This window comes from Ursus arctos, unplaced genomic scaffold (assembly GCF_023065955.2).
Source record: "Ursus arctos isolate Adak ecotype North America unplaced genomic scaffold, UrsArc2.0 scaffold_11, whole genome shotgun sequence".
NCBI lineage: Eukaryota > Metazoa > Chordata > Mammalia > Carnivora > Ursidae > Ursus > Ursus arctos.
Genome location: NW_026622775.1, coordinates 14,775,854 through 14,847,942, shown reverse-complemented (window position 1 = coordinate 14,847,942; position 72,089 = coordinate 14,775,854). Strand labels below are relative to the sequence as shown.

Genomic DNA, 72,089 nt, shown 5'->3' with positions numbered 1-72,089 from the left:
AGAAAAGAAAAAAAAGTAATTAATGAAAGGAAAAAAAATCCCCCTTCATGCACATTCCTTTCTTTTTGAAACTCATCCAAAAAGATGAGGACAGTCTTGGTTGATTTTGCAGGTTAGTGGGCCTTACACAAAGAAGTTTTGCAGAAATATTTGTGGAATTAAATGAGAAAAAAATGTCTCTCTGAGACTTTTGTTTTTTCTATTGTGCGTGGATTTTAGCACGAACCCACCTTTCCAAAAGTAGGCTTCATAACATGAGAAGCTCAAAGAGCCTATATATTTATTGTAAGTCCACAGGGAGGTGAAATGCCAGCTATTACAATGCAAAGTGAAGACATTCAAAGTTTGGGGTTTTGTTTGTTTTTTTGTGTGTTCTTTTTTCCTAACTGGGTTTTAAATACTATGGTGAAAATAGCTCCTTTATTTTTCCGGAATGGCTAGAACAGACCATCGAAGCAGTATGCTTCATCCAAATGTGCATCCTCTGCATTCTTTTACAAAAGTAAAACAAGACACTTAATCATCTTTGCTTTGTTTTGATTTGTGATTTCACAAATATCAAAGAAGATTTATTGGCCTGTGTCTTAGTGTCCACTACATAATGAAATGCTAATTTCATTTTTATAAAATGATTCCAACATTGAGCATAAGATAATTTATGTGTCAAATCAGATTTTATTTTGTAGGTTTAATATTAAAGCACTTTTTTACTTTAAAATAATTTCAAACTTACCCAAAATTTCCAAGTGTACAAAGATCTTTTTACTCCTGTGCCATTAAGAAATAAATTACCCCCGGATGATTTAGTGTGCATTTCCTACAACCAAGGACATTCTTCCATGTAAGCACAAGATAATCACCTATCCAGGAGGAAAACCTTTTCCTCTGTCCTCTGAGGTTCGGTATCAGGGCCTGCTAATTTACCTGACAAAGGCTGCTTAACAGGAGAAAAGTAATATACATTTATTTATATTTTTATTTGCACAGGAGTTCACAGACACAAGTGAAATTTAAAGAAGCAGTTAGATTTGGGAACCTATAGATACTTCTTAACAAAGTAAAGAGGGTGTGAGCATCAAGGGAAGATAAATTGTAGGCAAATGAGTAGGAAATACACGGGGGAACCAGTGGGTGATAAGGACCATTTTAGACAGATTCGTCTCGGTGCTGGCTTTCCATCTCTGTGGATAATAGTCTCTCTTCCCATCCTGGTACAGGAGAGGGGTGAAATTTATGCCACCTTCACAAAGGGAAATGCATGCTCTGCTTTCAGAGAGATCAGGGGAGAGCAGAGAAGTCTTCCTATATTTGTCTACTCTTAATTGCCTTCAACTTCAAATCATCCTATGTCAAAGGGAAATAAAATTCTACACGTCAAAATCAGAAAGTGAATGTTGGTACAATACTACTATCTAATCCTCAAACCCATTCAATTTTTTGCCAATGTCCTGTTCATACCTGTCATAGAAAAAAAAAAAGGATGCAATCCAGGATCATACATTGAATTTGTTTTTCATAATTTTAAGCCTCTTTCAATCTTAGATAGCTCCCTGATTTTTGCTTGACATTCATGATGTGACACTTTATAGGCCTGATATTCAGTAGAACGTCTCTTAATTGGCTTTTGTATAATGTCTCTTATAATTAGATTCAGATTATGCCTTTTGGGCAGGAACACCACAGATGTAAAGCTATGTGTTTTTAATGCATCCCATCTGATGGTCACGGTTTGGATTTTTCTCATTATAGGTAATTTTAACCTTGATCATTTGACTACGGTGGTGCCTACCAAGATTCTCCAATGTAAAGTTATTCTTTAGTATTTCCTCCAGTATTCACTAAGTATTGGGGAGGGAGATCCCATGAAATTATGTAAATATTCCATTCTTCATCAAAATTTTAACCACTAGTTTTAGCATCCATTGATATTTCTTATTTGATTGTATCTCTGATGGCTGCCAAATATTGATTTGCTAATACCATAGTTTCTTTTACATTCATTAGTACGCATTCCAATGTAAATAAAGATTTCACTTGTCCCATTTATGTTTATTTTAAAATTTGTATAGTATAAATTAATGAGTTCCTATTTTATTTAATGAGTTATACTGCATTCTTATCATTATTTATTTTAATGCTAAAATTGTCCCATTTGTTTTTTTTAAGATTTTATTTATTTATTTATTTATTTATTTATTTATTTGAGAGAGAGAGCACGTGTGCGCGCCAGGGGAGAAACAGGGAGAGGGACAAGCAGACTCCACTCTGAGTGCAGAGCCCGATGCAGGGCTGGATCCTTCCAACCTGAGATCATAACCTAAGCCAAAATCAGCTGAACAAACTGAGCCACCTAGGTGCCCCTAAAATTGTCCCATTTTTTAAAAAGATGTTATTTATTTATTTGTAAGAGAGAGAGAGCACAAGCAGAGGGAGCAGCAGGCAGAGGGAGAAGCAGGCTCCCTGAAGAGCAAGGAGCCCGATGGTGGACTCGATTCCAGGACCTGGGATCAGGACCTGATCCAAAGGCAGATGCTTAACCCACTGATCCACCCAGGTGTAGCAAAATTGTCCAATTTTTAACCAGTCCTTTGAATACTTCCTAATTTCTGGCACAAAAAGAAGCTCTAGGCTCATCAATTTCACATTCATATGAACATTGGAAAAAAGAAAAAAATGTGAATATGAACTATTGAAATCTTTAATAAACCAACTTACCACTATAGGAGGAAATCTATTTGGTATAAGTCTATTACATACATGTTAAACAATGACTGCAAACTTAAAAGAAAAAAAGAAAAAAGAAAAAACTTTACTAAAAATTAAATACTATTTTTACTAAAAGACTTTAAGAAGAAAATAAGCAGAAATAAGCCACAATTATTCCACATGTACACTACGCACCTCTCCTCCCTCTCTCCCTGTCTCTCTTCCGTAAAATTCAAAATGAAAATGCGAGCAACCTCAGAAACTACTTTCTACCTGAACTGAATGCAGAGTGCCCTCTAGAGGCTTCATTCAAACAATGCAGTATTTCCACAGCAGAGGAACCTACTTAAATTTCTGTACATTTTCTGACACAGTTCTCATTAAATCCACAGGATTACTCTACACATAATAATAGCTGACCACGAGTTGATTCAGCATAGTAGGTACCGCCTTAAGAAAAACATGCAAGGGACCTAACAAAAACTAGGCTTGTACCTAATCAGTTAGACAAAAGAATTGGGAACATGCCGTCAGAAGATACGAGAAGACATGAAATTGTCATATGTCAGTTTGCAACCTTTGGTAAAGCTGTTATGAAATCGCCCCCAAATTTCTCACACAAGGAATGTCTTCATAACTTATTCCATTATTTCCTCAACATCCGTAGACGGACCAGTGCGGATTCCGAAGAGAAAGCTGTCTCACTTGGCAGGGTTCTCCTGGCTCTGCACCACCCTAGGCTGTGTGCCGCTCCAAACCCAGACTGCTCATAAATTCAAACCAACAATGGCAGCCATATCTTAATGAAACTCCAAAACAGATGGGTGGGGGGAATCACATTTAAGCTGATATAGCTTACATAAGTATTATTTAATGATCAGTTAGAAAGGCAAACTATCCTATTATAAAATTTTTATAAAGCTCTCGAGTTTACAGTGTCTAAATTACTTAACACCTCGGATAGAGATATTAAAAGCATCTCTTCCTCACAACCTATGCTATAATTTAAAAAAAATTGGATGAAATCATTTTGCTAATAGCTGTTCCTTTAAAATAGAAGGTCCTTTCAAATATTCGTCCTAGTGAAATTCAGCTTTAACAATATTGATTTAAGAGAATAGTTTTAAGATGATATTGCTTTGTTGTTTGATGGTAACTCTTACCTAAATACATAGTCAAGAAACATCATTGAGATGCAAGGGGAAATATGATAATTATTAGATACAACTCAAAATTTAATCTTCCAGTCTTCCTGGTCACACGTTGGTGTTGTAGAGATTTGAGAGACACACTTTTAGAAGTTAAAGGAAAACTACAGTCAACACAAGAATGTGGTTCCATCAGATGAAATTACCAGGCCTAACTTATCTCCTTTGCGTTTTTGATACGGACTCAACAGTAAAATATATCATCTAAGGTCCCTGTTGAAATTCTTATTTCCAAGAACATTATAGGGGAAGAAAATTCTTTCCTCTGCCCATTTTAGGTCTCAGCTAGGGCTCTGTGACAAAAGACAGCTTACAAGAGAAGAATATACAAATGCTTCTGTGAGATGGGAGCCCTTGTGTGGAAATGGAGATCCAAAGAAATGGCAAAACCTCAGAGCTTTTCTACTGGGTTGAGCAAAGAGAAGCGCTTGTGGAAATGTAAAATATATGGGGAGGCTAAAGGAAAATCAGAATTATCTTAACAAGGTCTGTTCGTGCAGAATTCTCTCAGTCTTCTTGGCCTTGATAATAAGAATGTTCTTTTTCCCTAGAAGAGGGAGGGGATCTTTCAAACGGAGTCTTATCTCCTGTTTTCAGGAAGAAAAGGAGATCAGAATGCTTTCCTTACATCTGTTGTTTTCCAGGTGACTTTAGCTCAAAAACAATCCTAATGCCGAAGGGGCGTATTTTGGAATGGAATATTCTGCCACCCTTCAACATGGGCGATAAAATATGCAAATTTTCTGCGCATGTACAGCTGGTTTAATTTTGTTCTCTTCTAGATGTTCATTGATAAATCAGTGCGAGAATATTTACACTCCAGAACCATGGTTCAAAAGCACTGACTAGGTGATACAAATGTTCGAGTAAATGCCAAGGTTTTCTTGACTTAAAAAGGAAGGCTTACCGTGTTCATAAGGCTGGTTACGAACTATGTTTCCTGTTACCTCAATCGTCAAGATGATTCACTTTTTATAGTTTGCTTCTTGAAGAGAGCGAAACTTTCAATAAACAAAAAACCACTCTGATGATAGTACCCCATATTAGAACAAAAATAACAACAAAAATAACAAGGAATCTACCCCCCCCCCCAGTTGATCCACAAAGCTGTGAAGCTAGGTTCTTCCTGTAGCCTCGTCCGAGGGGGCATTTTGTGTTATTTGTAACTCTGTAATAAACGATAGGCCAAATAGCAAAGTTTGCATGACTTCTTCCTCTTTCTCCTTTCCTCTCCTAGGATCCTCGCTCCCTGGAGTAGAGAAACTCACATCTTACATGCTGCGCTCTTCCGGGCTCAGCCTGCTCATGACGAGATCTAGCACGGTGTCATTTTCCTCTTATTATCAAAACTCAGAGAGATTGTTAGGAGAGAATCATGCTTCATACTTGCCTTTGGATAAGGTTTTATCCTTTTTTATGTTTCTTCTCAAGCGTTGATCTGACTGTGACCTCAATTCCAGGGAACTGGAAAGGACTTCCCAACTCAGAAATACCTCCCGAACCCTGCCTACTGATGCCTGAAACTACGCTTTATAGTAGAAAGGGGTGTCCCTGTCGCAATACTCACAGCTCTTAAGTCTTTGTCAGCTCCTTGACTCAGAGGCAGATGTATTGACATGAGGAGGGAAGAAATTACATAGATATCATGGAGGAAAATGCATCTAAAAAGGACAGAGGGACAGCCTGCACGTGACCTTGTAACAGAAGCTTCTCCTTCCTCAGGACTACCTTTTATCTTTGTTGACTTTAGTTCTGGTTGTTCTTAACTTAGTGTTGTTCTCTTGTCCAATATTTAATAATCCTGGCGAGGATCTGGACATAGACGGATAAGCAAGCTAAACCTGTCCCTGCCTCCAGAGGTTTAAAATCTAATGGAGAATGCATGTAAGTAAACACATAATTACAATAAAGTGTGATAAACTTTGTAATGGGAGAAATACAGGTTACTATGGAAATACAGAGTTGGACGATCTCATGCAATCTAGGATTCAGTTTCCCTCCCATATTTAAGGTGAAAACAGTAGGGTGGCTAACATTAAGCCAAGCAAAGAGGCCAATGTATGCATGTATCAGAACATCTCCCGACGCTGTATCCTATCTCGGTCTGTCCTTCTGCCATGGTGAATGAGAGTGCTTCACCCGTGCGCAACAGCTCCAGTGAAGGGGTCCACTCTGCAGGATAACTGAAGGAGGATGTGGTTTCTACATAGCTTTGCTCACTGGTGCCGTTTTGTGGCCTGACCAGCACCGCGGCTGCGCTGTATCTCTGCTCCAGCTGCCCCCCCTCCCCCGCGTGCGTGAGGTGCAGCCCCAGGAGCTTTGGCATGGGTATGCGGCACGTCGGTTCAGCAAACTGGCACATTCCAAAAGCAGAGAGGAGATGGACAGGGATCCAGCCAGGAATGCAAATTGAGGGCTGTAACAGAGTCCATGTTTCTAAGAAATAATCCCATCCTCTGGGCTTTAGTATCAGACATACCAAGACCATTTTTAGACAGTTATTTAAATTATTAAACCACATAACCTTGGGTAAAACTTTAGAAATAGTCATTCTTGCCTGAGGCCAATGCTCAGAGCAAACCTTTTCTCTTCTACTACCTTCTTAAGCCAAAACTGTTGAAGTTCCCAATTACTAAAATAATGAAGACACTGCGACTTATTCATCTAAAATGCATATATGTAATATAAAGTAATATATTACATAGCATATTACATATTACAAAACACATATTACAAAATAAGTTCTTTATTGAGTAATTTGTTTCTCTCCAAATTGGCCAGAAACATACTCAGAGTACTAATCATAATAACAAAAAGTAAAACCTAAAAATTTACTCCAAGATCATAGTCTTTTAGACAACACTTCTCATTTCGGGTCACCAAAGATTACAATGCCTGAGCTTTGAACATCTGGAAGCAGTTCCATTGCAGAAGAACCCGCTATCGATTTTTCCTTGTCTTATATTTGCAAATGTGCTTTGTTCTCCAAAATCTCCCCTAAAAGGTCTGGGCTTAGGATGTAAGATCAAAGCATACAATGTGACCTTGGCAGCAGGCTCGGAGGAAATGTGGACATTTGAAGTGGGCGACTGTGTGGAGGAGGGAAGAACATCAGTGTCCTTAATTCTTGCCCTGGCTTTGTAATCTGTCTTTTAACCCCTCCGAGCCTCATTTTTTTTGTGTTCTAATGCAGGAGATGAATTAAATGAATTTCAGGTTATTTCCAAGATTGTAGTTATTTGTTTTGTCTATTGAGTAAAATTATGTTCTTTAGGAATTTACACTACTTGCCAATAGCGATGATGCACCCATAACATGTAACCATAAAAACCAAGTCTGGTGGATTTGGGTCGCATGCTCACCATGAGTCATTATCAGCAACTAGAAATGTGATGCTTTTAAAGTATAGATATCCAGTGATGTTAACGTCAATGCATAAAAAGTTAAAAACAAGACCATCGTACAATATAGAATGAACCTCTGTTCATGGTTTTAATTCAACTTATTGATTAATGATACCCAAAAAGATAAGAAGACACATTCGAAGAGTATTTGAGGAGCTGGGTAGATATAGGCAATTTAATAAAGGAATGTTAGAATAAGATGGTTAGATACTAGTTAATGCCCTATAAGGCAGGAACCCATAACCTTCGGGATTATCTTTTATACCAGAGAGGATTCTACAAGTGAAAAATGGCTAGGCTTTAATCAAATAGTAAAATTTAAATAATTAAATAATCCTTGGATGAGCCTATTAAACCATGGCATTCAAAGACACACTGTATGCTTTGTTTTATTGAATAAGATTTTGAAGGCTTCTGTACTGGAGACTCTCAAATAAAGTAATCGAAGTCTGAGGGCTCCAAATTACCTGAAACTCATTCACTTCTTTCCCTATTTTCTCTGGTTGCTCACTGGGTGAATCATTATTTCCTGGTGGTAGTCCAGGGACAATCAGCTCACACATCATACATAATTTAGGGAAACTCTTCTTTTTTTTTTTTTTTTAAGCTTCCTTGTCACATTGGATTAACTTACTATTCTACTGGTAAAATTTAATTCATATTAATACCATTTCTATTTACTTTCTATGTTGGTTTATTTTTATATGTGCAAGGTAGGAATGAGGGATAATAATGCAGGAGATTTATATTCATGTACTTTTAAAATAAACTATGAATAAGCCAAAGTCCAACAAGGATTTACTAGACTTCATTGAATTCTGTCATGCTCACCTTAGAGAACTCTGAGCTTAACAATATTGTCTCTGTAATTCTCTGTTCACTTGCAATTTAGTAGGGAGACCAAGTCAAACAAAAATTTTAGTCATAGTGTTTGAGTCAAAGAGACATTTATGAATTTCTGTAATTGCTTCATGATAAAAAAGAAATGAAAGTGTCCTCTTAGAGAAAGCCACGCTGAGATTTGATTTTACAGTGGTCACTCATGATAACTTAAGTTGGGTCAGTGATTTTCAGCTTTTTGGGGGAAGTCAAGAACTTGATAAAAACTAGAGACCCTTCCTTTAGAAAGAGATGACAAGCATATACCTCGTCTATTATTTCATATTCAATTTTATCTGGGATGATTCATGGGCCCCCTGCATCCCATCCACGCACCCTGGTCAAGAACCCACAACTTAGGAAATAAGGAGCCACATAGAAAGTAGGTGAGACACCGGATCCTCATAGCTTGCCTCCTAAAGCTCTCCTAACATCCGACTTTGCAAGTCAGCTACACTGCAGTTTAGACACCAGTAGGCTGTTTTCTTTGAAGCTGAAGCAGACGCACCTGGCAAGGTGGAAAACCTAAACCCAATTATTTGGAGATAACATAGCACTCTTATGGTCCTGCTGCACGGACAATTCCTAAAATCACAAACAGCTAAATCGTAGAGTAAAACGTCATAGGCTTCAGAGTGCATCCTTATCCTGCCTCTTATGAGACAAGAGACCTTAAGAAAGGTATTTTTTTTTTTTAAGATTTATTTATTTGGGAGAGAGAGAGCGCACATGAGCGGGGGAGGGGGAGAGGTGGAGAATCTCAAGCAGAATCTGCACTGAGTGCAGAGCCAGAAGTGGGGTTCGATCTCAAGACCCTTTGAGCATGACCCTGAGATCATGACCCAAACTGCAACCAAGAGTCAGACGCTCAACCTACTACACCACCCAGGCACTCCGATATTTCTTTCTTAAGCCTCAAGTTTCTAATCCGAAAAATTAGGTTGATTAGGGAGTAGGGCCCAAAGCATAGGTTATTGGAGCCATAAACTTCACCTAATGAGCTGGGTAGAAGCAGGAAACAGATCCAAAGGTGAGAAAAATATGTACCCAGTAAAACTAATGCCGAGTCATATAGGATTTGTTCTATTTGTATGTAAAAGTTTGGTAGACTCTTACTGTTTTTAACTCAACTCCAGACCTTGAGTCAAAATGTTATATTAAGACTATAACTATGCTGCCTGCAATTATTTAGTGATCTAAAGAGAAAAGCAGAGTTTATCAGCTTGAATTCATTCTGCCTCTCAACTGTCAGAATGTTGAGCTTTATAAGAAAGAAAGAAACCTTGGTAAGTACCATTGTCTTTTGTAGAATAAATCTCAGGCCAGTTGAAATTCATGAACTATAACAAATTTCACTAATTAAAAACAATATAAAAATATTTTGTCAAGCAAGTTCTCATATTAAAGAATAATCTAAGAGATTTGCTAAGAATGTTGTAAAACCCAAATAGGCAACATGGCTATCTTTTTATCCAAGGTGTGACGAAACTTTCTGCTTATCAAGGTTCATAGAAGTTAAGGGACTTATCCTACATCCCATCATTAGGTTTAACTCTTATGGCTTATTTTCTACTTTCCATTGCATCTAATGCTTCTTTCAGAAGCTTTGCATGTACGTTCTGAGGCATACTCATTATAGTGCCAACAATGGCCGTAACAATGCCAATGAGAAATGAGCTCAAGTCCTCACTGAGTCCCAGCCCTCCAGTGTTCTTTCAGGTCCCAGCTGGGGTCTTGAGTGCTCCTCAAGCCCAGTCCCTGCCACAGTGGTCAACACTGAGACCCACCGGCTCCATACACATGACCAGAAGCTCCTTGCCTCTGGTCACCACCACATGGTTCTCTTCCTCTTTGCTGTCACTTCTGCTCTTCCTGTAGTGGTCAAAGTCACCACACTGAGGCTCATACTGCACCCAAGTTGATGGACCACCCCCCCCCAAGACCCTCCCTCTTTCACTATGTTCTGAACCCCACCCTCAAGAGAGGGAACAGGGTCCCTGCTTGGAAGCAAAACTTTTACTCACTTGTCCAAATGAAAAAGGAAAGGGTAGCTGTTGGCCTCAAAGCATGTTCACCATTAAAGTTGAGACAGTGTGAGAATTAACACAGCATTGATTGTTTCTGTGAAAAGTGAGTACCCTGCAATAGTGAATACTCAATGAATTATTGTTGAACATTGAAGAATGCACATAATTCAAGTATAAAAGAACCTGGGTGGCTCGGTCAGTTAACCATCCAACTCTTGATCTCAGCTTAGGGCTTGATCTCAGGGTTGTGAGTTCACGTCCCAGCATGGAGCTTACATTAAAAAAAAAAAGGAAGAAAGAAAGAAAAGAAAAGAAACAATTTTATCAGTCTTATGAGTTTGAGGTTATTTGCATATTTTTAAAATAAGCATCTAATTTAATGGCTAGATTTGAGTTAATGTTAGGTGTTTTGAGTTAAATTTCATCATGGAATCATATTTATTTAATGACAAATATTTATTGGGTTCATACTTTGTGCCAAGGAACAGAGCAGTGAATAAATACAAAGGCCCTTCTTTTTGGGGACATATATGGGGCCTCTATGGTGTCAGAGAGAACAGTAAACAAGAAATCAAAGTAATAGAAAATCCTAAGAAGAAAATAAAACAGAATTAGGGGACAGTAGTGATGGGTATGAAAAAGCTCTTTCAGATGTGTTAGTCAGCAGAGGCTTTCTTGATTAAGTGACATTTGAGGGAGGACCTGAATGGCGGGGGGGAGCAGGTTATGTGGAAGTAATAGCAAACACCAAGAACCCACAGTGGGCGTCGTGCTTAGCGTGTTCTGTACCCTGTGATGGGGCAAGAGTGCCTGGAAGGAAAAAAACAGGCAAGAGGGGAATAGAAGATGAGCTCAGAAACATAGCAGGGGAGCTAGATCATCGTGGGCTTGGAGATCATAACGAGTCATACCGAAGTGGTGATCCTGTCTGGGGTTTGAAATGGCTCAGTAACATGTTTGCCACAGAGGGATGTTGTAACAGTACTGTGAGCTCGTGGCAGGCAAATCTGGTTCAGATTAGGTCTGAAAGCTGCCTCAAGGACTTAAATTTTGGTCTAGTCCAGTTTCAGGGCTACTTGGGAATCTAGTTAATCTGAAGGATTTGAGGCAGTTTTCAAAGGAATCCTGCAGCTCTTCTCAGAGTGTTGTGGGAAACCATTGCAAACTCAATGTCTTGCATATACAACAATTTGGGCCATGAAGAATTTTACTGTAGACCCAGTAGCTTGTAAATACAGTGACATCATATGTGGGGCATGAGGTACAGACATTTCACAACCTGAAAGAAAGAATAAATAAAAACATGAAGGTCAAGGATGTTATTTAGGGATTTTATAAAACAAATAATGGAAACCAAGCAAATAGAGATTATACATATTAAAAAAAAGAGAGATACTTCATTATAAGGACATGGAGTGGTTCCTAGAATATAAGGGTGGGAAAGCAGTTATGCCTTAGAAAGGGTTTATTCAGAACTAGAAAATTGTCAAGACTCTCTCCAGTTCACAGCCCTGCCTTTTCCTACCCATATGCTTCATTCTTAGCTCCCTCTGTGCACAGAGGGGAGTCTGTTGGCTGGGATCTGCTGTTTTCTCTTGGTCCAATCAGTTATAACCAAAGAAGTGAGGTCAAGAAGTGTGAGCAAGCATGGCTGTCAGAGCCTGCTCCTGAGAGTCCCTCTCAAAGAAGGTAGCGGGTTGGGCAGACAAGCCAAGCGACCTCTGTCACATAGGTTTACACGTAGGTCATCCACGTATATATTTCTTTTATGTGCAGATAACTCGGAAAAGTACTCCTAAAAGAGTTCCTACCCAATCCAAGGAGTAATTTTTAAGGGGTGAGAAATGATAAGGCAGGCAAAAAGTATGTAAAGAAAAATCCCACAACGTATGCATTTTTCTTGTGAATTGTGTTTTTAGTGAGAAAATTTCTCCATCATGTCAACATGGTGTAATGGGACAGAAAAGTGGACTTAAGTTAGAAAATCTGGTTTAGGGGCACCTGGGTAGCTCAGTCAGGTAAGCATCTGCCTTCCGCTCAGGTCATTGATCCCAGGATCCTGGGATTAAATCACGCATCAGGCTCCTTGCTCAGTGGGGAGCCTGCTTCTCCCTCTGCTTGCCACCCCCCCCGCTTGTGCTCTCTCTCTCTGTCAAATAAATAAATAAAATCTTTAAAAAAAAAAAGAAAATCTGGTTTAAATCTTGGTGTTATTAATTAATGGTCATGGGAAGGTGAGTAATTCATTCTGGTTCCCAGATAAATGATGCAGTTGGACTAGAGTCTCCTTAAGGTAGATACTCTTGGACTCTAATACAATATTTCCATTTGGTAGCAAATAATTGCTGAGACATTTGTTCTAAGGTTAATTGTAAACATATAGCAAAAATGGTTAAGAGACAGTCTATACATCATCATTTATAATAGCCAAGACATGGAAGCTACCTAACTGTCCATCAGTGATGAATAGGTAAAGAAGTTATGGCATATATATATATATATACATATATATATATATATATATATGAATTTTTTAAGATTTTATTTATTTATTTGAGAGAGAGATAGAGAGAGAGAGATCATGAGCAGGGGGGAGAGGGAGAAGCAGGCTCCCTGCTCAGCAGGGAGCCCAGCATGGGGCTCGATCCCAGGGTCTTAGGATCATGACCTGAGCTGAAGGCAGATGCTTAACCGACCGAGCCACCCAGGTGCCCCTATACGATAGAATATTATTCAGTCATAAAAGAAAAGGAAATACAACTATTTGTGACAACATGGATGGACCTTAAAAGCATTATGCTAAGTGAAATAAGTCAGACAGAGAAAGACAAATACTATAGGTACTATGTGATCTCACTTGTATGTGGAATCTAACAACAAAACAAAATAAAACAAAACAAACACAAAATGAGAAAACCCCCACCAAACTCTTAGAAAAAGAGATCAGAGTTGTGGTTACCAGAGGGGGTAGGGGAACACCAGCTGGAGAAAGGTGCTCAAAAGGTGCAAATATGCAGTTTTAAGATGATTAAGGGCTAGAAATGTGATGTACAGCACGATGACTAGAGGTAACACTGCCGTAGGATATACGGGAAAGTTGTTAAAGAGTAGATCCTAAAAGTTCTCATCAAAGGAGAAATGTTTCTTTCTTTTCTCTTTATTGTATTTATATGAGAAGATGGATGTTAGCTGACTCTGCTGCGGTGATCATTTCACAATATATGTAAATCAAACCATCATGCCATATGCCTGAAACTTATACAGTGATGTACGCCAGTTATTTCTCAATAGAACTGGAGGGGAAAAAAACCAACACACACACACACACACACACACACACACACACACACGCACACGCACACACACAGAGGCTATAGAGTCCTATAGAGTTTTCTCTTGGCCCTGCCAGTGTTTGACTTTGCATAAATTCGTAAATTAGTTAATTTCCTAAATCCAAGTTTGCTTATCTGTAAAATGCAATGGACTGTTGCGCTGCTGAATAAGAAATTATGGGTCACCTGGTTCACTGTGAGTGCTCAACTCTGGTCATTGTTATCAGACTGTGAAAATGCCTAAACTTGTCTTATTACTTTGTATAAATGTGCAAGTAAGTGAAAATTAAACTCCGATATTCCTTTAAGGCTCTAATGGCATGAATTAATACAAAATGAGATCAGAGATTGAGAGATTCTAGGAAGGTACTGTATACCTCCATGCCATTGAAAACTCATTGTCCCCTTAAGTAATTTTTAATTGGCTTTGTAAAATGTGCCTTTCCCATTCCCCCCTGGGCAGATGTGAAAGCATGGAGTTGGACAATAAAATCCGAGATCTGATCGAAAGGAATTCTTTTCCGGATCTTAAAGGGGCCACCCCGGGAGCCACACCAAGTCACAGAAATTCATGTTCTCTAAAGGTAAGAAATCACCTTTTTTTCTACATTTTCTCAAAACACCCTTCAACGGTATGTTCACCCAGAAGAATTTATGGGGGCAGTCCCCAGATCATTTACAGTAATGTACTTCCTTGTTGACTGAGAGGATAAAGTCAACCACTGTAAAACCTCTCTTACACAGTCACTTCCTGTCACTGAGGAAACCCTTCAGCAGAAACACTTTCCCATTTAAAGTGTGATGCCAGTCAGGCAAGTGTTGCTACAGGGAAGTGAGGACGAGCTCACTCTGTGAAAAAGAATGGAAAAACAGCAACATCTCTTTTTTGGAAGGACGTCACCCAATTTGTGTAAACCTTCTTACATTGGGTTACTAAAATCAATACAATTCATTGTCTGCTTTTTTTTAATTTAAAAAAATTTTTTAGGATTTTATTTTTGAGACAGAGAGAGAGACAGAGAGCATAAGCAGGGGGAGCTGCAGACAGAGGGACAAGCAGGCTCCCCACCGAGCGGGGAGCCTGATGCTGGACTCAATCCCAGGACCCTGGGATCATGACCTGAGCCAAAGGAAGATGCTTCACCAACTGAACCACCAGGCATCCCTACATTGTCTGTTCTTTAAAGAAAAAACAGGCTTTCCAGATAAAAGGAGTTGTCCAACTTTGAGTTTCCTCTTGTTTCAGGATGCTTGTCTACAGTGCTTCAGGGAAGCAAATAAAATTCAAGGGTAAGGTCTAGCTAGGAATTTTGTAGATGACTTTCTTGAAATGCATCATAAATGACAACGGAAACTCAAGCTCTGTAGCCCTCCTGATTAGAAACCACCTCTAATGATCTTTTCAAAAAATATCTAACATAAATAAGTTTGACAGTATGGCTGACATTTAAAAAAAACTTACATAACTTCTACTTCGGTTCTTATTTCTTAAGTAATTCATGCCCATTGTGGAAAAGTTGTATCTTTTTCTCTTAAAGGAGGCCCTGGAATTGAATAAGGTTAAAACTTCAGACCTCACTGAACATAAATCTGTCTCTGAAATCTCCTCTTGGCCCACCACCCCCAGAGAGCATCTCTCAGCATTAGGGGTCTCTCTGTGTCTCTCTTTTTGTCATACACATACACACACACACACACACACACACACACACACACACACACAGTTTGTTGGACCCACCTTTTTTCACTTTAAAAATATGTTGCAGATACGCCTGTACCTTTTCTCATGCATTTAATAAACATAGAACTGTGTGTGTTCGGTATCTATGCACTTTTTCCTCTTTAGAAACTCGCTTCTCCCTGACAAAATAGTATCCATTTTTTTAAAGATTTATTTATTCTAGAGAGAGAAGGAGAGAGCACACACTGGGGGGAGGGGCAGAGGGAGAGAGAATCTCCAGCAGACTCCCCACTGAGCATGGAGCCCGAATGTGGGGCTCGATCTCAAAACCCTGAGATCATGACCTGAGCCGAAATCAAGAGTCAGATGCTTCACCCACTGAGCCACCCAGGCGCCCCAAGTAGTATCTATTTTTAAAGTTAGAAATGAATGTCTGCGGCTGGTTAGAGCCACTGAAGGCTTATTTCTCCACTTCTCATCTCACCCCCTCCTCCCCACCTCATACATACACCTCTAACTCCCAGTTAGGATTTTCCTCCTTCATGGAAATGTATGCTTTTCTCAAGTAGCCTTCTTGTCTGCTTTATGATGAGAGTTTGAATCCCCTCCAGTGCCCTGATCCTCACATGCTCTGATTCTCAGCCACCGAGGCCCATTTGCTCAGGACTGACTTCCCTCCAAGCTCTGTTCATTTTGACTTCCAGATTTCTCCTCATATGGTAAAGACCTCTTCTTCATCCTCATTGTCATTCTCTTGGTAATTAGTTTCCTCTATTTTGGGAACTTAACCAAAACTTGTTTTCTTTCTTTAAGATACTGCTTCTCCCATCACTTCCCTGATGAAATTGACTCCTTTTCCTACACACCACACATCCGGGCGAAGGATTACAGATTCCTAGCTGATTTTTTCTTTCCTTGTGAAGTGTGAGATAAAAACATCTAGAGAAAGTGAGAAGGTGAGAGGTGAGATCCAGTGTTTAAGGAAGTTGGGGAAAGTATGGCATGGGCACTGGGAGAGAGGAATGAAATTGCAACGAGTGGCTGAATAGCCATAAGGATGGAGTTGAGCTTGACAGCCACTACTGGACGATAAGACCAACCCCTCCATGGTATATGGGCTCCTGTCTTCAATATCCCCATCACCTCTCACCGGCTTAAACTATGCTCAGCACTCCTCCACTTTTAAACATATGTGAGATCCCATATTTTATGCGTAGTTCTAATTTATTCTTATGCATCATAGCCAAGCTTATTGATCAGGGCATCCAAAGCTTTTCAGCCCCTTATCACATCACTAATAAGCTCTGCCTTGATAAATCCAATGGTCATTTTGCACCTGATTTTTCACTTGTCCTTTCATATGCGTTTGATGCTATTTACTAATTCAACCTTTTAAAAATGTCCTTCTCCATAAACAGCTATAAAATCAATCTCTCCTCATCTCCCTTCCCGTCCCCCCTTTATTCTCTGGTCTTTCTTCCTCATTCACCCTCACTGGTTTCACTTACATAACGTGCCTGTGTTGTACAGTGTTACCCAGGGACCTATACATAGTCCTTGGTTCACTAAACTACAAAATATATGCTAATGACGACACACACACATAACTTCCTAAACTTGCAGTTCTTTTCTACATGCACATCAATTTCCCTCAGTAGTTTCACAATAAATTCAACATTCCTGCTAAAACTGCTTGTTTCTTCCCCTTCCATTTCCTACTTTAGTGAATGGATTATCATTCACCCAGTTATCCAAATTCGGGTATAATCCTAAATGCCTCCAGGGCTACCAAGCTGCCCAGCTCCAGGAGGCATTCATAGAATAGTGCCAGCCTTCACCCTGGACCCTCCGGTTCTTGCCTCTTCTAACTTCATAAAATCTTTGGATTTCGTTCTTTTCCTTCACTCTTCCTACTCTACCGTGGTTCGGATATTCATCATCTCTTGCCTAGACCATCCCCAGGAGATGTCCAGTTGCCCTTCTTAAGTTTGCTTCACACTAATTCATATTTATCAATACGGATCTTGCTAATGAGCAAGTGCTTAGAACTTAAAAGTAGACTTCCTTCCCTACATCATAACGTCCAAATGCCTTGGCTCAATATATAAAATCCTCCAGGGTCTAGTCCCTGCCGACATTTAGAATAAAACAGTAGGAAGAGAATCTAATACTTGTTGGTCAACTACCATAACAGGTATGGAGGTATTTTATATTATGTTTGATATCTATAACAACACTTAAGTATGGCTATCTTTATCCTCATCTTCCAGATGAAGGAACGAAGGTTTATAGACATTTTAAAATGTTATCTAATTCATAAAGTTGCAAAGTTCTAGTCTCAAGATAGAAAGCCAGGCTTGTGCCTATTTTTCTTACAGTGTCATGCTGTCTTCTACATCTTCTGCCACTTTCCAAAATGCACCAAATGTGTCTGAAGCGTCACAACATGTTTTTCTAGAAGACAGCAGTATTAAACCACATGTTTGATTTCATGAGCCATGGTAAAGCTAGATTTACAGTCAACTTATCTCTAGAATCCCTCCACAAGTAATTTTCAAAGTTTGTGGGGGAATCTTGAATGTATACTCATAAATCCAGAGTCTCATCTCTTGTGTGGAAAGCACCATTTGTTCTTGTCCATTCAGGTCAACTAAAGTTATTGTCAGTGATTGTCAGATGCTTACCTATCACTGTTGCTTCTGGATGCTAGCTGTACCCCCTTGGGGGCGCTGTTGTGATACTACTCACTGTGCCAAGTATGCCCAATATGGGATATATCCCCCAAGGCCCCCAATACAGATAAACACTATTGCTGTCTCCACTTCAGTGGAAAGACTTTTTCTTTCCTAGTTTTAGCTACCCTGTCTCCCAGTGCTACTTTCTACTTTTGGGGTTTTAGCTGCCATCTACTGAGTGACTCTTAGGGCCAGCACTTTGAAAAGCATTTCTATGCATTAGCCCATTTAATCCTTACCCTTGTACAGATGGGAAGATGCAGGTTCGGTGAGGCTAAAGGATTTTCTCATGGTGTTACAACTCATAGGAATTGGACTCTGGACCCAGTTTTGTCTGATTCTAACTGCACTTCCTGCTCTTAATTCCCTCCCCCTCACATAAGAGGCATTTGGCAACTGATCCAGAGCTCAAGCTGGTATTAGAAGTGATGCTGTCGTCAGGGCAACCCCTCCTCTCTGGGCCTAAAGCATCATCCTTGGATCAAGCTAGTGCAATAAATCAAAGCTGGGGGCTCTCCCTGCCTCCTTGCCCTTTGTCCTGAGGGTTCAGGAAGGTCAGTTTTCCCTCCTGGAAAACCAAGATATTGTCCAGACGAGAATCTCCCTTTGTCCCTGCCCCAGCTTCCAGGTATTCAGAGAGACCTGCACTCCCCCTACCCCCATAGCAGGGGCTACTAGGCAACATGGTTTCTTGGGCAAATTCCCTTTTTCTGCCTCCATGGTGTGAGGTAGGAGCTTTCAGAGTAGGTTCTGGGAGTGGGGAAACTCTTTCCTGTGGCTTTTGCCACACTTTCATCTTCTCAAACAGTGTTTTAGACCCAGAAGGGAACATACCCTCCCATTTCATAAAGGAGAAACTGAGGCATTGAGGAACAGACCTTTGGACATGATTCTTGCAGTTTCTATCTGAGCCACTTCAGGGTCCCAGCACTCCTGTCACCCTCTTGTCATCCTCTGGACTAAGACAGGGTCAGAATGTGTGAACCTCTCCCAATAAAATATTTGACAAAGACAAAACAAAACAAAACAAAACCCTGTGTTTTTACTCTCTCTGAGAAAAGTTTCCCAGGAACAACCCCTGGGAGTCTCTCTGCATCCCAATAGACTTCAAGCATATCTTCCTCAATTGTTGTCTGAAGGTATCTTCAATATTTGATTGCTTGAGTGAACACAGTTTAGTTTCCAGTTGGAATCTCAGCTGAATTACTATTTACCCAATAGCACTCTACAGGAGGGAATCCTACATTCAAAACAAAACAAAAACTTTTGCATTCTCACTGAGATAGTGATAGGACTGAAAAAAGTATAAGAAAATTTATTTTTGGTGTGAGACAAAGTGAGCCAATGACAGAGAGACGGTGGAGGGTATCTCTCATTTTCCACTGAATGAAGTAACCATAAGAACAATACAGTAGACTCCCTTTCCAGGAGTAGAAAATGAATTTCTTTATAACTTAAGAGATGGGAAAAAGTGTAGCTGAATGAAAGAGATGTGATTTAATGAAAGGGCCTGAGACATATGTCAAGTTCCCTTTTTTGCTCAACTACCTTTGCCAAGAATAAGTGAAGAGGGAGAAATAGTATAAAAGAAAATGAACAGACTGACTCATTGCTGTGAGGAAACAGAAAAACATTATTGACGAACATGAGGAACTCCATCAGTAGGAGAGCATTCTTTAATATTCTGGGAGAGTTGAAATAGACAGTCGGTGAACAAAGAGCATTGAATGTCTTATAGGCAAAAGAAAAATAATTGCCTACGTGAAGAGTGCCTGAGTGGTTCAGTCAGTTAAGCCTCTGACTCTTGGTTTCAGCTCAGGTCATGATCTCATGGGTCATGATCTCCTAGGTCGTGAGATCAAGCCCTGTGGAGCTCCATGCTCAGCGGGGAGTCTGCTTGAGATTCTCTCTCTGTCCTCCCCCAACTAACATGCTTGCTGCACTCTCTCTCTCAAATAAATAAATAAATCTTTAAAACAAAATTGTCTAAGTGAGAATAATATTCAAATTCCAAAATGAATTTTTTTTTAAAGATTTTTTATTTATATATTTGACAGAGATAGACAGCCAGCGAGAGAGGGAACACAGGCAGGGGGAGTGGGAGAGGAAGAAGCAGGCTCCCAGCGGAGGAGCCTGATGCGGGGCTCGATCCCGGAATGCCGGGATCACGCCCTGAGCCGAAGGCAGCCGCCTAACGACTGCGCTACCCAGGTGCCCCCCAAAATGAATGTTAAATAGAAGTGACACTAAACCAAGATGGTCATAATACTATGAGAAAATTAATATATGAACATTAATTTGTAACCCTGTAATTGTAGCTCTTGAAACACAAAAGAAAGTGAGAGGAGAATTGAAATGTATTTTTTGGACAAATACATTTCCAGTAATTCTTGGAAATAAAGATGAAACTTGGGAGTAAGAAGAAAAACTGTCCAAATTTTTAAAAGATCCACTAGAATTGAATTTGCTTAAGAAGCTTGTCTTGTCTTTGGATTCTTTTTTTTTTTTTTTTTTCCTGATTTTAAATAAGAGGCAGTACCTGAAATTGGCTTTTAATAACTTTGGCACAAGTTGAGGGAGGATTTCCCAGTAACTGAGGACAAATTCTAGATCTGGACATTCTTCCCAACATAAAAAGCCCTGGGAAAATTTTTTTGATGATTCAGAGAGTACTATAAACTTATGACACTTGGAAAGATAATGAAGGAAAGACTTCCTGCAAACTACAGTAAGTTGACAAACGTTTTCTGTAACCACGTTGTTGAAAAAAAAAAAAAAACAACCTAGTTTCCTTTTCCTTATTTCCCTTTTTTTTAAAGCTAAGCTAGTATTCTTCATCGAAAAGCAATTTTGATGATCAAATTATTGTTTTCTCATTTGTAAAATGGATTGTGATAAAAATATGAAATGAGTGAAAATGTGAAAGCATTTTGTAAATATAAAAGGTGAAATGAGCTTAGCATTATTGCTGTCATCACCATCAGCATCTTCTTCTTCATTATTTTTATGCTAGTAGGATGATCTTGAGCCCCCCAATTTTTTAAAATATTTTTCTCATATAATGACTAGCTGCTTCTTTGAAGCCCATTATCTAATTTCAGCAGTGATGGCTGTGTAATTTTTTTAAAAGATATATTTATTTATTTTAGGGGGGGAGGGTCAGAGGGAGAGGAGACAGAGAATCTCAAGCAGGCTTCTCACTAAGCATGGTGCCCCCCGTGGGGCTTGATCTTACAACCTGAGATCATGACCTGAGCCAAAACTGAGAGTGGACACTTAACCAATTGAGCCACCCAGGCACCCCTCCAGTGTCATCTTTATATGCACATGCTTTTTCTTAATTATACATAGTTATAATTTTTAATTTAAAAATAGTACCCAAATGTATGCATATGATGTTGGTATTTATTGTCTCAGGAAGAAAGTAGTCTCTTTTGCCTGAAATGTCCAAACTAATTACTTGATGATTATGAAATTACACAGAAACATTTCCATCCTCAATGGAGTGGTCCCTCGGATCTTCAGATTTGTATTAGAAAAACAGAAAATATGTGAAAGACATGTCTGTTTTGTTCATTTGATATCCCTATACTTAGCACAGTACCCAATCCATAGCCCATAGTCAATAAATATTTGTAGCGAGAATGCGTACATGAATGAAGGTGAGGTCAACACATGAGCAAAGTATGAGAAAAATAAAGTGTTCTGTATTGATATCGAATGATAAGGAATTAATGTCCTTACTGAGAAGAGAAAAAATAATTAATTCAAGTAGGATTATAGTTTTTGGAAGCTAAATTTCTCTTCGCTGATGACTAGTTATTTGTAGTAGAAATTAATCTCTAGGCAAGTGGTGGTGCCGATTGGTAAGATTTTGTCTGGATATGGCCTCCGAGGTCAAGCCAATTCATATCTCGCCATGAAGAAAGCTCAATGACCTTGAAACTTTCCTGAATTCTATTCCTTAATGGCTCAGGCTCCTGCATGATGTTTAGTCCAATAATTTTCAGCTGTGTTATTCTTATCTCCCCCATATCGATAAAAGGTTCTTTGTGGGGGAATAAACATGCGGGACTAATTGAACTCTGGTATGGGTTCAGCTACACACTTGTCATGCAATGACCACGGGCATGTCACTTAACATCTCTGAATTTCAACTTAATCCTTGTTACCATCAAAGATAAATCTCTGATAACTTCATAGGGCTGTTATGAAGTTCAAATTAAAGCAAATAAAATGTTCCGAACCACAGAACTCATGTGTGCAAAAGTATATATTTTTTTGTTTCCTAAACTGAATTTAGTTTCCGTCTAGGACCCCTACCCTGTCTCTTAGAAGATAATTTAATCTGCTTGGCTACAGGGAATGTCAGGACTTCATTGTTTTCTTAGGCAATTTATATTGTGGGACTTCCTTCCTCTCCCTCCTTCTCCCCACAATGGCATGTAAGGTCTGGGAAGCAGATTTTGTGAAGTAATCCAAGTGGAGTAGGATTGTCAGATGTAGCAAATAAAAATGCAGGATACCCAGTTAACTGAATTTCAGACAAACACAAAAATATTGCATGGGGCATACTTACCCACAAAAAAAGTATATCTGGAATCCAAATTTATCTGAATGTTCTGTAATTTTCTGGCAACTTAGGGTGGAGGCATTTAGGCTGCAATAATCCACCATCTTCCAATGCCATTGGCACTAATGCAAACTATGTCTTATAGTCTTTTCATTGGCCTGTATCGTCACTGGCAGTCACTAAGCTTCCATGCCACTCATTTCACCTCCTATCCTCAGGGTCCTATGGTAAATACTGCATTCTTCTCAGTTAATCACTTTTGCATTCTTCTCAGGAATGTAGGAAATTTCCGGTTCTGCTTCCACAGCACTCTGGGATTGAGCTGTCTCAGGACCTAGACATGCCACAAAGTTTCAGCTGGATACCATGGTGGCATGGAGAAATTCTCTTCAAGACTTGCCCCTTCTCCAGGCTTAACCCCAGGGATGAGGCTGAAGCTGTCTCTGCTCTTCGCTGTTCAGTCTGGGCAGTTGGATAGATGACAGATGAGTCCCTAAAAGTAGGGGAGTAGGGCTCCATTTCTTCATGAGCCCTCACAACCATCCAGATACTCTTTCCCTTATCTTTTCTCATTTTCCCTCAGGCCATGAAAACTTTATCTGTTCTTCAATGAGGGGGTGGGTATTTTCATCTACCACCTTTTCTATCAGTTGTTAATGGTATAAAGTTTATGCCTGGATTCTGACTTTTTCTCAAAATATATAACCAAGGTGAAGGGATTTTATGATATACACCTGTATGTCCACCACCTAAATATTGCCGCCAACATTTTACTATACTTGTTTACCACCCATCTGTCTACCCACTCACCCCTTTGTATGCATTAATCCGTGTTATTTTTTGAGGAATTTCAAAATAAACTGCACAAGAGGAATTAGTCTTTAAAAAATTTTTTTAAAGACAATTTTCAGAAAAAAAATTAGCTTTTGCAATTCAAAGCTTTGGTTTTCAAGACGGTCCCTAGCGTTTGGAAAGTCTATTTTGAAAATCAAAGGTTAGGGGTGCCTGGGTGGCTCAGTCAGTTAAATGTCTGCCTTCAGCCTAGGTCATGATCCCAGGGTCCTGGGATGGAGCCCCACATGGGGCTTCTCCCTCTGCCTCTGCTCCCCCTGCTTGTGCTCTTTCTCTCAAAAAAGAAAATCAAAAGTTGAACAGGGACTGTTTTTCTCTTTGCATTCAATGGTAAACTTAATCAGCCCTGGAGGCAAAAGATACCATTAACCCAGCAAAGAAAGGATTAGTTACATAAAACAAAGAGCAGTGCCTATTTGGAAGGATCGTGAGTTACTACTTCAAGATATTAACTTGTCTCATAAGATGTAATAAAGCACGGTGCAAGTGTAGGAAACGTTATTGAAGACCACACTTACACCTTTTAAAAATTCCCCCATAGCATGTACAACTATTTATATTGTTTATTTACTAAATAGTAACCAAGACGAAGAGAAAAAAATTTTAAATCGGTATTTGTATGGAGGCAAATATATAGACAGATCATATAACCAAAATAGGGAAGGGTAAAATATTTGCGTATAAATTGAATAAAAGGAAAATACACGGATATACAACAGTTTTTAAAAAATGAGTTGAGGGGCGCCTGGGCGCAGTCGTTAAGCGTCTGCCTCCGGCTTGAGTTGATGCTCCTACTCTATCTTTTTTGATTTGGAGGCAGAATATATAGCTTTGTGTATCACTGTGATCATTCTCCTCTGGGCTGTATTCTTAGAAGCAGAGGTGTGCTGTGATTTGCTACTGAAGATTCATGCATAAACAGATACATTCAATAGAAATGTAAGGTATCGCTACTCTGAACTCTGAAGATACTATGTTATTTCCCAATGTTCAAGTGATAAACATTGACCCTACCTGCAAGAAGCTTCCAGCCTCTCAGAAGAGAAAGATACATAAAATTAATGACTGTTTCGCTGTAAATGCTGGAATTAATGCCTCACAAAGCACCCTGGGATCACAAAGGAGGAAATAACTAACTGCTCAGAAGAACCAAGGGAGCCTTCCAGGGAGGGCTGATGGTCCAGCTGGCTCCGATTGTTTGCTGCTTTGTGCAGTGCTGAGAAATCTTCCCATGTAGAAGTTGCATAAAGTCTGCAATTTCACAAAGACTACAGACTAGTCAGCAGAAACCAATGTGCCCTAGGATGTGTCCGATATGCACGAAAAACTAAAAGCGTACAGTGGTAACAGACTTCAAGCAACATTCGAAATTGCCGGAAAGAATTGTTGCAGAGTTAGAAGCGGGAGGGACAAAAGCATATATCCCCCCATGATGTTGCGGAATTTGGGACACCTGTCTTACCTGACTCTCCTAGTCCAGGCTCAAATTTGGGCCTGAAAGGAGAGGTGATTTCCTAGTTTGGAGGCTAAGAAGTTGAAGGTTTTGACCTTAGATCTTTTATAATCTCTTAAGAAGATAGCTGATTCAGGAACATTCTTGATTTAATTTTGGGTAGAGAGGAGGCTTTATGTGTGTCTGAGCATTATGAGTACTTGAGTAGGCACTAAAATAATTGGCATGATCTTAGATTTGAGAACTATGGAATGAACACAACAGACACAAATTATTATCAATGGGAGTTTACGTTCTAACGGTGGGAAGCAACAAAGAAGAAAACTCTATGGTGTATTAGATACAGTGGTATGGAAAAAGACAGCAGGAAAGGTAGACAGAAAGTGCTGGGATGGAGAGCAGCTTTAAATCAGGAGGTCAGGTAGGAACTCAAGAAACAGGGGACATTTAAGCAATCACCTGTTGAAGGTGAGGGGGTGAGCTGTGTGGATACCTAGGGGAAAGATAGTTCTCGGCAGGGAGAACAAAGAATGTGCATGCCAGGTTCATGGGGCAGCAGTGTGGACAGGACGTGGAGCAGAGTGTGCAGAGGGAGGACTAGTGAGGAAAAAGTCAGAGAAGCACAGGGTAGGGCCTTGTGGGCCACTCTATGGAGTTCTACTTTCACTCTGAGTGACATGAGAAGTCACTGAAAGGTTTTGTGCAGAGGGGTGTCATGAAATGACGTATTTTTAAAGACTCACAAGAGCTCCTATATTGATAACGGATGGGGGAGGGGCAAGAGCAGAAGCACAGAGGCTGTTAAGTTATTGCACCTAAGGGTGGGCGGGGCTTGATGATCAGTCCAAAGCTGCTAAGCACCTTGCCCAAGGTCACACAGCTAGTGAACGGGGAAGCAGGATATGACACAGAGACAGACTTCAGCCACTACTGGACGTTCTCTCAAAACTTGCACGTGAATGAAATCAGGACACAAACATTAAAGTTCCCATTTTGAAAAATATGTTTATTTCACCTTGCTGCTCTCTCATTGAATTAGGGCGCCTGTAGGCTCTTGGGCCAATGTGCTGCTCTCCTTTCCGGTATACTTTCAAAATGCCTACAAAATGTTCAGATACATTAGATACGGGTTGTGAGAGAAAGAGGAATCAAATATATCAACTCCCAGATTTGTAATATAGAGCATGAAGGTTGCCATGGACTGTCACGGGGAAGACAAGTTTTTATGGGGAAGATCAGGAAATAGGTTTTATACAAGTGGAGAAGGAGGTGCATCCAAATAGAGACGACAAGTGCCTGGTTAATATCAGTGGTGACTGGTTCATTCGGAGTGCCCTAGACAAACTGATCGGTATATACTTGGATTACTGCAAGCCGTTAAATATTTCGAATACTATTTTTGATGCTATTAAGTGGTATTGCAGTTGTCGACCTCACTCCTTTGGTACATAATGCATATACCCAGGTTTCTTTTTATGAAAAAGACACTTGGATCGTGTAAAATTCCTCTTCTCAAGGCTCTTCAGTGGCTCCACGGTCTATGCAATAAAGTCAAAATTTCTCAATGTGAAATGTAAAGCCTTTCACAATTTGATCCTGATCAACTTTAGACGAGCTCTACTTTAGTTACCCTGGGCTTGTTAGACTCCTCCGTATTTAGGTCCGTCGCCTCTGTTCTGACCCAAGAGACACCAAGGCCAAGGATGGTTCAGTAATGTTGCTCGCATTACGGCAATTATACCTCAGCTTTCACCATCTATCAAAATCCTATCCACCCTTCAAGGCCCAGCAGAAACTGAAGCTCCTTCCATAACAATTAAGGCTGAGAACGAGCTTTCTCTCCTCTGAATCCTCACAGGCAGGTGTGTGTGTGCACACGTATGTGTGTATAGATTAATTTCATTAGAACCAGGGACCTTTGCTTATTTTCCTTTGGCATCCACTCAGTGCCAAGTGTGAAATCGAAATGATTGATAGCCCTTCCTTTTTTCATATTATGTGTTGCACAGATAATAGGATCGATATCCCTATCTTTAAGATCATATTATTATTAATATCTAAGCTTTTATATGTATTCTCATAGACAGCAAGGAGGACACCATTGTGTCCCTAGGAGGAGGACACTATTACTATTCTCATTTTACAAATGTGGAAGTTGAGGCACGCCTGGGTGGCTCAGTCGGTTAAGTGTCTGCCTTTGGCTCAGGTCATGATCCCAGTGTCCTGGGATTGAGTCCTGCATTGGGCTCCTTGCTCAGCGGGGAGCCTGCTTCTCCCTCTGCTTGTGCTCTCTCTGTCACTCTCTCTCCGACAAATACATAAAATCTTAAAAAAAATAAAAAATTAAAATTTGATCCAAATTAAGATTGAACAAAATCAAAAAAAAAAAAACCAACAAATGTGGAAGTTGAGCCTCAGAGGCCCTAAGCATTATGCCCAAAGTCACAAGTAGTGAATGGTAGAGCCAAGTTATGAGTCCAGATGAGTTGACTCCTGTCAGCCTTTGCATCCCCAGTTGAGGCTCTCAGTCCTGCTGTGATAACACACTCACTTAAAAATTCGTGCAAACAGGTTCAGGAAGCAAAGTAGGGTTTCAACCCTCATTCTAAAAGGATAGCTTAAAAGAAAAAAAGCCATGTTTATTTTACCTGACAAAGAACGCCTCCAAGAATTTATAGAAATGTGATGATCTGTCTTAGACTAGTTTTGAGAGAAGTATCATCAACTCAAATGAGAGTTACAAACCAGTGACTGGTAGTTCCTTGGTCCTTTTTCTTCACCACACCTCTCTCTGTTCATTACTTTCCTCTGTGTAATATTTTAGTCACTTGAGAAATGAGGACTCTTCAGAATCCTCTTGGAAACATGGAGTGACGACATGTCTTTTCCTCTGAGGGTTATTGCAGCTAGTCAGACTTGTCACGAAACAAAGCTTGACTACAAGCCAGACTCTTACATGGCTCATGTGAGAAAGCTGGAGGTGAGGTAAGAAGGGCATGTGTAACAGAAAATAGCCAGCTTAGTTCTCAGGCTGGCCTAACGTAAGTTCCTTTTTTCTCAAACTAAACTTGGGGCTCTCCGGAAGAGTTATTGTTAATTCATAAATTACCACACGGCTCTCTGGAACTAATTGAAAATCTGTTTGCTATTAAACTGCATAGCAGAAGAGGCAAAGGAATTGTCATGAAAAATGCAAAGGTAGAGGATTTTCATTCCATCGCACTATACTGTGCAGCCACAATGAGCGTGCATCGGGATGACCATACGGAGGAGACCCAAGAGACACCAAGGCCAAGGATGGTACTTTCTGGCAAGAAAAGTTCTTTCCCACCACTCCTCTAGGTTAATGGTATCACATCCACTGGGTTTATTATTACCAAATACACAGATAAGGCTGAAGAGAACCTTGAACAATATATGTATAATTGTGTTGTGAGGGAGGAGGGTTGGAAGAAAATATTTTCATGTTATAGTTTATTTGTTTTTTTCTTTTTTGATGAGCAGGTTTTAGTGTTAATGAAGTGTCAGTCTCCAGGAAATCTCTGCTTATAGCCCCTAAAATCAGATCATATGTGAGTCATAACTTTTACTTTTAGAAATCTGAACAATTGGATTCCCACCTGCATTTTTGGATACTGCCTTAAGGAAACATCACTCCATTTCATTCGAGCGTACCCCCAAGACAGACCAAGAAACCGGCAGAAAACAAAACCATGTACACATACGCACACGTAGCAGAAAAATCTATGAATTTGGCCTGTAGCTATACATCGATTTACTCATTCAGCAGAATGCGTTGAACACATGCTGTGGGTCACGGTGCTGTAGATATGGAGGTGACCATGCAAACATGCAAATAAACTATTATAAACACTAAGTAAGGGCTCTGCTTGGTTGGTAATAGGAGGTCAAATAAGGTCATGGGCAAGAGAAGCATTAGCCAGATTTTCCATGTCAACGGGTTGGGGGGGCCCAGAGGAGGGAATGTTCTGGGCAGAGAAAGCAGCTTGTATTAGACACATGGCTTGTTTCAGGAAATGAAGGGGGTTTAGAAGATGGCTAGAGCACAGGAAGAGTGGGGAAGTGGTGGAAGATGTGAAAGAGAAAAAGAAGAGCCAAATCTTAGGCACCCATTATTCTCTTTTAAAAAGTTAGAATTTCTGGAGTTTTGGGATTCATCCCACAAATAAAAGACTATCTCACAGGAAGGTGTGAAAAAAATGTAAACTAAGTGATTGTAAATTCTTTCTTCTCCTCCTTCAGCAACACATTCTTTGCTTTCTGTCTTCTTGGCTCTTTTTTCTCCCTCTCCCCCATGTCCGGAATGAGGCCTTCTGCTCTATCATGACCCATTTGTGTAGCTCCAAGCATGCGTCTTTTCACACTTTTACCTGTATGACCCAGTATTCCATTACCTCAATGCCCGGTAAAAGGATGAGTCAGCTAGTTAACACTAAAATGTTAGTGGAAAAACAACAAGAAAACAACAACGAAACAAAGCAAAACAAAACAAAAAAACATTGAACTGCAAATGAATCATGGAGGAAATCTGGACTTGATCTATGCAAAAGACAGGCTTAAACTTGAGAACCAAGTTTAAACTTTCTGCCAATATAAAAGATAAGCTTTGCCAACAATGCCCGTTTTTGTTGTCATGAATTTTCTCTTTTAGTTCCATAGGAATTAGTAGCACTTACCGAATTGGAATGACTCATTCAGTTCCACACGGCTCAGCGCACAGTTAGAAGGCATTGCCAGAAAATCTTGCCTTTAGGGAAGCAAGTAACCGAGTTGTCAAAAAGTCGACAGTTACCTAATTCTCTGGGAAATACAATGAAGTTATGGCGGTCTGGCTCCTGAGCAAAGACTTGGTTTGCCCAGGCTTTCTGTGGTAACTTCCTCCTCCAGAGAAACTGCCAGTAAAGGAAGAATGACAATTTACTTACTACCATAGGCAAGGCTAATAGGCCTGTCTTAGTCACAGCCGGCCTCCTTGAGACATCCTGGGAAATCCCTATCTGGAGGAGAAGAAAAGTTAAAATCACAGATGCTGTGCTGATGACCTTAGTCTGTGTACACCATATACAGAGACACTGCTGTTCATTTTTAATGGAAAACTATTGCTGTTTCTATCATGAGTTAACTGTGTGGTCTTTTTAAAATTTTGTCTATTTGATCTCAATTTACAAGATCCCGCAGAAGACATTCTCTTTCTCTTTCTGTCTTCCAAGGATCCAGGAAAAACAGCTTCCACGGTACATCTTGTGCCAGGCACCACTAGAATGAGTGCTGCCGAAGGTTCTACGGAGCATGCAGAGGTAAGAACACATTTCTAGGGGATGAATTGACCGTGTCTAGCATCAGTTGCATTTCTCATGGTTAATTACGCAATGATGAACAAGACTAGAAATGGCTAGTTCACTTTCCCTAGATAATATCTGCTATATATTTTTGATCAATGTTAGTTAACAAAGAAAAGGTATCTGGGTGACCATTGCGTTTCCTTTGATCCCTCTGAGCTACGTTTCTTCTTTTATGAAGTGAGATTAAATCCTGTCCAAAGTCCTTTCAGCTCCCCAGTTGTGTGGGCTCCATATTTTGCTCTTGATTTAGAGAAATTTAGTTCAATGTAAAATTTAAAAAGAATATTGGTGTAGTTGGAAATAGAACATATTATAGCAAAAGAGTAGCCATAGTAACATATTTATGTATGTACAATTAATACCATAGTTTTTGTTGGGTTGCTGGTTACTGTAACAGATACTTACTTACCAAATGAATGAATGAAAGTGCTTTCTTTAAGTTCTTTTTAGAGATAATTGAGGTATAATAGCAAACTAAGTGGAACTCTTTTGCTCATTTAGATATTTAATTTAGCAGTGTCAGAATTTGAGTATCTCAGAAGCTGGTCTGGGTGTTATGGTAAATGAGAGAGAAATACCCAGATACTTTAAGCACAGATTACACTATACAGAGAATAATTGTTCTGTAAGGGGGCCCTCAGTAGAACTGATGACTAAAAATCTTTGTACTTATTGAAACATCAGATACCTTCATTAGCAACTGGAAAGCAAAGCAAATACAAATGGAAAATTCTCCCCAAACTTAGTGTTTGATTGGCTTTGCTTCATTTTACCATTTACCATGGTAACATGTTGATTAATTTCCAGAGAAACCCCTGGTGATACATTTATGGCTTATAGGCAATTCCTATTACTGTGCTTTCCCTCTCTCTCTCTTGCAGATTTAGTATCTAGCTTTTCAGTAACTCTCATTTATAAAATAAAAATCAACGTCCAAATGTTTTACAACTTATTTCCTGAGAAAATTATATATCGCAAAAAAAAAAAAAAAAAAGCACACTATTTAATTACTCTTAATCTGGATTCCCAGAAGGCTGGGTCATACAAATGCTTGCTGGTCACGGATTTTTTTTTTTTTGTTGTTCTATATCACAAATAGAGAGGAGACTTTTTGAGGACCCCAAATCTGTGCTTCCACACATGGTCTGGAATAGGATACACTTGAACTTTATATAACTATAACCTCTGAAGTTTATTAAAAATAGAGACGGGATAAATAGGCTGAGCAGAGAGGATTTTTAGGGCAGCGAAACTATTCTGTAGGATACTATAATGTCATTATACATTTGTTCAAACTCATAGAATGCACAACACCAAGAATGAACCTGATGTAAACCACGGATTTGGGTGGTGTGTCAGTAAGGTTCATCAACTGTAAGAACTGTACCGCTCTGGTGGGAGATGTTGATTACGTATACATGAGTATGGGGCAGCAGGCATATGGGAAATCTCTGTACCTTCCACTAGATTTTGCTGTGAACCTAAGCTGCTGTAAAAAATAGTTTATTAAGAAGAAAATGGAGGTGCTATGACTCCCTTTTCAGAATTTCTGTTTCAGTGTTCAGGTGTCCTATGTTTAGCAAGCTCCCACAGTGACTTTCGTGTGTTCTTGTACTAAGAACCACTGGTTTGGAATCTGGTCTCACAGCACCTCTGCTTTGCTGAGCTCAGGACACCCAAAATACAGTTGGCTCACAGCATTTTCCAGATCAAATGTACCTAATAGTCTGTTCTGATGCAGAATGAGTCTAGACGTCCTAATAAAAGGAAAGCCCAATTACAAGACCCAACATATTGTCACCTGGATTTTGATGTTACTTTTAGAACTCAGCTAAACCAGCTTCTTGAGGTCAGAAGCAAGTATAACAATTTTGAATTTATTGACCCACAGAAGATGAGAATCTCTTTTAAAATGTGGTCTTAATTGTATACATGGGTCTGAATAAGAGGAAGCTAAGAAAACTAAGAACAGCATCTAGAGAGATATAAAGAATCATCCAGTCCTAAAACGTTGAGTGAGACATAGATAAGTAAAGATAGAGAAAGTTTAATAAATCATTTCTAATGGAAAAAGTCCTTGAAATCCCATGATGATTGTAAAAGAACACTTCCTATAAATGTTTTTGGCAAAAGCCAACACATTTTGAAAATATTTAATTGTTCATGAATATCTGTAATCAATTTCCATAACTATGAGCCGAAAACTGAATAGCAGACTTAGGACTATCCTCATCACCAGATTCGCTGTACTGTTTATATGACTCGGAGATGAGATGGTAACAAGACTGAAGAGTTAGTATAGAGAAAACAGCACTTAAGTGAACTTTGTTGGTGGTCCATTTAGACAGATGGCCCACAGTTTCCAGAGCTTTTGTGCTTTCTTTAAATAAATACCCCCAATGCTGGAAAAAAAAAAAAAAGCTGAGAAGAAAGGTGGTTAACTTTTTTGCTGTGCCAATGATTTATTATTTATCTAAACTTATAACCTACTGGCTTTATTCAAAGAGCTAGTTAAAATTGCACAATACCAGATAATCTATGCCAACGTCTCTATAACATAATTCTATGATGGACATTGAGAATCAATTTGCTGCTTTTTATTTATATGTATTGGCCTTTTCTTCTTGACGGTTCTATCAGTCCTCTGACTTTTGCCAGGGCCACTCTTCAGATATGGACACATCTACAGAAATGACTTTTTAGAAATGTTTATTACTTAATGTAAATACCCGAAATGTATCCATAAAACTTATCTGGTTTCTACAAGAATTATACTCTTAATTTCTTTTTTTTTTTCTTTTTTGGAAAAGGGTTGAAATCCAAACTCATGAAATCCTAATTTCTTGTTTGCCTATTGTATAGATACATTTGTAATTTATTAGAGAATTATTTGTCAGTTACTTCATATAAAGGAATCTGAAATATAATATAAAGTTTATCCATCAACAGGTCTCTATGAGGGACTATGGTGTGAGGATTTGTACCACTAGAATAAGATATTTTTATGAATCACAACAGGAGAGCTGGTCAAATGCATGGAGTTTGTGAAGGACAACACTTCTCCTGCTTGTTATGTCTCCTGCTTATGTTATATTTTGTTTCACTCTTTTTTTTTTTTAAGTGTGATCAATCATCAAGCAGAAAGAACTTGACAAATTCTCTTGAACAAAAGATAAGATGCTTGGAAAAACAGAGAAAAGAGGTAATTTAGAAATATTGGTTGAAGCAACATATACCATGATTTAATGTTAAGAATAAAATAGAATGTATATCTAGTGTCTCTATTTTTGTTATTGGGTCACAGTATTTATCTCTAGGATATTGGACAGCATTATTTTGAGAGCGAGTGCTTTTTTCTTATGCACTTACATTTCTCTTACTCAACTGCTCAGTTTTTGTGTAAATGAGAGAAAAATGACAAAATCATAAATCCAATAAGTATAATATTAATTTTCTCAAAACTTAGATGTTTCCTCCACATAGACTATGTGAGCTTATCACGTGTGCCGTTATGCCTTGCAACCTGACACCTGCCTTCTACTCCTCGTTGATATTGCATAAAATATTGTGCCCTTCTGGAAAATTATCTGAACGATAGCAGAGTAATGTTAACATAGCATAGAAATGTTAATCTTTAAAATGCTAACAGATCAGATATCCTTATATAGTAATATTATATAGTCTATACTAAATACCCATATCTATTTCCAGCAGAAGATTTACCTAGTGACTGCCTGTCTGGATTAGATATTTTGTTTCATAATAGGAGAATATCTTGCTTCTTTTTAGTCATCGTGACTATCTTCTTGATCTCTGTCCCATATTGAAAATGTTGGAATTTCTCTTAATGGAGGAAGTACAGAAGTTACAGTTCTTCCCTTCCAAGAAAACTAAAACACAGGTCATAGTGTTTTTTCTTCCTTTTATCTAGAACATAATTTTAAAGCTTCCAAATCACGGCCTACATTAGTTCTAAATATTGTCTTATGGTAAGACTATTATTTCTTAAAAATCTATACTTTGGAAAAATGATATTATCCATTCATTGAGTATACATTACAAATCATGTGTTGATATTAAAAAGCACACTATTGCAAGCACATTGTGGTCAGTTATTGTGATTTGGAATTTGTTAATATAAATTCTTCATTTAAAAAGCTAGAAGAAATATTTCATTGTAATAATCAATGTAAGCATATAGAAAAATATGGAAAGTTTTGAAAAAAGACCCTTCATGTATTAATAAATCTTACAGAAAACCATCAATAGGCACAAATTTTTACTGGATTTTGATTGGGTTAAACGAAGATGAAAATTCAAATAACTAAGCAAAGTTGAAAGTTGCTAATAAATGGTTCAGTTGACTAGTCAAGATATACCGAAGACTTAATAGTTTTTCATATATGAGCCAGTTATGAAAATGGGAAAAGTGTACTCAATTAAATCATCCCAGCCCTACCAGTGCTTGGTGAAAGGAATACTGTCTTCACCCATGGCTTGCAAGATCTTAGTAACCCAAAAAAGTGATTTCATTTCTGCCAAATTTCCAAATGGGCAAAAATCCATACTGATTTACCAAATTTTAATAATTTCAGCTCCTGGAAGTTAACCAGCAATGGGACCAACAATTTAGAAGTATGAGAGAGTTATATGAAAGAAAGGTAAACACCTCTCTGCTTAGTATTTGCTTTGGATCAATAAGCTGGGGGACCAAGTCTGTGAAGATTCTCACTGATTTCACTGCAGGTTATTTGTGGCTAGCCAACTGCTGAAAACTGATGGGGGGAGGTGCTGAGCGTATTATTGGCCTCTTGGTACTGAAGATTAATGAAGGATATCAGTGAATTATCTTGAGCACAGCAAAAAAAAAAAAGAAGGTACTAAATATAGCCTCTTGACAGGTCGCTGGAGTTCTTATGCACACATTTATTTTAGCTCACAGAATCTCCTGGCTTTGGCTTTGTTACTAGCAGCCATGAACACACAAGGTTATATGTGAGGTGAGAGATGGTTTAAAGTTCACACTGTTTTACACAAGGCTAGTTCTCTCATTCTTTAATTAGATAGCATAAGCTATTTGTACAGATAAATAAACAATGGTAACAGTAAAAGTGTGAGGGGAAGTGGCACATCCCCCTTCCCCCCAAAAGTATGTTTTCTGTCAAAGAATCTTTTGTTTTGGTGAGAAAGTTTTTGGAGAGAATACCTTTTAATAGGTGAATGTCAATTTATCATTTTAATTTATTCCACGTTCAAAGAGAGAAAAGGAGAAAGTAAATTCCCCTAAATAATTCAGAATTAAGAAACCTGACCACAAGTGAGTAACATAGCTGTATTGCTCTATTCTTCCCCATTTTGATAGGCAGAAGTATTAAATTTAGTTAGTGCAGGAGAATGTTCCTATTAGACCAGGCCGTGGTCAGGCCACCCTGTTATATTTGGTCTCCAAATTTTAAAGAACATGGTCCCAGAGAAAACGTTTAAGCGCTCAGGAAGAACGACTGGCAGGTGTGTGAAGACCCCGGGTTAACAAGGGGCATCTTTGATGAAGCACCCTTTTGTAAGGCTTCTCAACTAGACCACCGTCACTGTGAGGGCTAACTTGGCATTTCGTAGCGGGTCAAACATTGCACATAACTGATGAGTTAAAAGCCGTGTCTTTTTTTCTGGTGTAGGCAAATTACTCTCTACCCCTCGCTGTTGCCCTTTTCATGGCAGGAAAAGGCACATTTCGAGAGAGTTAGGAATAGTAATGATAGGCCCAGAAGTGTGTTACCCCCCTCCCCCGTCTAAATTCTTAAATCTTTATTCCCTGGGAAGTGGTGTGGTTTGGAGAAAGGAGGGAAGGGGCTGAAGGCTGTTTCGGGGGTTTGCTTTTTCCCGTAGAGCAAGCTCTTTTTTTAAATGCACTTGTGGTCTTTTCAAAAGGGGATGACATAATAATAATAATAATAATAATAATAATAATAATAATAAACACAAAAGGGGATGAGAAATAGAACCTCTCCTTAGGGCCCCTTCCAGGGGGCGTGTCTGTCCCCGAGTGCACGGGGTGGGAATAAGTCCAGGAGGAGGGAGGGGGGTGTGAATTTCAGAAGAGGTTTCTGCAACTCTGTAAACGACTTCCTCAGATTGCAGAGCTGAAAACGAAACTGGACGCCACAGAAAGATTCCTCAGCACGCAGGAGAAGGAGCTACAACAGAGTCAGAGAGAGAGCGACAAGCTGCTCGACCTGACCCGCGAGCGGCTGCAGCTCCAGGAGGTGGGCGGGGCTCGCGGAGCCACCTCCCGCGCCCCAGGGCTTGAGTACACGTACCCCACACCTGTGTGCGAGGGCGGGCGGGGGCTTGCGCAAGTCCCCAGAGCCACAGAGTAGGGCCAGTTCACAATCAGAGCGAGGGCCATACCCTGCTGGCTTCCTCCTTTGTTGACGAAGTGGGTATGCCCACGTGTGCCAGGCTCTACCGGCAGAGAGAGCTGATCCAGAGATTTGGAGCTATCTTTCTAGCACATTTCAACCTAGAAGATTCATTTTACTCTTTTGCTTTTACTCATATATATTATTTTATTACTAGTGTTAATAATAATAGGCCGATACCTTGTATTTGTACAGCTGCTTTTCAGCTTACAGAGTTTTACAAATAAGTACTTGCTTTGTCATCATAAAAATAAAACATTTTTAAAATGACCTTACCCTGATTATCTCATCTAACAAGCTCAGCCCATCTGTGAAGAAAATATTATTTTTGCCATTTTAAAGATAAGAAAGCTGAGAGGTGACGAGGTTGCATGACTTGCCAACCGTGCCAACCTAGTACTTGGGAAAATGGGACTTGGACCCCGTCTCCAGAGTCTAAGTCTCCATTAATTCCTGCTGAGAGCAAGATGGTGGTCATGAAGGCGACAGGCTTTTTCTAGAATACTCTTGGTTTTGCTCTTAGTTATGGGGCTTAATGGATATTGTAGAAAATGGGAGAAAAACCTTAAGCTCTAACGGACCCTCATTTTTTTTACATATGTTAAGAAAAAACAAGAACTGTAATATTTTCAGGTGAAGTCTTGTGACTGCTATTGTGAGGCGTTGGCTGTATTTTAACACATGCACCGATCCTAAGGCAACGTCTCAAATCAGTGCAGGCAACTGTCAGTGTAGGTTTTCCTATTTTGTGAAGGGTACCTCTGCCTCAGTGAGTCAGAGGAAAACAAACTAGGTTTAGCAACTCTTGTGGTCCTGGAGCAGTCCCTTCCTTTTCCATTCAGACCCTGACCAGGAATCATGGCAATTGTTCCTTCATGCAGTTGGAACCATATTCGAGTTGAAGTCCTTTTCTTTTAAATTATGCCAAGTTAGAAAATGATTCATTCATTTTCTAAGTGTATTATGAGCCCACTCTAAGTAAAAGCAAATAGAAATATTTTTACTTAAAAACAAAAAAACCAAACAAACAAAAATCACCTAAAGTGGATATCTTAAATCTAATTATTGTATTGGGAAATACTAATCATTAAAGGAGCATACTTTAACATATATATTAGATATTTTCTCATCTAGATTTACCTATATTCTGGAATATTTCTTTTTATTAGGTTAAAATCTGAATGCCGTTAGGAATCCAATTCACTCCACAAAAAGTTTACTATCTAAAATACAAATTAAGAATTAGAAGACAGATGTCTGAATCCAGAACGCATAGTGTCAAAACAACTAAACTTGCTTCAGTTATTTAAAACACAGGACACCTTGAAGGTTATCTGGAACATGGAGGAGTGATGGCAGTTGGACTAATTGATCTGTACAATTGTTTTTCTTTTTTTGATCTCTATCTTTTAAGAGTAATAATCACAGCAATATGGTGCTCTGAATAATTGTCTGTGGTAAAGGCTCTTATTTGCCTGAAGTATTACCCTCTTCTCCCTCTCTTCAGTCCAGAATGATGCCGGCAGAGTTGGATTTTGAGATATTTTGTATATTTTTTGATACTTTTTTTTTTCTTTTTAGAAGTGTAATTACTTTTACTAAGTCATTTATCTGTCACTTCGTAACAGTACATGGGAGCTAGTTTATTCAGTAGACCCATTCGACTCTTGAAAGTGAGGATTGGGATTTTGAGCTTTTTCCGGCATCATGAAACTAAGTAGCATTAAGGATTAAAGAAAGATTTTTCTCTATCCTGTCTTCTACCTAGAGAATATTGCTTAAATGGAACATGAAATGAGAGGCTAGCAGGCCCTGTTTTTGTTGTATTTCAGAAGTATTTCTACAATATTATGTCCTCTGAATTTTACTGATTGCAATTTTGTCTTCTTGCTGTTTACTTCAGAAGGAAAAGGAGAGCCTAAATGAAGAATTACATGAATTGAAGAAAGAAAATAAGTTTTTGAAAGAAAAAAATGCTGTTGTGAACAAGAAGAAGGAACATTACGAATGTGAAATAAAACGCCTCAATAAGGTATCAGCCAGGTCAAGCTGGGGAGATGGAAGGAGAGGTCCCTGTAATAAAGAGCGCGTTCCTACCTGAGAGGCACAGCGACATCTGGGCTGCGGGGCTGCTCCTAGTCTTGCGAGCTCCCACAGGAGCTTCTCTGTAATTTTATCAATCACTCCTGTCTGCTTCTTTCAGCCAAAATTGACTCAGGAGGCTTTAAGGAATTAGTGTCCCTGCAAAAAATCACCGTGAAAAAGAGAAACGAGGAGAAATGTTAGAAGACAGAAAGAACTCTTTATTTTTTTAGTCCAAAGAACCACATAAAGCAAGTGGGTGTTTGTGAACGATAGCATACCTCTTGGTCAACCGCAGAAGTTTCCTGAGGAAAAAAAAAAAAAAAAAAAAAAAGTTTCCTGAGGAAACAGGCTGCTCTTTAAAATCATCACTCTGGAACTGGCTGTGAGGCAGACTGTATGGAATCATGCTAAATGCCAACCCCAAGGCTGAGATGGCGGCCTTCCAGAGAATAAGCCTAAAACTCACCTTTAATTGGGGTGTGGGGCCTGGGGTGGGGGTTGGAGGGGCAAGTCTGTGAGAAAAACACAAATGGTTAAATGCGTTTGCTTCCACTTAGCTATTCAAAGGGGCTGCCTGTGAATTGCTGCCAAAGGATGACCAGGGAGAGTTTGTGCATCTGTGTGTGCGTGTGTGTGTATCTGTGAGAGTTTTATGCGCTCACAGCTTAATTTTCCCTGGGAAGGGATTGCTGACTTGTTCAAGGAAACAAATCCTTTGCTGTTGATTTTTCAGAGAGCCACATCAGATGTAGACCGTAGGAATGCTTGTAGTACATGTTGAATCAAGTTATTCATCTCTCAAGTTAGATATTTCATTTTTTTAAAGATTTTATTTATTTGACAGAGAGAGAGAGAGAGCACAAGCAGGGGGAGCGGCAGGCAGACGGAGGGGGAAAATCGGCTCCCCGCTGAGCAGGGTGCCCGATGAGGGGCTCCATCCCAGGATGCTGGGATCATAACCTGAGCTGAAGGCAGACACTTAACGGACTGAGCCACCTAGATGCCCCTCAGGTTAGATCTTTCTTGACTGAAGTAACAGAAATTTCCTTCTAAAACAAGAGTAGGTGATTGGCCTTGAAAAATTGCTCAGTGCCAGTATTTTGGACCTTGCATCTTGTAGTTAACTAGTGTTCAGAGGATCATTAAAAGATCCAGAGTGTTAAGTTTGTGCCTGTAGAGCTGACAGGATGCTTTACAAATGTGCCGCTATACTCGGTCTGTTCATGAGGCAAGTTACTGGTCAGGAGAAAATGGCAAAGTAGAGACTAACTTCATAAACAATGTACTTCTCTATCCTCTAAGAGAAGAAAACAATATTCAGAGACACAAATTCAGGGCAAATAAATTTTCCCTTTTATTCTCTGTTGGAAATTTCCACAGATGACTTAGAGGAACTAGCATTGAGATTGTATTTGAAATCTTCCCCATTTATGCTATATTGTTTGATAAATTTTCTCCTGTTCTCTAACTCATTTCCATAAATGTTGGCACAAGAATATAAACCCTGTAGAAATTAGAACAGCCAAGAACTCTGTTGTTTGCTCATGTCTATGTGTACCCTTCATTTTTGTGTATCTGTCTCTATAGTTAACAGAGTGTTTTTAAAGTCAGTAAAAAATTTTTAACCCTTGTGATTATAATAAAATTGAGAAAATGAAAACAATTAATTTGAGTAAAATTCAGGCCTTTCTACAAATGTCACCTTCTCAGAGGATTTTTCTGGCCATCCTAATTAAAATTACATACTCCACCTCTGATATTTCCTGTTTTAATGTTTCCTTGGAATTTATTGTTATCTGATATATGTTCAGTGTCTCCTTTTGCCAAATTTGTTTCCTGTCTCCTGATCTTGATTGTAAGCTCCATGAGGGTAGGAGTTTTGCAGAACTGACTTCTCTATTAGGCTAGTAGGCACAGTATTGAGGACTCATGATATTTTTAGTGGCCTATTAATATGCTTAATTTCCCTTAAAATCAGGAGAAAAAAATGAACCTTTAGGTTGAAAAAAACATTTTCATATTAATATTAACATATTCTTTATAAGAACACAGTTATAAAATACAATTTTAATATGTGTTTATTTGAAGGCATGGATTCACACATACAACAGTCACAGTGTGGCTGAAGCTTTTCTGGTTTTTTCACTGCTGTATTCTGAATGCCAGCAACAAGGCCTTGCTCACAGTATGTTCTTAAATATCTATTGAACGGATGAATTAGTTAAATAACTTGGCTAGTACAATAATATGTCCAATAGCCAATTCTGGCCCCGAGTTTCCTGCTTTAGCAGGCATGATGCATTACTTATGACTAGTGAAAAAAAATACAAATAAAAGGGCACTTCAAGGCAGAAAAGATTTTGTCTGCCACATCTATACCTTAAAGTGTCATTTAGAAAACATAGCTATAAAGTGATGAGCTATGAAAAGTTTTTTTTTTCTCATTTAGTGCATGTATTTTAGTATCTAATGAAATGTAAGATATTCAATTTTACACTGAGACTTGACTTTTCTTTCCTTTTCTTTTCTTACCACTGTAATAAATAGAAGTTACTCGAAATGTTGATCTGGGTAGCTGCTTGTGCATACCATCCATCACAGCACGGAACCCGGGGCCCACCCTCCTTGCACAAGCAGACTGCCTGCTGACCCATTCACTCAGCAGAAATTTGTTGCATGTCAGTTTAGTAATTAACATATGGTTTTCAGAAGTTCACACAACTATGCGTACTCAAGTCAACTTATTTGCTTTGAAGGAAATACCCAAGGGCATTGTTTTCATTGAGTTCTTCAGGAGAAGCCAGATGTCTAACCAAAGTGAGAAAAATTACCTGAGGCTTGTCAGCCAGTGCCACCCATGGGCAAAATTGGTTTGTCCAACATCTCACTGTTGTGAGATGGGTAGATCTGTTAGTATGCCTGTGCTTATAGGAAATTATTCTAGAATAATTCTAGAATAGGTTACAGGTGTTTGTTCAAGGAAGCTGGAAAACCCCAAGATGGAAAAATGTCGATCAAACTCACCTTTCTTTTATGACTCATTTGCAAAATTTCTAGAAGCCTGACTAGCATGAAAGGTAGACCAGGAAATTCAAATATAACAAGACCCACAAAAATAGTCTGTTCATAGGTGTAGGATATGAAATCAGCATTTTTTGATTTAAGGCTTAACTCTTTTGTCTCACCCCATCCTAGATTCTCTCCATTACTACTAACACATTTTTAAAAATTATAACTAATATGATACTTCCTAAAACTCTATAGCTTAGCAACAGATTCTAACAAAACATAAATTATTAAACAACATTTGTTGTTTCTTTAAATTCTTCTTGGAGGAAGAAAAAAGTTCTTGTTTCTTTTACAACTTCCTGAAAAATGACACTTACAATCAGGCTAGACAGTATCCATAGAGTTAAAAGACATTCTATTAGGAAATTCTTAGCCTGTCTACACCTATTTAAGATAGTAACTTTGCTTTTCTTTTCCTACCTTTATAATCATTTTGTGCAGTAATGCAGGAAAGTAAGTTACTAATAGTATCATCAAACGAACATCATTGAAGCTACCAGAGAAATTCAGAGGAAGTGAAATCTTGGAGCTCTGAAAGTGAAACTTTTCTGTTTGTGTAAAGGACTCATTTGATAATGAGCAAGTAGTCATTTTGTATATGGGCTCCCAGACCAACCAGGATGAGGCGTGTTGTGTCTCAATTTTTGTGGCTGTTTTATTGAACTCATCATGAACCAAAGTCTTCAGAATGTCTTTTATATGATCTGATGAAGTATAGTATATGTAAGAGATCATGGGCTACTGAATAATGATGATAATCTTGTTGGCAAATTTAAGTGTCTCTTGTTGCCTTCACCTCCTCACCCCACAGGGAAACCATTAAGTTGTACTGGATGTCAAGAAAGCATGGAGCACTTGGGTGGTTCAGTCGGTGATGCATCCAACTCTTGGTTTTGGCTCAGGTCATGATCTCAAAGTTATGAGATCGAACCTTGTACCGGGCTCCACACTGAGCATAGAGCCTGTTTGAGAGTCTCTCCTCTCTCTCTGCCCTCCCCGCCTCCCCATTTTGCACACTTTTGTGCAACAAAAAGAAAAAGAAAAAGAAAAGAAAAGGAAAGAAAAAGAAAGAAAGAAAGAAAAAAAGAAAGAAAGAGGAGGAGGAGGGAGGAAGGGAAAGAAACAGAAACAGAAAAAGAAAAAGGAAGCAGGGGACTCTCTGCACCCTGTAGGGAGTTAACGAATGTTTTCTTAGAGAATAAATATGGCCGTGGCCAGGCCAGGGCATGGTTTACTGAGGAGGACAGGGCAGAAGGGCAGCAGGACCGTCGATCTAGGGAATAGTGATCTGCATGGGCTCACAGTCCTGTGGGTTTCCGTCTCTCCTATTTGGGGCAGGGCTGGATAGCACAGTGTCACTCACAATGTCATCTGGGACCAGCAGCTTCAGCTTTTGAGGAATGTAGATTCTCAGACCCTCTCCCCAGATCTAATGATTCAGGATCTCTGAGGACAGTGCCCAGGGATGGGCATGTTTGCGACCTCTCCAGGTGATTCTGCTGCTCTCTAACGTTTGAGCATTATTGATAAAGTATGTGTTTGAGTTGGAGAATCTGGAGGAAGGCTCTAGGTATGTTTCCTTTTCATGGTTGGCTTGGTGGAGGGGAGATCTCCGACAAAGATGTCAAAAGCCCTCCTAAATAACAATGACAGTTGAATAACATAAGCATCGTCATGGAGAAAAGACAGAGATTCTGGGGGGAAAAAAGATTGTATGCTAGAAAAGGAGAAAGTAGAAAAGTTATTCAGTCATAGAAGTAGCACCAAAAATGGAGTTCCGCCTTGCAGGGGCCATTTGAGATCATTGTAACAATTATAGAGGAATTCATAAGATGTGGTAACTCTTAGCTCAACCGTGTGCTTATCATACAACATAGGCTCTTCAAGATGCCTTGAAAATCGAGTGTTCTTCATTTCCTGAGGACTGTTTGGGAAAGTCTGAAATGGAGTACAGGCATGAGGAGATGCGAACAGAAATGGAAGTTCTCAAACAGCAGGTGAGAAGTTGAAAGTGGCACAATCATGTGGAGAACACAGGGCCCATTGTTCATGCTCCTTTAGACATTTTTGGAAATCTTTCTGTTCAAGAGGTGTCCAAAGTTTTTGCATTTATTTTCTTTAGAATTATCTAATTATAAAGCTTGACAAGACAATATAGATGAGCTAGCCCAACTCGCACTTTATAAAAGGGGGGATTGAGTTTCCAATGGGTTGAATGGCTTGTCCAAGATTGTATGGTTAAAAGAAGGGCTTCCTAATTAACATTTTGGTGAGATTTTATGAGCACTGGTCTAGAGAGTTGCATGTGGACACAATTTATTTTGAAAACACTACCATCCCAAACCCTGGACCTTTTCAGAAAATGGTAGCAGCCAGCCTGTTTATTCTGCAGCTGCTGGCCTCCAGGCCTTGGAACAACAAGGGCAGTTTTAAAGGGAATACTCCGCACTGATCGTCATCACTGAAGAGCCAGCTCTGCTCATCTACAGCCGCATGTGGACGGCACCACCTAGCAATGTACTGATGCCCAAGGCCTTCCTCACTCACCCAACCTCAACCCCACGTCCCCGAGTGGACAGAAAGTAAAGGAGTAGCTTCTGCATGTATCAGCAACAGAGGGCCGTAGGCACAGAGCCCTGCCTAACCGATCTGGGTCTAAATTTAGTTCAGCCAGCTGGAGCTGGCTTCGCTGAGAGGCCACCCATGCATATCACATCTCTCTTCCTGTAAGAGGTTAAATAAACTGATGAAGGTAAAGAGCTGGAACAGTTCATGGTGATGTCAATAAATACAGGATACATATAGGAATCCTATATCCGAAGCACACATTGTCAGTAATACATTAGCGGTGGGGGAGAGGATGTGATAGAACAAAGGGCTGGGAAGTATGTCCCTGGAACTGATTTGTTGGCTGTTTTGCTCCGAACAAGGCCAACTCCAAGGATTCTTGATGCAATATGCCAAGGAATTAAGCAATTGTATTCTTGTTGTTGTTGTTTATTGTTAGTACTTCCTAGGAAATAGCCTATCTGTAAATCTAGAAAATTCAGAGCATTTGATAGTAAAGTTGCATTTTCTCTTCTATCAACCCTCTTTTGAATAATCTGCCTCATTACATTCAGGATCAAATACATAGTTTAAAAATAAACCTATGAAGAGAATAAGGGTAGTATTCGGAGTGTTAAAGCTCCGCCAAATTCTCAACCCCTAAAGTACCATTGCCACTGGCCAGGATTCCTCCGAAAAAAACTACTTCTTATGTTCAGACAGTTGAATCATCTTTGATGCTCTCATATAATGTATCCCACATGCAGGAGAGTCACTCTTACACATGCACAGAGTTTACAGCCATGGTTTAGCTCATATTGGATGCAGACAATGACAGGTATCCTTTTTTTCATTATCCACAAGAGGTCCAGCATCCCTCTCCTTAGTTTTTGCGTGGCTCTTTTGCTAACTTCATGCATACACATTTTAACTGTGCACATTTTTAATTGGACACCCACAATCACTATATCACCGAGTCATGTGATACGCTAAAGGATTTCAATTCACAAAGAAACTGAGCTAGGATCTTGGCCACCTGATTGCGGTGATGACATCGCTATCAGCATTGTGTTTGATAAAGAGTGTTCAATTCTGATCAGATGAGCTTCTCCCATTTCAAGTGCCTCTGGTAATTGTTTACAGAGCATTAGTTTGACTCTGTCTGGAACTGAGCCTCAGATCTTAACCAAAACCACGACCAAAACAAAATGTCAGCTTAGCTGGGTGTATTTCCCTTGCAATGCTTCTGGTGAATAAAACCTTAAAAATTAAATGTGTATATCTGCATCTAGATCTGTATAACATGTTTAATTTCATCCTCTCTTGCTATTACATTTTGTTCTATTATTATCGACTTTAATAAGCCTCTAGTTAAAACATGTTGCATTATTGGTGGTGAAGGTGCAGAGTGCATTAGTATTAATAGACAAAAATCTAGCTACTAGGTTCCCATGGAAGTTGGAATTTAACTCATTGTCTTAAAGGAATTCCTTTGCCTCATTCCCTAAGCTTCATTTATTTTTCATCGTTCCACATACGAGTCTCCAAGCCATCAATCAACACTATGCCGGTCAAGAACAATAATGATTAAATCTGTTTTTCTTTTGGTTTGATTGCTTTTCTGGAATATGTGGAGTATTTCTTGAGAGGCGTTCCACTAAAATATTACTACTTTTTAAAAAATGATGTATCCCTAAAATTACTGGGGCCAATTGTGAATACCTTTTCACAGTCATACTTTGCTCTTCCACATACATGAGCCTTTCATTTCTATTTTGTGTTCAATTTGCTATTTATATTTGGAAACTGGCATGCCAATATTTAGTGGCTTCACTTAACAGCTATTGTCAGTAAACTGTCTTTTAGAACTTCAAGCACTATTCCTACATCGAAGCCTTGTGTTGGGGATGGATGGCTTGCCCCAAAATAGTGATACTTAACACTAGGCAAGAGGGGAGGTGGACGCTCATCACCGTAAGGAAATATGCAGCAGAATGATGGGTGAGGGGGATTTTTTTTTTCAAAATATCCATGTTGTTACTTTACTTCTGAATTCCTGACACATACGCAAGGAGGAAAAAGCTGAGAACTGCCATTCTAAACAAAGCGAGAGATAAAATTATGGCCAGATCCATTAGGATAGAGTCTCACCATGAAGAAATAGTCATGAAAAGAGGATAGGAATTACTCAGATTGGACAAGCCCAGATAGCACCTCTTCTTCTTCTTCTTCTTCTTCTTCTTTTTTTTTTTTTAAGATTTTATTTATTTATTTGACAGAGAGAGACAGCCAGCAAGAGAGGGAACACAAGCAGGGGGAGTGGGAGAGGAAGAAGCAGGCTCCCAGTGGAGCAGGGAGCCCAATGGGGGGCTCAATCCCAGGACCCTGGGATCACGCCCTGAGCCGAAGGCAGACGTTTAACGACTGAGCCACCCAGGTGTCCCCAGATAGCGCTTCTTCTGAAATGATTTTAATGGCTTAGAGAAAAGGATGCTAACAGTAACAGCAAGTCAATATTTCCTAGGTGCAAATATATGAAGAAGACTTCAAAAAGGAGCGATCAGACCGAGAAAGACTTAATCAAGAGAAAGAGGAGCTACAGCAAATTAATCAAACTTCTCAATCCCAGTTGAACAGGCTGAATTCTCAGGTATAAGTCAAAACAAAATAATCTTTGCCAGCACATGTGTATTTTTTTATTTTTTCATAAAAAAAATTCAAGAATTTGGCTTCTGTTAATTGACATTGATTTTCTTTGAGAGGTAAGCACCTGGGATGAAATCATTCTTAAACAATCTTTTAAAGAGATGAAAATGACTGGAGATTTCTTTTAACTTAAGTCTATTAAGGAGGTACCTAAGAAATTAGATTCCAAAGTCTTTTATAAAATCCAATTCTTTTGATCTTTTTCTAGTAATATTTATCTTGGTAGAGAGGGAGTTGAACTATCTAGTAATCAAAATTCAAATCCAAAACACTCCAACAGAGTGAAGTTGTTTCTAAGCTCTTGTCATTTTCTTTTAAGGGCTATAATGCAATGTTCCTGTCTTCCAAAAACATACATATTTCTACATGTCATTTATATATATAAAATACAGTGAAACTGAAAATTTTGTTCAGTGGGTTTCCCAATTAAATGTAACTGAATCACTCTCAAGGAAGCCACATAATTTTAGTTTATTGGGATAGAATATATTAAATGTAAGCATATTACAATTAAATGTAATAGGATATATTAGAAGTAGACTCAGGAAGTGGCATAATGGGTAAATATTGATGTTAATGAGGAAAATGTAGCTAACACAACTTTGGCTTAAGAAAAGAAAATGAACCACAGAATTTTTGATTTGCAAAATCATCCAATGCTTTTCAGTAAATAGAAAATTGTTGCAGGACATGCTGTGACAGCTCTGGAGCCACCAGATCCTTCATCTCAAAAGAAATGTTTAACTAGTTGTCTTCTTCTTCTTCCTAATACTGTGAATTAAACTCAATTTCTTTTCTGACATTTTTTCAGGGATTCACTTGAAATTCCTAATTTTACATGCAAAACTCATTTGGCAGAACCATTTTCTAAGAAGTTAAAAGGAATAAAATAGTGGTAAAAGTATAATAGAATGCTTTTCTGAAAATAATTCATGCACCTTACTTTATGCAAACAAGGGGTGAGAAAATGTTCTGATTACTCTCCGTGAGGAAATCACTCTCAGTTTGTATGTCTTACATGCAGTGCTTCCTTAATTTCTTCTAAGTTGTCACTGCACTAATTATTTTGTTTCCAGCCATATTTTAATTTGCTCCTTCTACTATATTAAGTTCAGATTGATGATAAATTTGTGTCTAAGATGGGCAATGTCTTTGCCATTGTAGACATTCTAGTGCATCCAGGAACACATAACAATCTAAATATACTAGAGACTGTAATCCACAAGTAATTTTCATTTCTGTCATCTGTAAACTAATTTTTTATTGTTATCAACAAAACAATGCATTGTCTACACAGAGTGTGGTATGATTGTATTAATGAAATAAGGGATAATCTTGGTGATACCTTAAAACTACCAAAATTTTTCTTTAAATAATGATAGTCCAAGCATTTATTTTTCATTTTTTTAAAGATTTGCTTATTTGAGAGAAAGAGAGAGAGCCCTTGCACACGCACGAGTGTGGGGAGGGGCAGAGGTAGAGGAAGAGGGAGATAATCTCAAGCAGACTACCTGCTGGGCGCTGAGCCTGACACGGGGCTCAATCCCACGACCCTGAGATCATGACCTGAGCAGAAATCAAGAGTCAGACACTTAACCAATGAAGACACCCAGGCGCCCCCAAGCATTTATTTTTCAAAAGTTTATTCACTCTGGTCAAAGAATGATAGAATTCACAAAGGGATGTAGTGGATGGCTTAACAACCTATGATAAATGTATTAATGGCAGATTGAATGCCATGATATAATAGAATTAGCATGATGTTATTTGAATAGCATATTATCTGTGGTCCAAAAAAGGAATTCTTAGGTCCAATCATTCTGGCCCTAGTTGCTTACATACCAGAGTTTATTCATTCTATCACTAAGGATGTTTTAATCCAATGACTGGTAAAATAGGAGTGTGGTAAAGAGCAAGATACTTAGAGATACTTGGGAGTAGGAGTAGGGGTAAAAGCTTTGCGTCTGTGCTGCTTTGACAATTAAGAATGACATTGAGCAAGTTCTCCAACTTTCCTGTGCTTCCTTTCTTCATCTGTACAATGATAAAGTTGAACCAGATGGTCTCTGAAATATTTCTTATAATTCTAAAACCTCTGTCTCTAAAAATAAGTTACTAAATCTCTCAGTATACTCGCCTGTGAAATATGGATGATGGTTTCCACCTCACGACTTCACAAAGTTGTTCTCAGACTGAAATGAAAAAAACCTATATAAAAACATCTAGCTCAGATCATGCCTCACAGGTATTTCACAAATGATTTTAGTCTATTGGAAGGGGGAGCTTTTGAATGGAGTCAGCTAATTGTATAATTAACATGCCACATTTGTTCCTTGTAATTTAATTTTGATGCTTTCTATATGCAAGGCATTTGTGATATACTGTGAGGGACTAAAAGAATGATCCTTGCTATTAAAGACTCACAGTATAATGAGGGGAACATATATAGTCTATCCTTATCATTTGTTGATTCCATATCTGTGAATTTGCCTTCTCACTGAAATGTATATTTGTCAACCCCAAATCAATACTGATGCCACCTAAAGCCATTTGTGAACATGTACAGAGCAGAAAAACACTTGAGTCACCTTACACGCTTGTTCCCAGTTGAGGTCCAACAGAGCCTTGCCTCTGTGTGTTGGCTCTCAGACTGTAACAATGTCCTTCTCATGGTTTATTTAGTGCCACATTTTCTCATTTTTGTCCTTTTTGTTGGTTATTGCATTGCTTAAAATGGCCCCCATACGGTGCAGAGGTGGCCCCTCAGGTTCCTCAGCACAGGAAGGCCGTGCTCTGCCTTACAGAGAAAAGACATGTTAGACAAGCTTCATTCAGGGATTAACATAGTGTTAGAGGTTAAGAGTTCAATGTTACTGGATCAAAAATCTATATTCAACAAGATGCCTTTAACAGAAACACACATAAAACAAGATTCTCTATTGATCAGTCAACAAAAATGGTATGACCAGAGGCTCGTAGGAACCTAACCTTGTATTTCCCGAGGAGCAGTGGTTGCGTTTGCCACTTCATGTTCACGGTGACTTTACAGAACGTAACTCCTGTAGATAATGAAAACTGAGGGTTCACAGTACACATTGGACTATAAAAAGTCACATGGAAAATAGATAATGCCAAATGGGAGGACAAAGGAAGGAGAGAGGCGGGACTTGGAACGGTATCATTCAGTGGGGATACATGCCTCACAGGGATGAGGGACGGGGTGTGTAGGGACGACAATAGCACGACTAATGAGTCAAAGCAGAGACAGCTTTGTCTAGTTGTGTCAGATGTTGAAGGACTCAGGGTGGGTGACTGCTAGATGAGGCTGGGCCTTAAACAGGGAGAAGCCATGAAGTACAGCAGTGTGACTTTGCCCGAGTTACTCGGTGTCTCCTGTCTCAGCGTCCTCATCTGTGAAATAGGGACGAGAACATTCAGTATCACACAGAGGCATTGGGAGGGATCGGTGAGTTATCACATGTAAAGCTGTGGCTTGGTGTCTAGCGTGGATTAAGTGCACGTACAACTTCTAGCATTTACGGTGGCAGCTCTTGAAGATACAGCTGACCATCCAATTCTATTCAATAAGCACCGGAAGCTGTTTCTGTATCTGCCTATTCCTGTGTCTCTCTATTTATATCTATGTCTCAAGATATTGACCGAAAACTGAGAATTGCAATCGTTTCAACAGATTGGAATAACGGTTTGAAAAGATTCCACTTTCCAAACTTCACTTTGGTGTTTTAAGGTAGAACCAACGCAGGTCTGAAAAGTCCAAAACATGACTGTCTTCAGTGGCATGACTGCTGTATCAGTGCTTCACCGCTGGGGCTTCTGAGCAGGTCACTGACAGCTGGGTCAAGAGTAACCATAGGACGACCCATGTGGACTCGTTTGAAAACCAAATGCCTTTGTTTTGTCCATAGATAAAAGCGTGTCAGATGGAGAAAGAAAAACTAGAAAAGCAGTTAAAACAGGTACGTTGCTCCTTACGTAAATTCACCAATCTTCTTGTCGTGGTTGAAACGGCTTTAAGTTCTGCCCCCACATTCATTCCCAAGCACAGCAGTTGCCCGTGATTCCAATTAAAGGTGTATTCAAGCCCTGCTACAGATGTTCCGGAACAACCCATGCTTTGCACTATGGACTAAAATGCCAGAGGATCGATAATACTTAGGTATCACCGAGGCCTCTCAGCCCTGATGCATGTAAAAAACACATGCTTTCCAGAACATGTTACCAGTAGCTCATGCCTTAGTGTGCGCTCATGCAAATGGAGATTTCTTCATAGACCCACGAACACCTGGGAAGTATATTTCCTTGGTATTTCTTGCAGTTGCTTAGACAATGTTCCGTGGAAAAGTACATCAAAGATGTGTGCCTCTTGAGAAAATACACTATCTTCTTGGGCACTGAAGTGTCCTGTCCCATTGGTTCTCTAGTAGCCTTCAGGAATGAATATTATTTCTCTTAATTCTTGACTTCCTCTCTGGACTTTAGTGATGCTGTAGGAGTCTCTGACTACAATGTAAGAACGCGTGATTTCTGGCTTAATGGCTGGTTCTTCTTAAGCGAGGACCCTCTGTGAAGATAACTCAGAAACAGGAAGTGAACTCTCTACCTTTTAAGTGTTTCTGATGTCTTCAACATGAATAGCTACTTAGACTCTCACCTTAAGTGAAATCTGCCCCGTGAGCCTTATCTCTGTCAGTCCAGAGCCTGTGTCCGTGTGCCCACTACGTTGAGTCAGGATTATGAGAGTTCGACTGCACCTTAAGACTTCAGCCAAACCTGGGGTCGTATCAAGCAAGTGTCAGTGTGACTCCCCAGTCTCCCCCACTTCCAGTGAACTGACCACCTTATCCTCTTCAGATGCTGTTCCCAATGTGTAACTGCGGCTTGAGTTCCCACGTGCGGGATCCACGCGCACCAGCGGGCTCTGGGGCCGCACGGGATCGACAGAAGCCCCCAGTAAGTAAGAGCTCCCATCTCAACACAGAAGCGCTTCTATCACCTAATAAGTCCCAGTATTGTTTTTTTTTTTTTTCTTTTTGGTAGAAATGCTGTCTGTCTCTGTGATTTGAGCACATACTGTTGTCCCCAGAAAGAGCCTCTTTTAATGTCAGCCTCTAATTCAGAGAGTTACAGTGGCCAGTGTACACTGTGATGATCTTTTGGGGACACGGCATCCACAGGACACACATGGATATGAATAAATTCACGGAATGGTATCAAACTGAGCTGTAATTCCTTGAACATTTTTTATGGGCCATTTGAAATGACATACCTGACCCTGCCCAAAGGGCATTTTTGTGCATAAAGAAAAGCAAGTGAATATAGCAAGTCTGAAAGATGCTTTTTCCAGTTGTAAACTTATATTGAACTACTATGGGTATGGCTGCATCTGTGCAATATAGTCTTTGACATTTTCCAATTAAAAGGATATTCTTAAAGGATCCAAGAAAAAGTGACCCACTTACGTTGCTCTCTGAGGCTGTGTCTAGCCAGGCAAAATGCAACGAACAGTGGAGCAATTATTTGTGAGTGGAATTGATTTGGACAGCCAACCTGAAGAAGCCAGAACCAAAGCACCCTTGCTTCCCTTCTCCATAGCGCTGGTTCTCCCACCCCCCCCCCCACCGTCTGGATGCTGGGCTCTACTTTGTGTCTTGCCTACATAGACAGCATCTTTATGCAGGAAAAAAATATATGCATTTTTCTGCATTTCGGAAATGCTCAGACAATCCCCCTCCCCCTTAGTTTTTATTAACTCTGTTTTTAATTGTGCGAAGAATCTTGAGATTCCAACAGGAATTTTCCTAGCAGAGCATGATTCCCTTGGTTGCCATACTTTTGTGTTTGAGTGTGACTCAAAGCTCTTTTCCCAAGGGAGGAGGTAATGACTCTTTGGGTGGCAGAGGGATGTCAGAATTTAATGAGCACCCCTTCTTTGACCCTGGTGTGACACAGCACACTGCTGAGAATTGGGTTCTTTTTGTGTTGTTTCCCGTTGTCACTTCTGTCTGCTCACCCGCCCCATTTCTTTTTTTCTTTACCTGTTTGCTTACTTTTCAGTCTTTACCAGAAACATTTCTGGGAATCCCCAAACACAGCTATCATTCCTTAAATTTCTGTCTTTCAGAATGTAGATGTAAATTAATATTGTGGGAAACATAAAGAGATAGAAGGTTACTTTGGTGTTAGCTCCTACAGGTTGGGGAATTGGAGAAATATTCTCGTGAAAGGTTAACGATAAAAACAATGAATCATGCAAGTTTATCTAGAAGTAAAAATGACTATTTTCTTCAGAAGCTCATTTATGGAAAGAAGGCAGAAATTCACCTACTATAAAAGCTCATCAAACTTTCCCAATCAATTATAAGAGGTAAGGTGGTCCAGACCGTGTAAAATTATCACTGAATTAAGTCCTATATTTGGAAAAAGATTCCAAGCCATGTATAATGTCCTACATTTTCAAGCAGTATTCAGTTAAACAGAATCTTGCTATAACAGTTGAATTTCACTCCCAGAGTTCATTTTAAAAGAATATTTCATGTTTTATGCTTCTTTCTAAGCCTGAATTAAAGCACAAGCAGTAGTGTTTGTAAAGTTACAGTATATTTGCCTTCTTTTGGCAACTCTCCTGGAATCTAAAACTGAGGCTCACGTCACTTATCCTACGTGTTATTTGAGACATCTAAAAATAAACGAGGAGATAAAAAACAGAGGTGATCTCATTTCCTCTTTTAGCTTTTTCATGGACCAAAAGGAGCCAAGAGCCTAGGTGTCTGAGTGGGGGTAAAGTGGGGTCAGACTGTACTGAATGCAGCGTCTCTCAGTGTCTTGTCAGATAATTGAACTGTAAGGCTCTTTCAGTGGTCTGGCAGCCCTGTAAATGCTCCCTGCTGGCTCATTGGTAGAGACGTTTTCCCGGAGTTATTTTCAGGAGGTAATTGATTAATAGAACAAAAGGTCTGTATTCTCTGTGTCTGGGGTGGAGATAGTAGGAGGCAGGGGTGAGCACTGGGAGCAGGAAGACAGACCATCCTCATGGGCAGGTGAAGCTAGGTTGCTCTGTTCCAAGTAGGTAACTACAGAGGCACTCGTCCTAGAACTGTATCTTGAACTTCGGGTCTATGGTTTATGATTTATGCAAAGCAGTTTGTTTGACATGTTCCCTGATGTTCAATATCTAGGTGTGTGTTTAACTGGTGAAGCCTAGAAGAAAATCCCACAAGAAAAATCCAAGTCTGCCCTCACCTCTCACTGCCTCTCTAGTCTTAACTCTGAATAATCTAGACAGTAGTTTCCACGGAAGAACAGTACGAAGGGAAAAATCCACCTTGCTTCACTGTTCTGAGCCTCTATAAGCCACGTCTGTGCCGAATGGCTTAGATTTCTTCCTCGTACCCGAAAACACTAAGCTTGTCATTGTTTTCTTGGTCTTTCTGTTGCCTCCTGTGTGAGGGCTTTAAACATAGTATTTATTGATGGTAAACTGCTTTGTTTTATTTATGGGCTGTAGTAAGTTCTACAGAAGTGTTTATACTTCTGCAGATATCCAAAACACATCTGCTTTAAAAAAAAAAAAATGCCACAACCCCAAAGTAGGAGAAACTCTGGCCAACACAGAATAGATTTGGGCGGGGGGAGGCGTTGGGAGATGGGGATCGTGATGAAGGAGGTAAGAGAGATGAGCGAGATTGGCAACAGGTTTGGAATGAAAGGACTTTTGTGCTGCCTGCGTAATAAAAGCCACATAGTGTAATTATATTTTTAATACGCCACTATGTTTTGTTTGAAGTCCATATTGCTCTAATAACGTCGCATTGCTCCACGCAGCCAGACTCTCAGTGGTGTGCTCCTGACCAGTTTCCGCCAGATGTGCAGCACAAGGCGAAGAATGGTAAGACCACAGCTGTATGGAGCGTTCTTTCATGTTTACATTTTAATGGGGTCTTTTGGGGATGTTTACTCAACATACATTCGTCCGTACTCGGGGAGGGCCTTCTATAAAGTTGTGCTGCATACACAACGCTAATTTGATGCACCTGGGGTCAACTTGAACTCCTTAAGAAACAGAGAATGTTCGAGTGCAGAAATGCGGGAATCTCAGTTCTGGCTTCTGCTCCCATTCCAGGCTCAGAGTCAGTATTCCATCTGGGGCTAGAAATGAAAACTTCAAGTGGAGCTATACAGTAACAACAACAACAAAGCTCTGGGATTCCACTACAAAGGGCAGAGGCTCATGCGCTCTTCCAGGTTGAGTTTGCTAGACAGATGTTTTAAATGTCACTGGCAGACAGACAGAGGAAACCAAAGACTCAGAACTGTTCCCTAATGACTAAATGTCAGACTCCAAGTTTAGGCCAAGGTAGCCCACAACACCCACCTCTAAGTATGCTGGAAAAAAACACTAAAAAGTCACCTATCAAGTACTCACAACTGAGTACTCTTTTATCATATTTTTCTTTGGTTGACCATTCTCCTCTTCTTTCCAGCATCTGCCACACTTTCTACTGCTTGTTTCTGTGGTCTCATGAGGCCGCTTGGTAATGGGCTGTATAAACTGGCCTATAACCATAACCCCACCTCTGTTCTCATCACATATAATCAAAAGTCAACCATGCCTGCTACGTGTTTAAAAATCTCATAGAACACACACCTGTGACTGTACGTTGTTAATTTCCAGAGATTTTAATCTATCTAGGAAAGCTGAAGATGAGCCATATTCCAATTTCAGGCCATACTTGAAACTTGATCTCATTTAGTTCAAACCTGAGATCATAGAATTCTAGTTTTTACTACAAGGAGCCCATTATGGAGTGGAAATAGAAAGACAGGGGTAACACATGTAGTTTAGCAGGTCGTGTACTTCACAAGCCCAAGTTCTTCATGGTAGTCTGTGTAAATGGAGCCTCCTAGAGTTGCACAATACACAACCTGGACAGCTGTACACAGAAGCACTAGGAGTAGCAAGGGCCATAGCTTACAAAAGCATTATAGATAGAAAGATAAAAAGTGAGAACTCTATAAAAGAATGTCTAGGAATTTATCAGAAAATTGTAGGACTCTTTTTTTCTTTTCTTTGTACTAGGAATATAACCATTGGTTTTAATGAAGTTCTTGGGTCCCAGCCATAATAGAGAGCTTTTATTAGAAAGGCATACTATTAACCAGAATGATTGTTGCATAATGTCTGTGTTTTTGAAATCCATTGTTGTATAATAGCTGAGCTTCCACCCAATTATAATTTTCCACTTCGTATTATATTGGTCTGGAATGAATATTAAAGATATTCTCTCCCTGAATTGGAGTTTAACCACTAGAAAATACAATTGAGCAGTAGAGAATTCAGTAATATCATAAAGCTGTTTATGTATCACTAATAGATTCTTCTTGGACCAGTGTAATAGAAGCTAATAATTATATAAAGTGGAAGGGAAATGTGATGACTTTCCGAAACTAAATTAAATATGCAAAAATAGTATATTATAGTCAGTATATAAGACCTACAGATTTTTGTCTGCTTGGGAAGAAACATAATGAAGTTTGTGGTGTGTAAACAAGCTGTGTAACACTCTACAGATGTAAAATTACAGTGAAAAATAAGCCTCTATTATGTAGCAACCTGAGTATTTTTAAGACATTGTTCTAATCTTCACAACAATGCAATAAAATAGGTTTTATTATATTATACCATTTTACAGATGGGTAAACTGAGGCTTGGAGAATTTAAGTCGCATGCCTAAATCACACAGTCTGTAAAATTTAGCCCTGGGATTAGATTCCAGATGTATAGGACATCAAAACCTATGCTTTGAATCACATCTTACAGTGCCCTCAAAAACCTACCTCTCTCACTATATTAGAATTTTGTACAATGACAGATATAAAATGAGAATGGGGGATTTGACTTGGATAATTATATGACTTAAACCTAACCCTCAATAATCTTTTCTTCCTATGAAGCCATAACCTATGTTATTTGTGCTTGTCATTTGGTATTTTGAATATCACAGGTAAAAGCCAAAGTACTATGTAAGATTAAGTATGTAATAATTATGTTATGAACAAATTCATGCTTGGTCAGCCCTGGTAGAAACTGATGGGATATGTTGCCATTTGAACCCTTTCTTTCTCCATACCAACCCGCTCTACAGCTCACTGTGGCTTTTCTGCAGTAGGGAAGAGGGCTGATCACGGCTAGGGGACCACTGTAGAAAGAAATTCCTTGCTCAGAAATCTGCTTATTTTTGATTTCCTCCTCTTCTAGCTTCCAAAGCTGATGCTATCTCAAGGTTCAAGCCAGTTCATAAAAATTGGCAAAAGCTCTGAGATAACCCTTGTCAAAAAATCTGCCATGTACCATTATTTAATTTCAGTGGTGATTCTTACTATTTTTTATGTCATTTAATTGTAGGTCCAATGCAATTACTCAGAATTCTTAAAAGTAACTTTGTGGTGTTGTTAAATAGGAGTTTAGAAATCTTTCTGTTATACAGACATTTTTGTTATGATACTATTCATTGTCTTATTATTTGGCTAATATGTTTATCTTTCACTATTCAGGAATATACTGCTAGTCAGCATACCCTGTGTTTTGGGCTATAAATACCCAAACTCAAACAATAGAAGAAAAAAATGAGTGGAAAAATTAAGCTCTGTTTCTGGTAAATTATAAACAGAAAGTATTTTTAAAACTCTCATAAATTTTATTCATATAAGTACTGAAGTATTTTACTTGTATGTCAATGAAAATGACCCTTTTAGAAATATGGATATTTAAATGAATAATTAATAAATTAATTTGTATGTGTACTTTATACCTTGTCCAAGATCTCAGTTTTTATTAATTTCCTATGACTTCTGACAAATTGTACTTTTCTGAACCCAGTATGTATAGCACATTATAGTTTGATCCTAGTATCTATCCTTGTAATTCCTCTTACGGTAATCTAACCTGAAATAGTGGCTCTGACATCTATACATGAAGTGTTTGCAGAGAAGTAGCCCTGTGATTTTTAGAACGTACACTGGGTAATGAGTGATTAAATTGCTATGACACCACTAGGTCCTCCTTTAACGTCCCCAGAGGCTGAGGCAAGAATACGTGGAGAGCTATGTACTTCAGGCTCAATATTTAAACGTCACGAATCAGGCGTAGAAGCTATTGTAGTCTATCCTTGTATTGATAAATATAGCCGGAAGGGCAGAGTGAAATTTAAAGTGCTCGCATTCCAAACAGTTCCGTTCCAGGACACAGTGGCACAGGAAGACCTGAGCCGTGGCCCATCCCCTTCTCTTCCCACCTTTCCACTGGGAGGGCTCTTGAGTGTGAATCTGAGTACAGCCCAGCCCAGTTGGCACATCCCAACTTCATCCATATGCCCCTCATTACACCACAAACAGCACCCGTTGGCTTCAGGCCTACGGGAGGACCCAGGACCACATGAGGCCTAGAAGCAGAAACAGGGTCACTTGGGCGGGAATTTTGAGGTCTGCATGTGGGTACCAAGAGCTTGTTCTAGAAGGAGGCAGACTCACACTGGGGAGTGGCTGGAGGAGGGCCAGAGCAGAGTCCTCTAAAAGTGGGAACCTTATGAAGGGCTTCCTGGCCAAATGCTTAAAGTCAATAGGTACTGAATTGAACAGTCTTTGGGTCAACTAATTTCCAGCTTTGCCCTCAGTTACAGTCTCTGGTTAGTTTAGAATGCTTTACGGGCACATTGGAGATTAACTCTTCTTCTAAAAACTAAAGATTTAAATAAAGGTTTTCAAGATGCTTAAGACTTACTTGGCTTTCTCTCTGCACAGCACTAAATAATAGCATTTTTATATATCGAAGTTCACAGATGTTAAAGGGTTACAGTTTCTGTTTAGAAACATGTGATTTTATGAAGAACATTTTAATCTCTTTTCATCTGTTATCAGAATGGGACGCAAAATGACTTCAGTGTTTCTAGAACAATTATGGCATAGTAGAGTTAGTATAACCTTGAAAACATGTTGTTTTGTTTCTTCCTTTGTGAAATGTCGAAAGGCTATGTTTTCTAACTACATTGCGTGCCAGTCTCTTCTGTACCTTCCAAATTTTTCATATGGTGCAGAGTTGAACTTCGTCTAATGAGCTAGAGCTCAATTCTTACATGTTTGGAAAGACTTGAAATGTAGGCATGTGAGATTGTGTTGTGAGCAAACATAATTATTTCTTTACAGTATAGAGATCAAAGCTCATCTATTATAATTGGCCTTTACTAATGTCCAGTAATAACTATCTAACCGAATACTGACTGAATTCATTTCCTAGGGTTACCATAACAAAGCACCAAAAACTAGATGGCTTAAAACAGCAGAAATGTACCCTCTCACACTCTGGAGGCCAGAAGTCTGAAATCCAGGTGTTGGCAGGGTCCTGCTCCCTCCAGAGCCTCTAAGGAAGGCTCCTTCCTTGCCTCTTCCTGCTTCTAGTAGCCCCAGGAGTTGCTTGGCCTGTGGCAGCATAACTCCAATCTCTGCCTTTCTCTTCACATAGCCGTCTTCCCTCTTGTCTGTGTCTGTGTTCAAATTTTCATCTTCTTATAAGGACTCCAGTCATATTGGATGAGACTAATCCAGCATAATCTCATATTAACCTGATTATGTATGCAAAGGCCAATTTCCAAATAAGGTCAAATCCACAGGTACGAGGGGTTAAGACATGCACCTATCTTTTTTTTGCGGGGGACACAATTCAACCCATGACACTAACCATGTGTCAGAAACTATTCTAAGCACTATATATATTTATATATTATCTCATCAAAACCTTATAGCAACTCTATGAAATGAGTACTACTATTATTCCTGTTTGAAAATTGTGGAAACCGAGGAACAGAGAGACAATATGATTTGTCCAAGTCCACATAGCTGGTTATTTTTGGCTAGGATATAGATAAGCCAGGCAGTCTACTTCCAAAGCCCACACTGTAACCACCAAGCAACATGGACAACCGCATGCTACACATTAAGATATAATAGTGTCATCTTTTGGATGTATTTTATTTACATAAATTCTAATGGCCCTATCCTGAAAGCCAGAATCTTTATTTCTCAGTTTGTGTCTTTTTATAACTGTCTTTATAACTGAATATTATAGATCATTTTACATTGGTAAAATGGCTGGATTAGTTGGATTTTTTTCAGTACCTGGTAGTATGAAGAGATAGAGGAGTCAGTGTAAATAGTAAAAGCTACTTGAGATGTAAGAAACAGAAGAAACTTAGAGACTATACTTGTGTGATTTTCAATACAGATGGATAAAATATTAAGAACATTTTTCTTTTATAAAATACATTACTTAATTATCTTACCAGCAGTTAATAAAAATATTAATAAAAATTTAGAAACAGATAGTTTTATGTCTATTTCTGGATTTTTAGAGAAGAACTGCAGGAAAAATGCATCCTCATTTATAATGCTAGAAAGATCAGCTTATTGGTAAACTAAGTGATTTTGCTAAGGGAATATTAAATAAAGTGTAAGTGTATATTTATATGTACAGAAACATGAGAAAATACAGGTGGTAAATATATTCCTATGCAGACATCGATTTATAAGCAAAGACTAAACGTTCCGATTAACATTCGATATAAATAGGTGTAGGTAGGTAGGTAGATAGGTAGAACCTAGATAAGAAAAATACAGTAAGGCTAGACTAGTCACAATTCCACTGCGGGAATAAAATTGCAATATTTCTCTTAAATGGAAGATAGAAATCTGTAGGGAAATGAGGTTTCTATTACGTATTGCATCCCAACTGGGAAGAGTGTTTACTTACCAACGTTTCCTTACTGTTGATGTGTAAGCATGCACGTTCTGAGGTGAGTGGGCCTGTAGGGAGCAGACTTCCCGTTTAACCTCTTCTGCGGCACTGGGCCCCTCCCCTCATAGGGGACTTTAGATTCAGCCGACCCTTGATGTGGAGTCAGACATGGCCTCTGCCACCAAGATCTCTGGGTCCTATTCGGATCACTTCAGCATCATGGTACTTAACCTGTGCTCCTGTGAGCACAAAAGGAGAGAGTGTAACTCATACCATTAACAAATACTAAGGCACACAGTCAGTGAGTGGAGTTCTTTACCAACCAATAAGGCGCTGTGAGAACCTACGATTCCCTGGTGGCCTTTCTCTTGCCTTGCCGTTCAAACTGTGGAGCCAAGTCTGATGACAGAAGTCTCTTCCCACATTCACCGCATGGGGACACTCTGTCTTCCCTGCAAGGAGTTGAAGACCTGTTTTTTGCTTTTGTTCACGTTTCCATTCTGCCACGGATCCTCTCGTTGGTCACAATCGCTCTTTGTCTGAAACATGGGGATAATGACCCTCGCTTCTATACCTGTTTCACAAGAGGGCTATCAAAACTCCAGAGGAATTAATTTTTCTTAATGTTTTAAGATATCCAGGGGTAGGTTTCATAAATGGATTAAATCTAAACCGTAGACCACTCAGACTAGTGGATTATGCTTCTGGGTCCAAATTTATGTTCTCACCATATTAGACATCTTTTTGGTGTAATGGTCACCATTTTTAGAAGAGTATTTTTTTTAAGTCTGGAAAGGAAACAGTTAGTTAGTCAGTTAGTTAGTATAAATGTCTGTTTATTCGAAATACCAAATACAGGGCAGCAAGTATAAAACATTTAATATATTCTCAATTGTTACTGTGAAAAGGAAAATACCTTGTTTCTTGAAATTCGTATGTAGTTTTTCTGTCACCATGAGTAGAGCTCTTCAATTTTATCTTCTCTATGGTGCTCATTTGTGGCATTCTATCCTAGTCCTACTGATATATACCACTTTTTTCAAATTGGTCTTCATGGCACATTAACACATCTTAAGTGCTGTGATCTTTTCTATAGCTTTGACAGTAATGTACCCTTCACCATACTTAGAGTAGTTTATGTGGTAGTTATCTTCCCGTGGGCTAGTACTAAACCTAATAGTAACATATATGACTTACTTTCCTAAGCAAATGCCTGAGCCACCAAAATGCCAGCAAAGATGAGAAATAGTACAGAATATTCCTCTTCAGGCATGAGTAGAACTAGGCCACAGCTGATTTCACAAAGTGGTAAGCATATGTCAATGCTTAAAATAATAACCCTCCATTTCCCGCCTCTTGATTTTTCACTGTAAACTTGTGGGAGCTCATGAATAAAATATTTCTCTCTCTCTTTTTTTGCCAGCCTCAAAGTTTATGTTAGCCCTGAGCCAGAAGAAGAGAAATGAATTTTTAATTTTTAATCTGAAACATTTTCCTGCTGTTTTTCATAGGCTTCTCCTCAGAAAAGAAGGTCAGTCAGTAGAAGCACACACAAGTGGAGGAACATACGGGCCAAAGAGAGAGCTTGGCTGAGGGCCCTCATTCTTCTTTTTACTGGTGGTGACTTGTGTCTGCACAACTGCGCATGATCTACTCCATGATTTGTGTGCGGTAGTGTTTCCCTTTGGCACGGAGAGAGGAAAAGACTTGGGACAGCTAAGATCCTGATCAAGTCTGAGAAGCCAGCATGACACAACCAAACACAACGTCCAGTTTCCTCGAAATGAGATTTGGCAGATGGATTATGCGCCATCTTTGAAACACTCTTCAGCATATTGCTGTTGGATTTACAGAGACAGACTTCATGATTTCAGCAACTCCACTTTTGGTACCATGATGTTCGAATTGATTGAAATATATGTTCCCTGGGGGAAAAGTTTCTGCAGGTGTAAATTTGTAACATTGCTCCCATTATTTTTGTAGGGGCTTGATTCTTTAGCCACTTTTACTAGATACTGTGTTCCTCATTGTTGGCCTTGGCGAGCCTATGAATAGGACTGAAGACATGTATAGACTTCCTTAAACTAAATGAATGGTTCAGTCTGAATAAAACGGTAACCTGGAAACTATGCTTTGAACAGATCTGTCCTTTAAAGTGGAGAGAAATTGTGAGCCTCCTTCATTTTTCGGTGGGATAGATTACGAAAGATAAAACCCTACTGTGCTGATGATGGCTTCGATGTGTTCCTATGTACTTAGAGTAGTAGTTCGGAGACACACGGATTTGGGGTGAAATCTGTTTTTTCTTCCCATGGATTTGAGTAATTATCAATGAACAACACGTCTGACTTCTCAAACCTATGAAAGTGAAAAATGAATGTATCAAATTCTACTGCAATTAAATTATATGGTGGCATGACAGATATCTAATGACTAAGCAGATTTAAAAGTATTACGTTCATCCATTTAATAAGGTTTCTGCTAGGACCAACCGGAGGTCCTCTTTGTGAGAAGTTGTATGGCAGGAGTGTGAGATCCGCGGGTGTCTGTAATCCTCGAAGCACCTAAGGAAAACCAGGAGCGTCTGCTGAACCCACAGTCAGAGAAAACAATCTGGCATACTGCTGAAACTATCCGGCCCCAGCTTCCAGAAGTTATACTGCCTAATTCCAGCTCAGACTCTTCTCTTTTTTTCAACTTCTGAATATACTTGCAGCTTTGTGTAACGGGAAGGTGAGCCAGCCTCAGAAAGTTAAATACTTTCAGCCTCGGTCTGGCTTCTCGAAAGATAATTTCTGAGAAAGAATTATCCTTCTCTTACATTAATTCTCTAAAGCTTTGTTTTTGCTGCTATTTAGAGACACATCATTTTTGAGCAATACTTCAGCATGAGTGAATCACAGAAACAATGGGGTTTACAAGTCAGTTTCATCGAAGCTTTTTTTTAAGTTTTTATTTCCTCAAATGCGTGGAAAAGTCATTGCAATAACAACTTTTAGTGGTGGATTAAGTTTTCCAACTGAGATGTGCCTGTTGGAATAAAAACTGAGCATACGTACTAGACGTACCCTTTGATAGACTCATTCTAGGTCAATCCAACAGCAATAAAACATGATTTAGCCATCCTATTACTATTACTGAAGTCATCCTATTATTAATTAGCAAGTTGGCAAACATTGGCAAGATTATGCAAACGCTAATGTAATGGGAAAAACTCCAATTTAAGTGAGACCTAATTTAATTTGAATTCCCAGTAGGTGACTGCAAATGTGGGAAGAGGACCCCTTGTTCAGAGTGCAACAAAAGACAGAATTTCTATAAGAAGACAGATTTCTACAGCCCTGGCCCAAGAGCCAGCCAGTCCCTCCTGTGTCCCTCTCCCCAAATCATTTGTTTGGGGACTTCTGTCTCAGCCCACGATAAGGGTCATCCTCAGCTGTGGCACTTGCTGCATTATCACGCACAATTTGTGGAAATTATGTGAGGAATAGCTGTGTCCCTATGAAAGGAGAGGAAGTCATACCACACAGTCTCTTTTATCCAGGAAGTGGAAGACGAGGGCACATTTTAAGTTTTTGATGGTCATGGAGAACCTGATCTTGAAGGTATCACATGAAGAGAAAGGTGTATTCACCTTGTCTTGGTTGTGACACGAAGTCAAAAAGAAAACCTTCCTTCAGGTCTGGTTAGGTCTGGGAGTTAGGCCAGCCTCCACTGCTACTAGCGTAGATTTCTTTTTTACCCCATTTTTCTGATGCAAAGGTTATTTCAGACTAAATTGCTAATATGAGGCATGAACAGACTTGCAGGTGATTTTCTTCAGTTTATGTTCTGAGCTCTATCACTCAATGTTCAAGTGCATGACGTGGTACAAGTACTGCTCTGAACGGTCACTTTTCTGTATCCGTACTTTCAACGTAGCGCAGGCACGAGTGAGCTCAAAGCTAAAAGACGTATGACCTCCCAACTCGGTGAGCCAATGTAACATTTTTTTATTTTAAATTTTTGAAAAATATGGAGCGCTTCACCAATTTTGTGTGTCATCTTTGCTCAGGGGCCATGCTAATCTTTTTGTATCTTTCTGATTTTAGTATATGTGCTGCCTATGTGAGCACGACAATTACTAGACGAATACCCACTTCGTTTCAAAAATGTCTAGGCAGCACCAGCCATCACACACTGCCTCCGCCTCTATGCCCTATTTTTGGTTGAATCCATATTCGGGGGGGAGGGCAGAGCCATTCAGCAACTTTTATTCTCCCCAATATGGGGGTCCCTTTGGCCTCTCTTAATTTTTGCCGTTTTTCTTTCCATCTTCCCAGGGACCCCGACAATATTAGCTCCGAAGGAGATCGAGAATCAGCTACATTGCTGTTGCAGCTACATTACGATCCTTCCTTCCCTGCCTCAAACTTGAGCTCAAAGGAAAAGAAAATATTTGCTATAATCCCTACTTTTAATAATTTCAGAAATAATTTCTCTTGCTTCATTTCCTTCTTACATACCTACTTCTTCACTCCCATCAGTCTTTCGGTCCAAGGAAGAAAGATGTTCTGGGGGAACAATTATACACCCAGGATTTGTGATTTTATAGAAAAGGAAACTTCTACCAGCACACACTATTCACACACCCACATACTCATTCTACAATCACACCACACACTACACACACACATATATGCCACACACATGCACATACACAAAATACAGACACACCACACACCATACTGACCACATACAGACACACCACACAGACATACCCCACACGAGCACCTGTATCACACACTCCACATACACACACACCCACATCACACACCCTGCCTCTACCTCCTTACCTACAGGTCTCCATTTTCTCCATTTGTGACTGAGTAGATTTATTCAAATGGGAAATTTTACATGAAAGGGTAATTTTTTTTTCATTTTGCCTCAAATCCCTGTCGGTATAATATATGGCCAAGAACACTGACAAACTCCATCCTAAGCCTCCTACAAGAAGCAACAATGTTGAGACCTAGAACCAAATAATTTGCCAGTAATGGCTGAGTAATATGAGACTTTTAATGTTTATGGGGATCTGTGAATTTCACTAATTTGCATATTGCACAAATTATTTCAAGTTTAAATATGAATTTAAATTATAAAATCGTTTTTCTTTGCTTTCCTCTGATTTTATTACATTCCAATATCAGAAGGACAAGCACAATTTATGAGGCTCAGGAAATACTGTTTGGTAAACTAAACCCAACCCTTAGGGCTTCCTGGATGTGCTTAACTTATTAGTGAGAATTAATTTGCTGAAAGAATCCATCTTATTAACTGATTTTCCTGAGTCTGCCCTTGACCAGCAGGAGTGTGCTTAGATGGACTAGCAATTTCATTTGCACATCCATGGGGGAACCTCATGGCTCCCCTCTCTCCTATCTGCAGCCAAAGTGTTCGATGACCCACATCAGTCAACCACAGACAGACACACACACACCACTGGCAAGAATAAGAATGAGACCCCCTCAGGGTGCAGTCAGTTAAGCTTCTGACTCTTGGTTTCAGCTGGGGTCATGGCCTCAGAGTCATTAAGATCAAATGGGGCTCGGTGACACTGAGCATGGAGTCTGCTTGGGCTTCTCTCTCCCTCTGCCTCTGCCTTCCCTCCTGGCCCCCAGCTCGCCTAAAATCAATCAATCAATCAATCTTCTTTAAGAAATGGGACCCACCTACCCCCGGCCCGCACTCAGAGACATCTGTGCAGGCAGATCTGGTTATGCTGAAGGAGAAGAAAATGAGTTTGAGAGACTTGTTTGTTTCTTGGTTTCCAAACGTCCATTCCTTTTTTTTTTTTTTTTCTTTTTTGGATTAGCACCTGGGTATCCTTTAGAAGTTATCCTTTCCTCATTGGACCCACTTTGATCTAAAGTGCCCTGGCCTCTCTTAGGCAAGAGGCAACCATGTGATCCAAACCAGGCTAACTGGACACTCTGTTGCTGAAATTTGAACTTCAAGCCAGCATAGTCCTGGGGAGGCCATGGTCCTTGTGAGGCACTTACATTCCATCATGTTCTGCAACTTCCATGTATTTGCTGTGAGCAACCCAGTGTCTCGCCAATCAGTTCTTCAAGTCAGAGTTTCTCAAGTTTGAAACAAAAGAATCTTAATTAATTACAAGTGTGAGAGTTAAAGCTCAGGGACTGTCAAGGATATTGTGAGTAATATATATATGTTACACACTCACATTTTTAATGATATATTTTAAAGCGGAAAATAAGTCTTATAATAATATAATCAGATAAGTTAATTCAAATGTTATGCTTGCCAGTCTTACAAAATATTACCTTTCATCGCTGTGCAGTATATTTTAATATCTTTAAAGTGGAAAATGCCATAATAAAAAATAAAATACAATTCTTCATTTGAATTTTCTCCTGTATCCAAAAAGCCCCTTAGGAAAATATTTTAATGAGGCAAACTTGGGAGAAGTTCCAATGAAATAAAACCACCAAAGCCCATGTCTAACTTCCTTATTTCTTTTTCTGAAGTGCTAACTTGCATATAAGTGATAATTTACATTTTCATAGGTTGTTAATAAATAAATGATAGGAAATAGAATTCCTTTGTGTAAGTACTATACCAAATGAATTCTGCTTCAACATCTCAGTGGTCTGATGGGGTTTTGTTCCCCCAGCATGGTTAAACTCTATAAACTTCTGATTATTCTGTAGCAGAGTGTTAATGAGAATACAGAGTAGCTCCCCAATGAGAAGTTAAGGAAAAATTCCTGAATGGCTTCAAAATTGTCGGAGTCAGTACAGTATTAGATAATGGATCAATTCTACACATGTCCTAACTCTCACCTTGATCAAATATCTGTTTTGAATGTTATCATTTGTCAATGTCATTTACTAGAAATTGCCTTGTTTTTATAAAACTGTATTGTGGGTGATGGGTCATGCGAAAGAAACAGGGACACTTTCAATTCTATTGTCTAAAGAAAATTACTCTAGCAGCTGTAGGGAGGATGCACTGAAGCCAGGAGAGTGAAGCTCCTTTTAATTCCCAACATATTTTTTGGCCTTTCAGTGTCTTTAGAAGTATCATATTTTTGCGTAAAGCACAAAAGACAGTCAGAATTTGGCAATTTATACTGAGCAGAATATTATAATATCCAAGTGCTCTAGCAAAATTTTGAAAATTTTTTTTTACAAAAGTGTATTCTTTCAATAATTAGCAGAATCTAGAATCATTTTGTCCAAAAGGACAAGTAACCTTTAATTTATATTATTCCTAGTTTGGTAAGGCTCTAGCAATATGACAAAAATCCATCTTTCCCATAAAACATTAGAGGTTAGTCCCAGAATATAGATTAATTAGTAAGAAAATTTATAAAATTAAAACGCATTTTTTATACACAAAGTGGAGAGCCAATGATGTTCTGACTTAAATTATTTTTTCCCAGTTTTATCCGGTTTCCCTAAGGAAAATTATCATTAACACTATTCTGCAAACTTTTAACTTTCCTTTGGACATTCTTTCTTGCTTCCTCACCAGATAATTTAGCATCTCTCTCCTTCCCCTCCTCTACCAACTGGGGAGATGGCATGTGCTAAGTTGCTTTCCAGTAAAATGAAAAAAACAATCAGGTAAACATAAATTTTTGTGGGTTTTTTGTTTGCATTTTGTTGTTTACCAATAGAAGTAGTCACAGTAGTTTAAGAACTTTTATCCTAAATCCTTCATCACAAAGAATGTAATGACTGATTATAGCCAAATTTTGTAGAAAGAGTGTGGGATTTGGAGTCAGGTGCAGATTCTGCTCCTGGTTGTACCAGCTGTGAACATGAACAATGTGCCTAAATTAGTGAACCTCAGTTTCCATAAGTGAAAAAGGACAACAAGAAAACACTCTCGGAAGATTTTTGTAAAAACCAATTCGCATCAAACATGTAATGTTTGGCACTGGGTGGTGTTCAGTATTTGTTAGCTTCCTTCTGCTTCTTGTGATGGTGAAAAAGGCTTCTCTCGGGGAGCATTTCCCAAAGTGTGCTTGGTAGGTGGGAAATAGGAACTATGCAGGAAAGTCCCCATGAGTGTAAGATGTGTTCTGTCCAACTGAGTTTTTACTGTAGGGCACTTCTCATATCTCTTCATGTGACATTGCAAATTGCAAAACTTGCAATTGTGAATTGTTCCCAACATGTTAATATGTTAAGTTATGTTAATAAGGAGAACATACATAGAATTAACACAAAAATCCGATGCCATTCAAGATTAATCTCTGCAAGACAGAGGCATAAAATTCTAAATTCTCAACTAAATTTAGATATATTAGGCTTATTAAAAGATTAGACCAAACACAGAAAGGGTTATGATGTTGCATATCATTAAGATTAACTTCCATAGGATGGGAGAGGGTAGAAGGACAAAAAAGGAGGTATATACCCTGATGGGATGGACAGGTGCAGATGATGGGGGGAAGCCCAGCCCTGTGAATCGGTGTGATATGCCAAATATCCCATACAAGGGAAGATCAATTTTGATGTAAGTCCCAGGAAAATCCAACAAGGAGTTACAATGGTGTTCAAAGTGAACATAACTAAAGATGGATCAAAGCGTGCAAATCAAAAGGGCTTATCCTGATCCAGAAAGAGTGAAACAAAATGGAATATCTGGACACATTCGGAAAAAATTTGTCTTACAAAGATAAGGTAATAATCATGAATTTAAAAATAATTCTCATACAAGTTTCCAAGCTAAAAAAATCAATCGGTCTACAAAGGAACAGTAGAGGGATACCAACCAATCCTGGACAATGCAACATACAGGAAGATAATGGAGTAGGACTTGTCTTTCTTTCTTTACATTATACTCTTACTTTTCATTTACCTTTTCATTCATCTTTCAGGTATCAATGTAAATAACATACTGAATGTATACAAATAACACACTGAAGTTATATTAAATTTTATATAAATTGCTCTATAATGTCCTAACAACATATTATAAGGCAATTTATAAATGCCTCATTTTGGGAGCACCTGGGTGGCTCAGTCGGTTGAGTGTCTGACTTGATTTCAGCTCAGGTTGTGATCTCGGGGTCGTGAGATAGAGCCCCACGTCAGGCTCTGTGCTAGGCTGGGGTCTGCTTGAGATTCTCTCTCCCTCTTCCTCTGCTCCTCCCCGCCTGTGCTCTCTCTCTCTCTCTCTCTCAAATAAATAAATCTTTTTTAAAAATTAAAAAATAAAAAAAATGAATACCTTATTTCTTAGTAATATATATTTGCACTTCTAAAAATACATTTAAGTTTTACCATATCTATGGCTAGTTAGAATGTAGCAATGATACTGCAAGGAGCCTGTCTCTCTGAGAGTTTATCTTCCAATTTTGAAAATCTGAAGGTTTTATTACTTTTATAATATATAGGTCACAGTTGAAAGCCAAAGACTAATTGAGTAAGAAGTGTTTATTTTTGAAACCTAAGAACATTTTACATTTTGGCCATTGCACAAAATCCTTTTTATAATTTTTATTCTATCTTGCAATTCAAAAGAACTTCAAGTAAAACTCAGATTTCATGTTTATCTCCCTTAGAAAAACAAATCATATCATGGAAGGAGAAACTAAATCACAAACGTGGATACAGGGTTACCAATCTAGCAGAATTACAGCTTTTTATATAATTTTCTAGTTTGTAGGTGCCCTGATGAAGCCGAACTTACATATGCCACTTTATGTGGAGGAATTTTGGTCAATATTCCAGAGTCAAGCAGCTCCAGGTACATTCTTGATATTCACGTCTGCAAGGCACCTCCAGGTTCCAAAAGACAATTAAACTGTTGATTATTTTCATCCAAGTTCCTAAGTAGGTTATTTTAAAAATTAGAAGTATAAATACTCCATAGATATACCCGAAGCTCTTAAAGTAGCAGGAAATTAGTGGTAAAAAGCATAAAATCCAAATGTTTTTCCTTTATAATTAACCTGTGAAAACAACTTACATATAACTTATATATATTAAATATTACATATATTTTTAAAATAGAGCACAAAACAGACAATGAAAATATTCTAACAGAAATGTAACAATGAAAGAAGAACTAAGCTTTTGATAAACCTATTTTTTTCTTCTGATAACTTTCTAAAAGTTCTTTTGCACCGATAAACGTGTCACCTGGTACATTTCAGATTTTTTTTTTTTTTAAGATTTATTTATTTTAGGGAGAGAGAGAGAGCACCAGCAGGGGAAGGGGCAGAGGGGAAGGGAGAGAATTTCAAGCAGACCTAGCTGAAAACAGAGCCTGTGCAGGGCTCAATCCCAGGACCCTGAATTCATGACGCTAGTGGAAATCAAGAGTCGACCGTCCAACTGAATGAGCCACCCAGGTGCCCCATTTCAGATTCTTTATAAGGGATATCCAAATTGATTGCTAAGGATGTTACATGTAGCTTGTAAAAGTTAGAAACAGTCATGCTGGTGTGGCATTTGCACGTTCTTGGACAGAGGTTTGCTAGAATCAGAAGGAGAACTCAGAGTGTAGTAAGCTTAAAAAAAATTCTTCTCCCAGTCTCATCTAAGCTGCCCCTTCATGGTCTTCTGATTTCACTAGGCTCTGGGAGTAAGGGGAAAGGAGCTGGCAGACAGAGAGAAGATGGCAGGTTAATAGGTGAGGTCGAGAAAGGACGACATCTATGAACACCCATCGTCTGACACATTCGTGACCAAAACCGATGCACACCACTTACGTGAGAACCCCAGGAACATTATAGCCAGAAGCCAACTTCAGTGCCAGTGTCGCTGAAGACTTGAGGTAAATTCACGCCCACGACAAGCTACATGGTGACCATCAGCCAGGCCAGCCAACAGAAAACTTCTCTGCAAAACACTGTATGGCTCATGGAATGAGTCATTGTTCTTTTCTGGAATTTTTGAATCTTGGCACACAGTTCACAGCCTAAGAAGTTTCTCTGTTCTTTACTAGTATCAGGTCAGCTCTGAGAACCCATAAGAGAAAGTGGCTGTCCTTGCTCTGCTATACTGGCCTTCACCAAAATCGCTGGATTTTCTTCTTTTACTCTTTACAAACTTTCTTAAGAAAAAAGCTGCCTTTTTTCCTTCACTTTTTCATCACTCACAATTACTGCCTTTGGTTTTTTGAAGATGATACTTGACTGAGGACCTTCTCATATTGACCCAACACCAGCCATGCTGAGCCAAGTGGCCCTTCCCTCAAGGGGTCAGGACTGTGTTCCTGAGCTT

General features: G+C 39.1%; 1 protein-coding gene and 1 non-coding gene across 2 annotated transcripts; one reads left to right on the top strand and one right to left on the bottom strand.

Moving 5' to 3' along the window:
• Window positions 1–27,728: 27,728 nt before the first annotated feature.
• On the top strand, window positions 27,729–62,964 carry TNIP3 (TNFAIP3 interacting protein 3). Its single transcript, XM_057310230.1, has 13 exons — window positions 27,729–27,835; window positions 29,523–29,590; window positions 29,990–30,168; window positions 33,335–33,415; window positions 34,809–34,874; window positions 36,345–36,476; window positions 38,536–38,664; window positions 43,664–43,783; window positions 46,858–46,983; window positions 50,966–51,016; window positions 51,912–52,010; window positions 54,882–54,945; window positions 62,355–62,964. The coding sequence occupies exons 1-13, from the start codon at window positions 27,729–27,731 to the stop codon at window positions 62,384–62,386; spliced, it is 1,254 nt and encodes a 417-aa protein (XP_057166213.1). The 3' UTR covers window positions 62,387–62,964.
• A 1,887-nt stretch (window positions 62,965–64,851) lies between these two features.
• On the bottom strand, window positions 64,852–64,958 carry LOC113255833 (U6 spliceosomal RNA). Its single transcript, XR_003316456.1, has one exon. It is a non-coding gene; the product is annotated as a U6 spliceosomal RNA (small nuclear RNA).
• Between the last annotated feature and the right edge of the window lie 7,131 nt (window positions 64,959–72,089).

What these genes read in the sequence shown, in the direction of transcription:
- TNIP3 (XM_057310230.1), top strand. Translation starts at nt 27,729, where the DNA reads ATGTCTTTTCCTCTGAGGGTTATTGCAGCTAGTCAGACTTGTCACGAA. An exon ending in GAGAGTTATATGAAAGAAAG is followed by an intron (nt 34,875 to 36,344) that starts GTAAACACCTCT and finishes CGACTTCCTCAG; the next exon opens with ATTGCAGAGCTGAAAACGAA. An exon ending in TGGAAGTTCTCAAACAGCAG is followed by an intron (nt 43,784 to 46,857) that starts GTGAGAAGTTGA and finishes AATATTTCCTAG; the next exon opens with GTGCAAATATATGAAGAAGA.